This window comes from Coloeus monedula, assembly GCF_965178545.1.
Source record: "Coloeus monedula genome assembly, chromosome: 7".
Taxonomy (NCBI): domain Eukaryota; kingdom Metazoa; phylum Chordata; class Aves; order Passeriformes; family Corvidae; genus Coloeus; species Coloeus monedula.
In genome coordinates, this window is record NC_138787.1 from 8,471,128 (window position 1) to 8,529,867 (window position 58,740).

Consider the following 58,740-nt stretch of genomic DNA (forward strand, 5'->3'; position numbering starts at 1 on the left):
TCATGAGGACAAAATTTGCTCCATGGCCTGTGACACTTTAGTCAAGTAAAAAGTGAAAACATGAGATTAATTTATGTACATGATAATTTGCATGGTGTGGTTGTTATAAAGGGATAAATCCACATCTCAAGTCACTGCTTTTTGCTCTTCTTTGCCAACAAGCTGACATGATCTCCTCCACGTAGTAGATATGGAAAAGGAATTAGTTTTTAACTTAGACCAATTCTTTGTATGGTCAAAATGACAGATATTATCCCTAAAAGTAACCTACCTACTCATTCATATTAGTTTCTAGGTCCATGGAATGAACTCAGACCTCAGAGCAGATCTGTATTGTGTAACACATTCTGAGTTCTTGAATTACAAATTTTTGCCTTTTATGGACTTTGAAAGCTTGCACTTTTGGGTTTGGTCATCTTTGAACATAGGAAGAACACAAAGATTCTAAACCAGCACTGGGGTTTTCCTAAATGCTCAGAAGTCAGGGATGAGCACATGTGAAAACTTCCATGCACTTAAATGGTTTTCAAAATCTAGTTCTTAGAGACTCAAAAAAGTTCATGTAATTTTGATAGTCAGGGAAAAATATTAGGCTCCTGAACACTTGCTTAACCCTTTAGAAATACACCAGAGCTGTTTGTGGGGGAGAAGAGGAGCACACCAATCCGGTGCTGGGACCTGTTTGAACATAAACGCCTGTAGCAAGACAAGTTCTCCCTTATAGCTGCAGGGATATGGAGCAGTCTTGCAAGACGGGCTTACGTAAAAAGACTGAACGATGTGCTTTTTCGAAGGTGTTTCTGTAGTTAAAAGTCCTGGTCTGTGAATCCCCTCAAAAAAGCAGGGGATTTTTTAAGGGGATCCACTCTTCCCCAGAGCACACAGAGCTGATGAGTCCTGGGATAAAGCTGCATGATACAAATCACTGATGATTTGTGCCTCTGACTGACGTTCCTCCAGCGAGCATTCCCAGATATGTGCCAGCATTGTGAGATTCCTGTAACCACTGGCCTTCGGTATTTCCTGTGAAACTTAAACCTAATATTTGAAATCTGCATCAGCACTGAACTGTTCTGCCCTTTGTTTTCTGTTCGTCAAGGTGGCTTTTCTCATTAGCATAAATCACAAAGCTCCTGCAGCAATAGTGTTGTCCATGTGATATACAGCATCTCTGCTGGGCCCAAGCAATATTTACAAGCTAAAGGGCTCTGCTTTGCTTGCTTTGGAGGAGCCTTTCATTGTTTCTTCTTTCAGTTTCTCATTATAAGATGAAACAAATGAGAGGCTTTAAGAGAAAATAATGTAGAATACCGTGATACTTTTATTATTATGCATGTCTGAAGTGGACAAAATAAATTAGTCAAAGGAAATGCAACCCTGTGGACATTCAGAAGTTTAAAAACAATGAAGTAACAATATCTGTACTGCATTACAGTAGGCTATAATAGAGAAGTTGTATGACTCTAAATTGTTTGTAACCTAGTTGAAGAATAAGACCCTTCTGTGGGGTATGGATACATAATGTAAACAATTTCAAAGAGAGTTTGGCAATCTCTTGGAACTTGCTCCAAATGCTTTTGGTTCAATGGGAGTGAAAATCTATGCTCCATTGTAGCCTCACTTGATATTTAATTTTAGAGGAAAGAAGCTGGGGATCAAGTCTACTGTTTTTTCTTTAATTGCTTGAAGGTGACAATGGAAAAAAAGTAAGATGAACCGCGTGCTTATGTTTCTTTTTTTTTCACCTACTCATCTTTCTTATTTTCGTTGTTGCCTTTAGTTTTCTCTCACTTACAAAAAAATTTAAAAGCACATGCATCAGATATATAAGTAAGAATAATTGGTGACAACTGCTCCCTTCATTTAAGAAACCAACTGATCTATACACGTGCTTTAGTTTCACGCTCTTTCTCAGAGGCTGATGTTGGAGAGGGAACGGGTGTTCTGATGTTATATTCCTAACCTGTATATCTTTATAGTGTCTATTATTGTTATACCATCTGAAATGATCTCGAGTGCTTTCTGTATGGGGAGTTAGGACTTTTTCAAGTAGGAAACATTTTTTTCCTCTATGGCTTCTGAAAGATAGATAAGAACGGCTCTAATTCTGTGCAGCTTTCATTCCTGTTGCCTTCTGCTGCATTTTTGTGAGAAGTTGCAGCCTAAGTAGTATTAATCTGCTTAGTAGTTGGGTGGAAGCAGAGAACAGCTAGAAGTTGATTTCCCCCGTTTCCTGCAGCGCACAAACCCAGTTGAGCAGAGCAGTTAGCCTTGCTCCTGAGGGCTAATATAAATTAAAGGTCCTGAGCACTAGGGGTTGTTAAAATTCTCAGAGGGCTCTTTATAAGATGTTAACCCCCGTGGTCTGGCCAGGCTCCAAACGGGGTAATTACATTCTTCCTACCTAAATTCCCCCTGCAATTGCAATTCGATGTGCTGGTATTCCTCACTTCCTCTCCTCTGCCGTGCCCTGTGGAACAGTTGTTGCATTTCATCCCAGAGGTACTTGCTTTTGGTGACTGATGGAGTGATCTGTGTGTAGAGTCTATAAAGCATTTTAAGAGCCTTCTGGATGAAATGTAATTTATGATGCCTATTTTTTTTTTATTTTTTAAATTATCTGCTGTTTAAAATGGACTGGGTTAATCTGAGCCCTGAATGCATGTGAACTGTGTGCAACAGACCCGGAATGAGAAAGCATCAACAACTGTTCTCATTCCTTGTTGAACTTCTTCCCAGAGGTTTTTTTTAGATAAAAAAGGTAAAAGATCAAACTAGAAGTATAGGAAGCTTTTCTAAAGGGTTCTCTACAAAATAGGAATAATATGAAATATATAATAAGGCTAATATGATTTTTGCCTCAATTGAAGTACAAATTGAAGTGTATATATACATATGTATATGTAACATTCCTCCTGCTTAGGGGCTCTGTTGTAACCTTAAAAGAAGCATCTAAAAACTTAGGTTCTAAAAGTTACTCTTCTTCTACCGCTTTTTATTCTAGAAAAGCTTTTTATGATAAAGACACTGTAATTTTCATTAAGGTATTACATCCTGATTGTAAGTAGACTTATTACGTGTAAATTTAAGTGTTGCTTATAAGCAGAAAAATATGTAATTAGTACTCAATGTTTAACAAGGCAGTGGGGAATATCTGTATGTGCCAAATATATAGAGACTTCAAATACAGTCTTCTCTAAATATGGGATTTTTGCCTGTCAGATACGTGCCATGCCAACAGGATAAAGCAAGGCTGGGGGAACGTCTTTCTGTTTAGTTGAGCACTGATTTCTCTTTTCACTCTTGGAGTGTCTCGTACTAAGCCTGTCTGCACTACCTAGGAAACCTTTGTACAGATGCCAGCCTGAATGAGCTAAATTCTTCTTTCAAGAGGTCCCTTAGTCTGGTCTGACAGCCTGAAAGGTTGTTTATATCAGATATTTCTCTCCTAGAACATCAGACAGAAACGAAAGAACATCGTTGATCTGTGCCATGATGTCGTCACTAATTAAGGAAGATGACTCAAGGTGGCCTAAGCAGGTGAGCTACTCACTGTGCTGCAGGACAAGTTGAAGATTTTGAAGATTTTGAAGATTTTTGACTTGTCTGGTAGCACAAGAAATGTTCTTCCAGTCCCAAATGGAAAAAATCAATGTATGACCCTGTGCAAGTGAATGTGATGCACTACTTGAGATCCTGGGAGGATTCTTTATGTTGCCTTCTGTGCCAGGATGCTTGGAGATCTGCACTAACCCTGCATCAGCCATTTTCTGGTGCTGCTGAGAAAGGTTAAAAAAGTAAAAACAGCCAATAAAGAAACTGAAAAAACTCTTACTTACATAAAAAGCATTTAAAAGACTCATCTAATACAATACAGATCATTTAAAAACCTGGAACTTAAAGTGTTCTTGCAAGGTCTTCCGTTGTGTTTTAATGAAAAACGACACTATTACAAACATATCTTTCTCTCTAATCTGTGATAAAAGCTGAAATAAATTTAAATATTTGACACTAAATCTAGCTCAATGTGCTCTACTGCTTGTTGCTTAGAAAGGAGCTGGCACTAACTGCATAGCCAGATGTTCATATGAGTTATACCTATGTAATCCCACTCAGTATGGCTTTAATGGATTTTAACCTGGAATAAGAAATTTAGTTCTCTTGCCTGTAATCTATTCAAACATATTCTTATTTAAAAACAGTTTGCAATTTAGAATGTAAGTAAGCTATTTGTATAGTTTTAGTACTGTAACCGATGTGCTTTTTTAATTGCAATGTGTGATAGTAAATATTTGCATAAAATACAGCTGTGCTCTGAAGCATTTCTCTTATGATGCTTTATAGTTGCTATTACCAACACAGTTTAAAAAAGCTTTTAGTTTGTAAATATATTGCAGAAGGAATATTGTTATTTTTAGTTAGTGTAAATAAGTATAAATAGCTTTCTTCACACTGATGGTCTCCTGACAGGCACAAGAGCTCTGTACTCACTCTTGACACCAACTCTCATATGCACTCACGTCTTCTAAGCGTCCTAAAGTGTTTACATTTTTTTACTCATTTGAGCTTTGGCAAATCAGCATCCTTTCATGTTTTGTACTAGGTTCTTTTGCCAAGATGAGACACAAATTCCTGGAAACTTTCATGCAGAAAAAAAAAATCCATGTATTTTATACCAGAGAAACATTTATTTTTTGAGTCATGATTTTAGGTAATCTGATAAAATAAGGTGGCAAAGGCTTTATTTAGATGGAAGGTGACTCACAGCAAGATATTGCAGAAATGCATAAACCATAATTTTGTGTATCTGTGATCTTTCTAGCTCTTGTATATTTTTCCTTGCCTCGCATGTGCATCTGTTTTCCATTAATTTAAGTATCAAATTTAATTTTCCAGAAATTAATATCAAAAAACAATTTATTAAATTTGTCTACATATTAAATTATTCTTAATCCTGATATTCATTCAGCAAATAGTCTCTGCTGTTTGTGCTTTACCCCTTAAAGCTATCACACTTTATTTTTCTCCAGTAGATTCTCTCCTTTGCTTTCTATTGGCTGTTCCTGCTTCTTGCATCCTCTTCCTCTATAAAGGAGGACCGTGCTCTTTTTTTCTCCTATTCATTCATAACTTTTTCACTTTCTTTTGCTCTTTCCTTTTGTTGCCCACAACTGTCTGCATGGTCTTTTCAAACTCTCCATCTACAGCTTTGTTCCCTGTAGCATTGTCTGGCCTAATTAACTTTAATTAGAAATGCCTTTTTGTTGCACTCTAAATTCAGTTTTACAGAACTCAGTAGAAGCTTTCGTATCTAGGGTCAAAAGACAAAGGTTTGTTCCTATTTCACCTAGTCTCCTACCTATTTCTTCTCTCTCTTTTTTTTCTTCATTGTTACCACTTTCTTCTTTCTCAACCTATATCTTCAGTACTCCAAACCCAAATTTCCTTCTGTGGTTGTATTTAATTAAAGGCACAGTCTGATAATTAAATATTCTAAAAGATTTTTAAAATAAGACAATTTGCATTCACTTTCAAATTTTTGTGGGAGTGTAGGGTTTTTTTTTTTGTTTGAAATAATTTTCAGTATTAGTGTCCCAGTAACTGCAAGAAGCGTACTTGATTTCAAAAAAAGCATTGAAGTGAATTTTCTCAGAGCCCCAACCTCCTCATATTTAGGAGATTATGTAGTCTACCCAGAAGAATAGATTATTATTGCAGTTCATTAGAGTGAAACTGTAGAAGTATCTGTAGCTTCTCCAAAAATTCATCATCATTATGGGATGTTGTCTTTAATGACTGCTCTAAATTCCATTTCTTTACAACTATTTTGTTAACTTGGTTGTGGAGACAGGTGGATTTTTACACAAAAATTTTGTTTTGCTCTTGGGGAAACCAGCCATGCCAGTAATACTCACTTTAACTGAAATTGAGATAAATAATCAGAGGGTGACTTACTTAAGGTTTGAAACAGTTAACACTCTCTTAAAAGGAGATGAGGGGTAGATAAATGGTGAACAACTGGGAAGCTGGCTCTCAAGGACATGCTCGTGAATTTGGACACCGACTAATCTGTTTTGGCTGTTGCTGGCATGGCAAATAACAGCATAATGCAAAACCTTCCTGTTTCTTCCCACTCTGGCGTTTTAACTTTCCACTGAGGGCAAGCAGCGGCCACAGGCCGAAGCCTTCACTGGCAGAAGTGGAGCAGCAGCCTCCCTCTCCCCACTGTTGCTCTTCTGGCTTTTGTGTTGACCAGTGTACAGCAGAACACAGATCTGGGAGGTTCTTCTCCCTCAGGTCTGATCATCTCCTTAATTGTCCTGTTCTTGCCTTACAAGACCAAATCCCTTTTTAGCACTGCAAGCTCTTTTGGCTCTGTCCCATAGAGCATCAAAAGAAAATGTTCCCTGAACAGCCACTCGTGTTCATTCAGCCTGGTTTGGTGGTTTTCTCACCCTCTGCTCAGTGTAGGTATAGGACAGAGTTCCTGCTGTCCATGTCCTTTCCAGATGCTCCTGATAGCAACCCTCTGGAAAGCCACAGCTCCATCAGTCTGGCAGCCTCTGAGGACTCCCATATGTCTACTGTGTCACTGGTCCCACACTGAGAAACCACCTACCCGCTACCGTGAATTTTAGATCGGTAGAGTCTTCTGTATGGCTGTTGCCCCAACTGGAAGAGACGATAGGGAAAGGATCTTGTGGAAAATATCTCATATCCTATGTTGTGATAAGTTGTAGGTATGTTCTCAACTTTCTGTAAAAGGTAGTTTTAGGCTTTTAATGTAACCAAATTATTTATCTTTTTTCCCCCCCTCTCAAAGCCCCTGTTTTATTCTGAACCACGCTAAATTTTCTGCTTGCTATGTGGAATGATTTTTGTTTCAGTGTAGAGAAAAATGAATTTTCATTGTTTCCTAGAACTTTTTCATACCCTCCATGTCTTTTGCCTACTCACAAAAGTAATAAGTTTTACCAATCCTGTCTTGATAAAGTCAGTCTTCATCTGTGTCAGACTTTTCTAACTATATTAAGACTAGCTATCAAATAACAAGGAACGTGTTAAAGTCCTGTTCCTCTGAGGCGCTGACTGCCCATGCTGCTTCCCTTCAGCAGTTCCTTGGAGTTTTTTGTGTGTTGCTGTTTAGAATCAGATTTATGCATGAAATTTTTACCTGTTGATGCAGAATTGTAGAAAGGATTTGTAGTGTGCTCTCTTCAGTCTTCAAATTGCACTTTTTTGCCTGAAGCTCAGTGTAGAATACCTTTGAATCCCATAGATGAGTCTTTGGGGAATAAATTTCATTTATGCTGAAACATGTATATACCTTCAAAGTAAATTTGTATATATCAGCAATGATCCTTTTCTGTCACCCACCCTGCCCCACCATCCCAATTAGCTGAAGAAATATAGGTTAAAATCTCTGAAGTCTAAAAAAATTGTCTTGTTAAAAACAAAACAACCAATCAGCCAACCCTCCTGAAATGCAGTTAAAGCTCTGCTACCCTTATAAAGCAATAGAGAGGGCAGACAAGATACAGTCACACCTAAAGGAATACTCATGCTAAAAAAATCTAATTGCAGGTGATGTCTTAGGTTTTAACTTTCATATTTTTCAAATCCTGTACTGCCTAGTGTGTAACTGAAGTTTCTTGTAGCCAGTTAAGTTCTGCTCTCTCATGCTAGGCAGACATAACAAAGCCTCTCCAGGCCTGCTCTCCAAGGACACTCAGACTGTCCTAGGGCCAAAAAGTATAAACCAAAAGCCTCTAAAGGGGGGGCAGGCTTGTGGAACTGACATCATTAACTGAAGCTTTAATTGGGGAATTAACCCTGATATGCAGATGAACCAAACTTACAAAAGTGTGAAGAACTTGTGATGTGGGGTCCATCTTGGCAGTAGCCTCTGGCTCCCCAGGGGGTACCTTTAAAGGCCTTTCAAATAAATACCTGCCTTTATTTCCTTATTCCTGTCTCGTCTCTGTTTTTTAGGTAGCCACTTTGGGCATCACAGGCATTTAGCAAATGTGTAGTTTATACAGATCGGTGTGGGCAAAACATTTTCAAGACCTATTCCTCTCTAAATTGGTTAGGTTCTTGCCTAGCACTTCCCTTAAGAACAGGAGATATTCTGACAAATTAAGGGAGAATAGGTTGATCATAGCTGGTAAGCAGTGACTGGAATTAATCAGAATCTTGGGGTGGTGAAATTCATACATTTTCCTTACGGTCCGATTTGTTCCTCAAATAACCTCCCATATTTTTTAGGTTTAGCAGTGATGTCAATATCTTGGACAAAGCTTAGCAAAGGAGCTCTATTAGTTTTGAATTTTCCCAGTTGTTCATTACATCATATCATGGCTCTAAAATAACTAAATTTTGTCATCAAGTTTGATTTGTACTTTTGATTTCAATTCCCAAGTTGTGTAACGCTGTCAAAACAGCTCAAGTCTGATTCAAACTCCTAGAGCAATTGTGATACTAAAAATAAGAAGAGGGATTGGTCAGTGTTTGCAGGAGTAAAACTGTCCTTTGCCTTTATGCCTGTGCTTGGAATGATGCTTGTGTAAGTTACTGACACTGAGGAGTAAGATCAGTAGCAGAAGACAATCCTCAGGGATGAGGTTTCTCTTGGAAAGGAGCATCTAAGAGAAATTTGCATATGTAAATTTGGTGTAGGTCAGCAGATGGGTGGCTTCAAAGATCTTAAAGGAAATGTTAAATGAATGCATATTAGGGGTTCTTTAAATCACAGAAGATTGGGTTTGCATGGCAAGGTTTTGGTAGTGGGAGTGCTACAGGGTCCTACTCTGATTTGATTGGTGATAAATTCAACTCATTTCCTCAAGTCCAGTCTGTTTGGCCTGCAGGGGTAATGGGCGAGTGATCTCTCCCTGCCTTTCAGATGATGAACCTTTTATTATATTTTGTATTACGTTTTCTGTCCCCTGTCCAGATGAGGAGGAAAGTGATAGAGCAGATTTGGTGGGCGCCTGGCATCCAGCCAGGAACGACCCACCACAGTGATGCAGGAAAGCAAAATGGCAAGTGCCTTTGGGGGTTCCCCCTCATTTACAGAGTGAAGACCTAAGACTGTAAGAGGGCACTGAAGTAGGCATAAAGGAAAATGAGTCTTCCATGAATGTATTTAGTCAGACGTAGAGTCAAGGTAATGATGAATAATGCCTAAATACACTTGTAAACAGGTGCAAAACACTCTTCCCCTGCCTGGAGAGCTGCCACTGTTATGTGATAGCTTAATATTTCAGCTAGAAGTACAGCTGGAAAGGCAATGATATTGAGTGATTTTCATTATCCATTCAGTGTGGCTGAAATGAGCATAGCCATGTAAAATAATACTAAATAAACTCATCAAATAGACTTAGCAAAAACCTTTGCAAAACTGCAATTATTTTTTTATTAGTAAATAATGTATATTTGTGGAAACCCCTCCAAAGAGGTCTGGGCTGCTGATTGAGTTTTCAGTTTTAATTTGTTCAAACCTGTTTAAGACTTTGAGCTACAGCTTTGAAAGGCCTTACCCCTGACTTTGTAGCTGCTGCTGCTCTCCATGTGCCAAGTGGAGTTTGAGAGTGGATCACTCATCGGGGCAGTCTGAGAGCAGCTCATGATTGTATTCTGGTACTGCTCTTACAGCACTAGCACTCTGGTGAAGATGCTGCATATACCTGCAGCAGAGGTGCTGCCCCTAATAGGACAGATAGGGACAGTTGCTATACTAAAGCTGATTATAAAATTAACAATAATTTGTTTTCAAACTGTATTTCTTGGCTTTGCTAGGTTCATGCTGTAGGTGGTCAATTTTGGTGAGATCATAACCTTGACTGGGGGGGAGGAGGGTTGTACTGCCTTCTATTCAGAGCATCTATTTTTATGATCAGGTATGTATAAGCCTTATAAAAACCTGCACAGCAAAGATTGTAATTTTCCTGAGGCTAGAAGAAAAGCAAGAAAGCAAAAACATCACCAACTAATTGAGAATTACTATTTTAAGTTCAGTATAGCTTGCATAAGCAAACTTGAGCAGGACCAGTTGGATTGAATGTCTAAGAGAGATTCTTAATAATAAATATTTCTTCTAGCCTTGGACTTTCAGACCTGGGAAACAGATTAATGTTCGAGTGCTACATATATATGTAGCTTAGCTTTCCATCAATGTTTTTAGTTTCTTAGCTGTGTCTAAATGTTTAGTTCAGCATGTAACAATGTGAACAAATGAAATACAAACATCATCTTTAGAGTGCAGAATATTATTTTGCCTTGTCTGAGTTGTGTTTGAGCTTGAATAGGAGAATATCAATCTGAGAAAGCAGGATATCAAAATACAACTGACCAATTATCCAGGTATTTAGAAAGCTGTAGTTAATTTTGTAAAGCCAAATTTGTCCAAAAATTTTATGTTAATAACAGATAATTTATTACCTCAGAAAATCCATTCTGTATTTTAAATAGGATTACCACTGGATTCAGAAGGATGAAAACCACTGCTGAAATGTATCATATTATTCATGGTCCATAGGGGAGCTGTGCACTACAGAAAAGCAGGTGTCTCCTTTCACTAGGAAGGCTTCCCTTTATAGGAATAGGATTCAGAAGGACACGTGGATCTTTGGAGAATCCTTAAAGTTGCTGCTTCCTACTCCTCTACATCCTTTTTCAACAGACTTTTAGAAGGATGAAGGAAAACTGTGTTCACTTGAGTTTTGTACTTATGCAGCAGAATTGCATTCTCTTTCAAGTAATTTTATTTTGGGAGACTGCTTCTTTCTACTGGTGATTTAAAAACTGGTGTGGTTTGTTTTTTGGTTTTTTACTGTGACTTTTTCATTTTGCACAGAGTGTAGTGATAAAACCATGCAAACTTCTTCCAGGTTAACCATATTCAAATAAGTTCGGTAGATATACAAAGGAAAACTGAAAGCAGCAGATCACTGTTGAGTGTCCATCAGTGCTCAATGTAAGATAAATTGTGTGTCTTTATGGAAAGGCAGGAATTACCAAACACTGTGTGAAGGTCCTGGAGGAAGGCTAAGAAGCTGGCAACTGTCCAAAAACATACCTTCTGTTGCATGACTGCTCTTGGGGTAGGTCATGGGGTGATGGTGTGTTCTCCATCCTTGTCCCATCAAGGAATGACTGGTATTTGTTAGGTATTCTTCTCTTTCTTCTGTATGTTACATTTGAAAGGAGTAATTCTTCCAGAATTAAAATACACTTTGTCCTAAAAATAAATGTCCACGTGCAGAGGTTATTCTGAAATAGCTCTCTGGTAATGTTTTATACTGAAGAAGTGTTAGCAGTTTGTCTTCTTGATGAGTAGCACTAAGTCTGTGCCATTAGTAGTTGCTTGAGATGGTGTCCTTGAAGCAATGAGTTGGGGTTTTTACCACCTGATGGGTTTTCAGCTTTAGGGATGAAAATTGAATTTCCAGTTGAATATAGGGTGGTAATCACCTGGTGACGAAGAGCTTCAGAGAAATGGACCTATTGGAAAATGTCTGGCGCTCTGTGCTGCAAGATTAGGTGTCGACAGCATTCTTTTGAGGTGATGTGAAGTCTCCGAGGAAACACCCTGGCAGCTTTTTATCCAAATCACAGAGGAGTGTTCGGAAACAGTGGCAGTCCTGGGGGAATCTTTGCAGTGCTATGCTCAGAGTAGATGTATCACTTCAAGGTACAGTACTGGGCTTGCCCCTGCCATGATTTAATTCAGGTTACTTGTTTAGACCTTGGACTTCCACAGCTGGGGTCCCCATTGCACACCGATACATTGGCCCTACAGAATAGTTAAGCTGTGGTAAACTATAATGATGGTGGAGGGAGGAGGAAAAAAATGTTTTAGGGTGTTTCAGTTTCCTACTGCTTTTGGAGTCAGTTCACCTTCTGGAATAGTACTTTCAAAAGCAAACTGTATTTCCATTACTAGTGTATCCTCACTGAAAGACTTAAGATATTCTAAGCTTCTCATTCAGTAGGGAATTTCTTTTTTTCTCAAAGGCATTTGGTGGTGTAGGATCCTTCTGCTATAGGAGTATGCTTGCATTCAGTAAATAGCTTAATTTGATCAAGAAGTATAGAGCTAGTCAAAACTCAAAAATCTAACATATGCTCTAAGTAGTACATAATAGGAGTTGGAGAAATTATTTCATATTTTTCTCTAGAATTTTCAAAATCCAGAGGTGTTGCATACCTGTGATGAGTTTACCCTGACTGGATGCCAGGTGCCTACCAAATTCTCTCTATCACCCCTCATCTGGGCAAGGGAGAGAAAATATAATAAAACGCTCATGGATTGGCATAAGGGCAGGGAGAGATCACTCACTCATTACAGTCACAGGCAAAACAGATGGGACTTCAGGAAATGAGTTGAATTTATTACCAATCAAATCCAAGTAGGGTAATGAGAAATAAAAACAAATCCTAAAAACACCTTTCCCCCGCCCTCCCTTCTTCACAGGCTCAACTTGCATCCCAGTTTTCTCCACCTTTTCCCCCAGCAGTGCAGGGGGGGGAGGCAATGAAGGTTGCAGTCAGTTCATCACATTACTCAGGGAAACATTGAGTGTATTACCAGAAATTGCAGGAAGATGAGGCTTTTTGTGCCCCCCCAGTGTCCCCAAAAGATCAAGTCTGGAGCATGGATTAGCTTCTAACCTACCTTTCACCGTTCTGGTCACAGTAGTTTTGAATGTTTTTATGATTTAGTCTTCAAGGTAGACTTTTGCATGGTTTTGTTTTAGGAGTTAGCTGGGAGTTGAAGTGTGAATTAGGGTAACACAAAGGTTGCTGCTTCAAATTTCATAACTCTTCTGGTGGGGTTAAGAACAGCTACCGTAGCCAGACGTACATTCCCAGATCTCAGCATTTCATATAGGGTTTTCTGAAAAGAGGAATGGAAAAATCTTTCAGTGACTGTACCATTAGTTTAGGATTGTTCTAATTTCATTGTGAAGTCTTCAGCTGGATACAGAAGCTCTTTTACGCTTCAATTTTTCATTAAGGTTATTTTTGTTAGTTCCGTCTTGTGATTGGTGGTGCATGTTTGCACAGTACACATTTAGGGAAGATGGACTTTCTAGTTAAGTCATTTAAAAATACTCTATATATGAATCAAAATCTATGAATCTAATATTTTTTTCGATGGGGAAATTATTAGAGTAACTACTGATAAAGGGATTAATGTTGTTAAATCATCTGTGGGTTTTTTAAATTATGTTTCTGTTTCTTTGTAGGGCACTTCATGTGGCTCTACTATGATTACTACAAGCCATGAAGTCTGCTTTTAGCATCTGGCAACAGTCTGGGTTTTTTGAGCAGTGGCACAGAAGATAACAGGGTATCCCTTTGTCAGAGTGCATGTGTATCCCAGTCTGTGGCAGTCTGAGTTCATGCTCACATTGATATGAAAAATAGGTTTTTGAAATACACAGCTAATTATGGCTTTGATTAAGGAGTAATCATTCTGCTATATGATAGACAGTTTTGGTGCAAGTGTTAGTTGTAAGGGACAAATACATGTTAGAATTTCTTTCCAATATTTATTTCAACTGATGGGTGCCTCTCATTTCTTCATTTGTGTAGCAGTAGTTCGGGTAACAGGAACATGGGGTTGTTGTGCTGCCCTTTTCTTAGAGCAAGCCTGCCCTGTCCTGCTGAGTGAGGCCATGCATTAGCTGAGAAAAATCTGCTGTACTTCCCAAGGGTGCCAGGTCAACAGCCTCGTGATAGGGTCACTTAGTGCATTGAACAACACAGGAGTAAAACTGTCAGAATTTTGTAGCCTTAAGTGTAATTTACTATAAATTATAGCCTGCTCTGTTGAACTCTCAAGAAAGAATGAAACTATGGAATAATGCTGAAGTCAAAGCTGTGTGTTAAAGCCACTTTCTCACCTAAGGGTTTATTCACGGTCAGATTGTCCTTTAGACACAAATATGTGAAATATAAAAGAGCATTCAAAATGTCCAACTAAAAATTTGCCTTTGAGCAGCCAAATTCCACTGTCTTCCTAACAGTGAGAGTGGAACTTCTTTGTTATTAACAGATATAGCCAAAGGAAAAGGGGCTAAGAACACATATACAAAAAATCAAGCCAGAAATCTAGGCCGCTGGTTTCTGAATAGCAGTCAAATTAATGTTTGTATGTTTCCATCCATTTGCTCATTTGGGTTTCCTGGTATTCCCAAAAAAATTCCTGGGATTAAATGCATCTATTTGTAGTAATCTCAGTAGTGTGTTAAAGGAAACCATCACAATGGCAATATTCTCTTACATTCTTTCCACGTGGATAGAATAAAGATTGCTTGAGTATTTTAGCACAGCTGAAATCTGGAATTGAAGAACTTTTGTCTCACTTGTAAAATAATGGTCATGAAATTCAGATTCCAGTCCAGGATTTTGTTATTGAGTCCAAGGGGTTTTTATTCATTATTTTACTGTTTGCTTAAATATGACATCTGGGAAGAGGGGGAAAAAAAGAATTTCTCTGTGACTTTTTTTAGTAATAATGCCAATAATTCTTCCAATTATTCATGCTGGTCAAGTGTTGTTGGAAAAGGTTAAATATTTTTTTAAAAATCATTAAAGAACATAATTATTTTTACAAAAAATTTACGTAACTTTCTTTCTGAAAGAAGGACTTTCTGTCTGAAGTCCACACAGCTCACAGAGTTGGGGTGCTTGATGGAAGTCTCATTACCTACACCGCTGATGAATGGTGAGAGAAGATTTAAAAATTAATTGGAGCAAAGGATTAAAATATTCCTCCTCCTACCTGGTGAATGAGGCTGTACCATTCTCCCATTACCCCAAGTTTTATCTATTTATTCACATTAGGTAGTAATATTTGATCAGGAGAGTTCTCCCTTAGCTTGAGAGTGCATTCATCCAGAAGAAAAGAAATACAGAATTTAGAAGGCTTCCTCATACTTTAAAAAAACAAAACAACAACAGCAACAAAACCCAAAACAACAACAACAAAAACACACACAAAAAAAACAAACAAAAAAAACCAAACAAAAAACCCAAACAAACAAACAAAAAAAAAAAACCACAAAAAAAAACCCAGAAAAGCAAACAGAAATTTATTTCTCTACGGAATACATGTTTAAAGTCAGATGCTTCAGTGCAGTAGGAGAACCAGTGGAACAGGGGCTTTGCAGATCCTGTAAACACATATTTTTCTATCATCATTGTAGCAATAGTCAAAAATACTGGCAATTTGAGGCACCTGATTCTGATGTCCATGTTGATGCCACACAGCCTTATTTTTGCCAAAGCTGTTCCTCCATTATTCTGCCTCCCTCATTTCCTTTGCCCTACTGTCTCAGTCACAGAATCATGGAATGGCTTGGGCTGGGACAGAACAGTTCTCCTGGGTCATCACATTCTTCCCGAGGTGTGAGTAGCAGTACCAGTGAAAAGTCTCTTGTGCAGCACATCCCAGCCATCCTCCAGAAACCTCTAGGATTGCTGATGTCCTGCTGCATTGCGTTTCCAGCAGGTGCTGGGGGTTGTTGAAGTCCCTGTGTTAACCCAGAATTGTGAAGTTTCAACTAGCTCTTTAAAGGAGGCTTCCCAATTTCTTGGTTAGATGTTCCATAAGAGATACCCACCATGATGTCTCCCTTGGTGGGGACATCAGTTTGATCCCAGTGGCTCTGCAAATGTCTGGAAAATCCTAATTCCTCCTGCATGTTTATCTCTATGTATGACTTTAAGTTTAGGCACTTCTTATTGTGAAAATGCAGTATCAGGTACACTTACAACAACTCAGTCTCATGTGGCACAGCATTCCACCCTCCCGTCATTATAATAGGCAGGATCTTATATGGATAACTTCCAACTTCTGGTACAAGCAAGCTGTGGGTTAGCTGTAGACATTGGTGTTTGCTGTAAGCTGGTGGAGAATGTGTTGCTAAATCTCTGAGTGAGATCCATGGCAACGCTGCCAAGGAACAATTGGCTTCCAAACCAGAATTAGGGTCCGTGGGAGCGGATCTGGAAAAGCCTCATGAAGGCTGCGTGGCCAAAACTGAGTAATTGCATTTTGTTGTAACTAAGCTCCTTCTTAATCATAGCAAGAGAAATTTGTGGAACCAATTTTCAGTTGTTTTTCAATGAAAGACCTGAAGTTTAGCTGTATGTAACCCAAACAATGGGTGCTGAACATTGCACTGTGCCTCCCATAGACATGAGTTGTTTTATCCATGAGGACTGTTGTATGTGTTCACGTGGTAGTAGCAATTACCACAACTCTGTTCAGATGAGGTCTTGTACAAGTGCAGTGGGTGATGTAAAGAAGTGGGCAATCAAGGACAGCTACAGATTTCTGAAGCATTTTGTAAAGGCCAGTAGTCTTCACACAAGTACACTGGTAAAAGTAAAGCATTAGGGGTGTCACTGTGGTGAAAAGAAGGTTGTGGCAAAAAGCAGCACTTGATGTAGGATCCGTCTCCAGAGCAATACCTTGCTAAAAATTATGGTTAAGATGAAAAAGTGCTTTTATTGAAAAATACCCTTTCTAATTTTTTAAAATGTTCCTAAGACTGCAATTTTAAAATATAAATCAGTAAATTAATCCCTAGGCTGATAGTCAGCTTCAGACTCTAAAGCTTGTGTTTAGGTCTGTGTTTGTTGAAAAGAAAAGTTGAGACAGTTGTTTGGGAACAAGAAGAGTAAGATGCTCTTAGAAACCAAAGGAGAGTTCTGTGAAGATGCTTTAATAGTATTCCCAGCTTTACTAAGGTATTGGAGAACTGAAAATACATCAATACAAAAAATTTATTGATAAATAAGTTACAAGCTATGCATAAAAGCAAAAAAAAAAAAAAAAAGGTAAGTCAAGTACGCTGAGACTATTTCAGAGACAACACAATGACCTCAGAAGAGAATATTTAGGGTAGCTGCCTTTTCTATTTCCTTAGGTAAATGGTTTAACTGTGAATGGGATGTGCCATGGTAGCAAAAAACAGGTTAAATAAATATTATTCATTTGATTTATCAAGTTGGTTGGTGACTGTTGATACACGGTGGTGTGAGGACTCAGATCTCTGAGATCTGACTGCAGGTCAGAGTATAAAATTCTGATGCTGTGGCTGCATGCTGTGATATGATGAGAGGAACACTTCTGCATTGGGGAAAAGCCCAGTTTTAGGGTGTTCTTAGAACACTCTTCTCTAGAAGGAAAAGACTCAATTATGAGGAAGTTATGCTGCTGTTAGTTGGAATAACCCATGTTCTTTGGTACCTCGGAGCACACAGGGATCATGACTGGAATCCTGTGAGATTTGTTGTCCCACCCTGCAGTGGGTGAGCAACACAAATGAGCAGAAAGCTCTGGCCAGCCAGCAGCAGATTGTGGTTAGGTGTCACCTAGAGCAGCGAAGCAATGGGCATTTTCCCCTGGACTAGCACCTAGGCTGAGCTTTCCCACATGACAGCAGCATACAGTAGGCAGCTGAGCTCAGCCCGAAGGCATGTGTTTGACGTGCCTCCCACTCCTCCGACCACCTGGCGCTGCGCGAGAGGCGAAGCTGCAACCTGATGCCATAATGCGTGACAGCCAGGTGTTCAGCTTGCTGCTTCGTATGTCAGCATTGCCGGACTTGAGGAATAACAACGGGAAAACATGATGATGTAAACGTCAGTAGGAAAGAAGATTGCTGTTGACTGAAATCAGAATAAACCTCCTCTTCAAATGCACAGATGGTAAAGCGTAAAGAAAATCTTTGCTCTCTGTGCTTTTGTGTATGATGCTTAAGAGTGCCTAATTGGGTGCCACAAAGTGCCCTGAAATAGTGCTCTAACTCGCTAATACCACTGCTTGTTGGGAAGATAATTGCTTCTCTCCTAGGTAAAAAACTAGTAAGGATTTCTGCAGAAAGAGTGCATGAATCATGAACCTTAACTGCAAGCTACTAGCCAAGTTATGAGTAATTATATTTTGGATTGCTACATACTCAAATTATGATGCAACAGATTACACTTAAGTTAGATTTGCTGTAAAGCATCTTTTAATTTTGGCAAAGAGCAGACATTTCCAGTTCAAGCATTCTTAAGGTAGAAGAAGTAAAAGTTTAGCAAATGCCTTCAGTATCATCCTGGATTTGGGAAGAGAAAATCTTTCTTGCTGCCTTGGTTACATCCCTCAAATTATTTAACTGCTTTAAATTTCACTTTTTATATTGTACTCAGCTCCTTGAAATGCATAGAAGCAGACCATTGTTAGCACACGACTGCTTTACAATGAATGTTACACCTTACATGATTTCAGGATATTGTCCTGTTTGTGTTGCAGCTGTCTCCCAAACTGCCTTTTTTAAAATTTAGTGGAAGGTGTCTACCAAGTAATGCCTTCATAATGCTTTCCTTGGTATTCTTCCCATACCATCATAACCTTTAAGCACTCCTGGTAATTTTACTGCTGAAACATGGAGCATAATGCCAAAACCAAGCATGTTTTATTCTTTCCTAACTGGAGATCCTAACCAGATCTCACCCAAGACCTTGTAGGCCTCATCAGGAGTAACAGGAAAGACACTACTGAGCCAGGGCTTGTTCCCCTGCCTTTCCACAGGTAGGATTCATTCAAGCTGAATATTTTCAGCTCTTGAAGAGGGAATTGCTTTACTTGTACAGAGGGAGTATGATAAATATAATGGAAAATCTACGGGTTTGAAATTTTACTCGGTTATTGACTTGTAGGTAAAAGGCATTTCTATAGGGAGAAATTGCGATAGCTTTTAGGACCACTGATTGCTTTTGATTCATAATTAGATTTAGAGCACAGACAGTGTCTACATTAAGAACGCAAGTTCAAGATCACAAGTTGACTTGTGGACACTATGGTATTTTATATTTTCTGAAAGTACTGTTTTGAAAGCATGTGTAGTGTGAGAGTTATGTCCACTTCTAAAGAAAAGGAATAGTCTTTCCTGTAGCCTCAGAAGGCCTTAGTGGCTAAGGCTGGTGAAAATCAGCCACACTTACACCCAAAATTCTGTAAAGCTTGTTGCTGATCTTGACACCTCATCTACAGAGGGCTTCACAACTTGTTCTCCTCTATATTCTGGAGCAATAAAAACAGGTTTTGTTTTTTCATTTCATACTCACTGTAATAGTTCTTCATCCCTCCAATTCACCCTGTTTAGCCACCAAAGAGAATAATTCTGCTTAATTTATCAGTACACCTAGTAATTAATTGGAGTAGTTCACTGTTGAATGAACTGTACGTTTGCACTTCTCTATTTCTTTTTGTTTTGCAAGATTGCTACAACAGATGTTAGCACTATCACTTATTTTGAGATTATTTAGAAGCAGCCAAGAGTGAACAGAGCTGTACTTTTTGCCTATTCAAATTCAGAAGTTGGCCTGTAGCCCTAACTTTTTCCTTTGGATTTTGTCAGGGCTTTTATAAACTAAATAGGAGAATTGGAGCTTTAGTGTTTCCAGAGTTTGTTTACATCTTATTTTTATGGCTTCAAACATGTTACACTTGCATTGCAAGCCAGAGTTACAGTCTTACTTCTTGCAGGGGAAGACTTGACAGAAAAGCAGATGCAGTTGCATTAGTAGTTTCTTTGCTGGTGTTAAATCGATATATAGGTATCTACTTGCTGCAGTTAACATTGTTGGGAGGAAGCTAAAGTGGAAGCACATAGCTAACTTGAGTCAGTTAAAACACACCACTAAGGTTCTTACTGACAATTTTGCTGAGTTACATAGGCACTGTGTTGCTTGCAAAGCTTCTGGCTAGTGCATTCCATTATGTACTGTTTCCTAACTTTATTTTTTTGTTGAAATGTACTAAATTTATAAGTTGAGGTGGGATAATATGGTTGTTAAGTTTGTCCATCCAGTGCTTCAGATTATAATAACCTGCTTTGTTTTACTGTAGCTTTAACAAAATCTGTCTGCCTGGACTGAGCTGTCCAAACCTAATCTCAAGCAGATTTATTTTTTGAGTCGTTTAGCCAAAATAGGTCATTCGCATCCAAGAATGAGTCAATTCAATAATCCTTCTGATTAAAAAAGAAACCACCCAAAAAAAACCTTCAAAAAACCCCAAACCCCCAATGAACAACCACAAACCCCAAACCTAGACTCCACAGAATTGAGGAAAAGCTACCTAAAGCTGTGAATGGATTTGGCCTTTAGTTCTTCCTTTGAAATCTGCTCATATTTAACAAAACAGTACATCTGTGGAAAATTGCAGTGCATCTGTGCTTAGTGGTGATGACTTCTGTGTTCAGCTGTTAAATTCCCCACGGGCTCTGTTGAGCATATTGGAAGGTTTCTCCCCTAACTGCAGCTTCCAGCAGATGCAGGATGCACTGGATCTGGTGAAGGGAAAGGAGGGCAGTACTGCAGGGGGGCTGTTCCCCTGCAAAGGGGGCTGTGGGGCAAGAGTGTGGGGTGTGCTGGGGATGGACATTGGCTGGAGTGGGATGGGATGGGATGGGATGGGATGGGATGGGATGGGATGGGATGGGATGGGATGGGATGGGATGGGAGATGCTGTGAAAAATGGGAGGGGAAATGCTACTTGAGTTACAGTGTAACTGGAGCTGGGTAAGAAATAGGGGTAGAACTGCACTGGAAAAGGACGGGCTCATTTTGGGAGGGGAAGAGCTGGGCAGTAGAGCCAAGGGGAAGAGCTGAAGCAATATAGAGTTGAGGGACTGCCCTGTTGTGGATGTGCATGTGCATCTTGGGGCACTTGAACACTGCCTTGGAAAGCTGGGTTCTACCTGGTTCATTCCTGTTGGGATTTGTAGGATGCCAGACAAGGAAATGTTGCTGTTTGTTTCTCACACATCATCCCTCACTGGCTATTTTCATTATTCTGGATACACAGCTTAACAGTGAGGTTTGAGAGCCATACAAAGGATTCACAGATGCTGCTGAAGTCTCTCAGACCTGAGCCTTGGAAATATGAGGATGTAACGGTAAGAACAGAAGGAATCATCGACATCTTAAAGTGATTGTCAATAAACACATTAATTATGAACTATTCAGCAGCTGAAATCAGCAAGATCAAAGCCCAGAGCATTCTCTGTGAGTAGCCCCTTATCTGTAAGGCCAATATTAAATCATGGGAACCAGAACTGCTCTATGATAGTTTCAAGTTTGGCAGAATATAAAAGACGCATACTGCATAAAATTTACGTGGAATAAAATTTGTCTGAGTGTCAAGATGGAATGCTGGTTGGAGTAGATGCTCTTTGGAATTCATATTACTTATGTTCTTCGTTTAATTTTGTTTCCATTGATTCCAGGAACAAAAAATCCCATCACTTGTACGCTGCCTTTGTGCAGGGTGCAGTTATTACCAGGCAGCCAATGATGTCACTTGTATGGGGGTAAATGAATTTGCATTAGCTTTACTTTACGCATCATGAGTAAAAATAATCCTGCAGGTGTTGTAACTGCACTTTGGTGCAGACTGGGAATATATTTTTTTCCCTGTCAACTGCAGAATCCACGCTGCTGCATCTCTGCAGCTGTTGCTATATGAACTGGCCCAATTAAAGCAGTGAATGTTTAGCTACAGGGTATATGGAAGTTAATTTGAAGTCTCTGAATGGTTTAAAAGCCTCACGCAAGGAGATGCTATTGATAGTTCACATGAGCAGGATGGCACTACTTGGTGCCTGAATGTCATGAATTAAAAGTCAAAGGGCAAAACGTTGGTCTCCCTTAAAGCCAGTGAAAGTTTTGCCTCTGACTTCAACAAACAGAGGATTTCTCCCTTAATTCTGTAACTTTGGTTAGGAGGGGAATTTTGTTGTACTTTTAATTCTTGTGGCTTCACCAAGAGTCTGTATTCCAAAAGTTTTTAGATTTTTATTTAGTCTGATGGTGTTTTGTGGGAAACTAAATTGAAAGTGTATTTAAGGGCCCCAGGGATCTGCTCTGGTGAACTGCATCAGGAGAAGCTGAACATCTGCTTGATGCTTGGACACAGCTTTAGCAGAACTTCTTATCATTCAAAAGAAATTGCAGAAAATCTGTTTGCTTTTAAGTTTCAAACCTCATTGCTCAAACTTTTAAGTTTTAATGTCCTTACATACAAATTTTAAAAAAGTAAAAAAACTCAATACAAAATATTTACCACCAAGGCAGAAAATATATAAAAGGGGAAGGGAAAGAAAATCAAGCAGTTTTGCAATTTTAGGGTGGTTTTACACAAAGGAAAGTTCAAAGCTGAATTCCAGAATATAACAAAAACGTGCATCATACTAACATGAAGGTGTTTTAACAGTGATTGTGTTGTCTTAACAAACACCTGGTTTATCAGTTCTATTTCACATGTGAAATAAAATGGACTTTATAGTAAATAGATCTTTTTAATTTCAATTAACAATTTTTTACTATAAGGAAAATGTACAGAATTTGTGTGGAAATCCATGTATTATGTTTACTCAAATACAGAAAATACTTTGCTGCAAACTTTTAAATATAATAAAATGCATTTAATAGCAATCTTTTGTGGTATCATCATTATTTATGAACATAACATTCAAAATATGGAAATTCAGTTGTGGATCAAAATGACCATAAAAAGAGTAAACCAAAGAACCTTATAAACATGTCAACAGCCATCATTTGTCCTAGATGGCTCATACCAATGTAAAAAACATATAAAATGTAGAATAATTCTCAACATATGGTTTACTTTGTTGCATTGTTCCTACATATTATTTGTGTTAAAATCCATAAAATTATATTATGAAGAGAATATTGGGGTTTGTTTATTAAACTAAAGTACAGGTTAGAGTTATTCTTTTCTTGTGATGAACATATACCAACAGTGATTAAAAAATAAACATTTATTTACAAAATATTGATGAATACATATTACACAAGTCAGTTATATCAAAGTGGTTTTTAAACAATATCTGTAGCAACCAACTATTTGCATTGGTTTACCATAGTGCAAATGGTAATGTTGCAAAGGCAGGTTAAAATGTAGGATTGCAATTTGAATGTTGGACTTCTCTGCTGCCTTCTGTTTTTCTATGTCTAGAAAACTATTCCTTTTCATTTAAAAAATATCAATTTCTTGCGAATGTTGAATAGTGTACCTGAGGATAGGGCAAATTCATTATTAAGCCTAAATTCTTTCACTTACATAACTATCTTTCTATTTACTCAGCCTGCTTACGTAGCACCATTGCCATTGATTACTAAGATACTAATGAGAAAAAGGAATGGAAACACGCTAAATACACTATGCCATCCCTAATTTCAGGATTTGTCCGTTTATGTGGAATTTCTTCTGATACATTTCACAAGTCTGCACTATATATTCAAGTGTTTAAGGATGATTCTGGTGGTATTGTGTAGTGGCGTATATGTTACCAGTATATATGTTCCTGTAACTATGATATTAAGTGAAGCTGTGAAGAAAGGAACCTAAAAGCCTACTCCTTCTGTCCTCAGGTGAGAAGGAGTTTGCTTTTGATTACCAACATGTACTGAAACCTGCATATAAATTCGCATCTGAATGACTGAATATTGATTCCCTCATAATGCAAGAACTTCATGGATTAAATCCGGTGATTTGATTGTAGCTTTTCTCTTTTGCTGGCTCACAAGCAGCCGTCAGGTAATTACATTGTCCTTTAGTTCACGTTCTGTAGCTGGTGCTGCACTAAATCTGTACGGTAGCACACAGGAGGTCGGCAATGCCTTGTGTACGTAACTTCACAGTTTGAAAGACTGGTGAGGGGGTATAACTTTTTCCTTTTTTTTCTTTTTTTTTCTCTTTTTTTTCTTTTTGCGGTAGCTTCCATGATTTGTGAAGCAGTGGATCTGACGGGGATCTCATGAGCACCCGCAGCGATCTACAACCATGGCTGGTATCTTGCCGTAGATGATTTGTTCCTTCCCATTGAAATACAGCATATTTATGGGGGACATCTTGGTGGGTGTGCAGCAAGGGCCTGCCGAGCCTCTGGGGTTTGCTTGGTGCACGAGGTGGGTGTGCGGGTATTTTTGTAAAAACACAAATTCACATTCTCCGGAGCAATAATTCGCTTTGTATCTTTTAGGAGCGATAATCCAATCCCATCCGAAAGCTTCGAAATCCACCGTCAGCGGGTAGCGACAACATCGGGATTCTGTCGAGTGCTCGTCGCAGTCGAGACCAAAATCTCTGCGGGACCGTTTTGGGGTGTCTGTAACTCTGACCTCTAAAAATGGGTTCTGTGAGAAGAGGAGAAGGAACTGGAATCATTTCTGGGGTAAGCCCAAGTTCACTAAAAACATGCAAATAATATTTCAGATGTAGATGTATCAAATTAATATTCTGAAATGAAGTTTAAAAACAGAATTTTACCTCCTACAATTCTGTTGTAGTTATCTCTGTATTTCCCTGCTATTTGTCTATACAGAGCTTTAAGACCCTGAGTATTTGTCCCTGAAATCCCCACTATCTCAGTGCTAGAATCATTTAACTGCTCTAAGAACATTTCAGAAATTTGGAGGATGCTGGATTTTTACTTTTGGTGTGAGTTTTGTTTGTTTGTTTTAGACTCCATAATAATAGCTTTTGTGAGTCCTTCTGAAATTTCCTCCATTAAAAGCATATTGAGTTCAGGCTTTCTGGATATCAAGGAAGGTTTTTTGTCCAGACCAAGGAGGACAAAAGTTGCTCCTCTATTGCTGCCATGCTTGAATGACTCTATGACTGAATGAAATTGGAGGGGCAGCTAAATATTTTGACTCCTGGAAGAGTCCTGTGGCCAGGAATGTACTTCTGGCAGATTTCCAGCCACATGCCTCCTACCAAGGTTGTGTTTCCACAGTCACCAACTGAGACTAGAAGGGAATTGCAACCATCATGATCATGAGTTTGAAAAAGTTCCCGAAGCTGCTCCCTTTCACACACTGATTTCTGCCCCTTGTGCTGGTTTGGCATTGATGGGGCCATTCCACAAAGACCATTCCTCTGGAATGAGTAACAGCCCAGCTAACTTTGTTACACAGGTTTCCCTCTCCCCCGATACCCGCCTCCTTGGCTGCGAGCTGTGGAGCTGCTGGAAGTGCTCTTCCCAAAGGTAAGTTATATGGGGAGGAGTTTGGTGAGAGGAGCACCCCTGTACTGGGAGCTGCTGGAGAGGAGCTGGAGGCAAGAGAGGAGAGATTTCCTCTTCCGTTATCAGCTGTGCCTCTAACCCTGCTCTGCCACTGAAATGTTAATTTATAGATGGTGATAGCCATGGGTTATCCATATGTATAATCATCTGAGTGGATAGAGGTGGTGAAGACATTCCTGATCATGATATCCAGCTGGCCTGTTTCAAATACAGGAGATCCGTATTGATATTGGATGTACAATTAAGGTATCACAGAGTTTTCTTTTAAGCTCTTTTTAATTATATTATGCTGCTGTGAAGTTAAATGTTGCATAAATATGGTTGAACACAATGATCTTAAAGGTCTTTTCCAACCTAAATATTTCTATATTCCTGTGATCAACAGATTCATCTACTACATAAAAGTAGAATAATATTCTTCATACTGTATTCAAAAGGAGGGATCACTTCATTGTGATAAGTTCAGAAATTTTTATAGGTTGTAGATGATTAGTGATTTGCAGAAACAAATAGCAAGGGAAATACTGTAGTTTCACCTCAGGTTTACTTCAAGTGTACTTGTGGGTACACTTCAGGTTTAATTTGTTCATCTATTCTTATAAAAACAAACCAGATAGTTACTTTATGCTCTTTCTTATCATTATGACTCAATTATTGTATCAAGCAGAATTTCTTTATTCAGATGTTTCTAGAATGACGCACTCTATTAAGTATTGGAATATAAAGAACTTAACATTATGGAGAAGATCTGTTCTCACCTTCATAAAGAGACAATTCTTGTTGTTTAATAGAAAATATGTGCATAGAGAGTATGTAGGAACTCCCTTGCCTTCTCAGCAATATTGGAGGCATCTTTCCTACCAATCAAACAATCTAAAGACTGTTCTTTTAGCTTTATGTGAAATAGCTCCTTATTGAGCAGTGTTTGCTCTCAAAATTGAAAACAATGTTACTTTGATAGTATCATCCATCAGTAATTGCCAAAATCTTTTCTAGTTAATGCCTCGAAATGTCTCTCTGAAATACTACAATTTCTCTCAATTTTTTAAATAGGGAAACAGGCAGAGGAATGCTATTGATTTTTGGCATGATCAGAGAGTAAAGAATGAAAGAATTGGACATACAGAACTTTTATCTTCCATTCCCTAAACAATGCATCCATTTTAACCTTAAAACAGAGCTTAAATGCTTTTCAGTGAAATGGGATTTTTCTAAATAGACTTACCAATCCATCTTCCCCCGGTCCTGGAAAAGTTACAGCAAGATTCCGTCCGTTCTCATCAAAAGCTTTTATTTCGATGCCTAAATTGGATTCAGGCTGTTTGAGCCAATTTTGCAACACTGTCTTCACATCAATACTCTGCCAAATACCGGTGCCTGGGTTCATGTCAAGTTTCAAAGATCGAATTCCAGTATATCTTGTACCATCTTTCATGGGTTTAATAAGTCTCAGGATCTGCACAAACACCGTTGTAGGTTTTTGGACTTGCCTCAAGTATATCCACAATTGGGCCTTTACTACTTTGTTATATTGTATTTTAGAGCTAAACTTAAAGAAGCAACATTTTGGTTTTCCCTCCATTTGTACAAGTAAATCAGCTATAAATGAATGGAAAGAACAGATTACTGAACAGAGAACAAGAAAAAAAGCATATATAAACCTGACTATTTTTTTTCAGACTGCATAGGAAATACTACAGTATGTTATAAAGAGTACCAGTAATAAAGGGGATTTAACTTAATTGATTTTCTATGGTTTACACTCTACAGCAACATTAATGGATGTCAACAAAATTATTATTCTATCACCTACTACCAATTCATTTCTGCTGGTCACCTCCTGAGGACCTTCATAAAGCATGCAGAATAGCAACTCTGCATAAGCTGACTCGACACGTGTGTGGTGATCCAGCTATTTCTAATTTACTCCAAAGCCTCAGCATGCTGCAGACCATACAGCCCTGGGCAAACTGCATGAACATTTACATTTCTTTTCTCAGTGGAAGAAAATAATTGAGAGGATTAATATAAGGATCATTTTGTTTTCATTTGAATTATATTAGAGGAAAGTCACGTGCAGTGCTGCGTTCCTTCTTCCTGTAGCCTATGATGCAGCTGTCATACCTAGTCATGGCAATATCTTTCCATGCCAGGATAAAATGGGTAGTACTAATCCTAAATGGTGCAGGGCTTTAACATTCATAAATCTCGTCACTTAAGATACCTGTCTCTTTAGTGTATTTAAAATAGCTCAAGGGCTTTTTATAAGATGTAGGAAATGAACTCAGCAATGAAACACAACAACTTTTCTTCAGTCACTGTAACTATGAAGCAGTTCGATTAAAAATAGTTATAAAGCCTTATACATAATAGGCTGGAATAAAAGTGCAGGCAGACCTCAGCTTTGTGATAAGGCTGCAGTAAAATAATGCTATTAAGTGCCCATCTTAATAATTACTAAGTTGAAAAATTTCACTGAAGAATTTACTTTTTCATTTGTGGGTTCATTTTTAGCTGGTGAGAGCAGCTGATATTATTCTAGTCTGCATATCATAATGATATCTCTAACTGCTAACATGTCTTATATGTCCTGTCATCTTTTTCCTTTTTGACATCATATTCATAAGTGTTATTTAAAAAAACAGCTGCCATAGTCAAATACCTTAGCTGATGAAGAACATAAGATACTACAGTATTAGCTGTGCAAAAGATACTTGATAGGATCCATAGCAGATGTTTAGCTCTCGGAAGATAACTCAGAATCTGCTCATTCAGTAAATGCCTTCATTCTTCCTTGGCATGACTACGTGAGCTGATTGCTATAGCACGGACATTTTTACATTTAAGTCTGTTACACACATATTTGCTTTAAATATATAGTTTTAACTCCGAGGTGGGTGGTGCTAGTTTATGGGATCAGCAAAGAAGCAAGAATTTAACTCTCTACTTGCACTTGCTATAGCATGTTGCAGTTAGGTAGGTATAGTGCTCTAAGCTGCATTTCTGTTGATTTCTATTGCTTCTAAAAATACTGGCCAGTGAAACCTCCCTCACAAAAATATAGTTCTCTCGTTATCTGCACTTGTACTTTATATTTGTGAGAGGAAATGCCCTGAGTGCTGCAGATAATGAAGTTGACTAAACTGCAGATCTCCCTTTGCTTTCTAAGGCAGTGGGCAAATCCTAAGTGCTACAGGGCACACACATTATAAGGAGCCGAAAACCAAACAGTAAAACAAAGGATTGCCACACGGTCATCTGAACCTGGCTCAAATTCTTTAGTAATAATGCTCTCCTCCCTCCCTCCAGCAGACTTCAGTCAGCAGCCTGTTGGGAGAGCCTGAGGAGGAGTTGTGTGGCTCTACAGCAGAGAGACAACTCTCTCGGAGGGGCAGTGGGAGGCGAAAGAAGCAGGGTTACTTACACTCTGTAGGCATTGTGATAATCGTTTCGGTGGTGGCATGATAGTCATCATCTTCCAAAGAGCCATCGCTACTGTCATCTCTCTGGACATCATACTGATCAATCAGTTCCTGCAGTGGAGGAGCCTTGGGTAAAAGTTGTTTAATAACATCCCTGCTAATGTTAGGAGCTTGTTCCAGACGCAGTTTGCTGAGGATTTGAATTTTTATGGCTTCTATTCTGGAAGATTTTGTATTCTGTCTCCACGTACAAGCATTGCACAGTCCGTCCTTTTCAGCGTTCTCTGTGGGCTGACTACTGTCATCTAGAGCCACCAGATCAACTGAAATCAGCATGAACAGGTAAATATAAGCATAGAGCACTAGCTTTTGCATGATCTCACATTCAGTGCAGCACTTTTGCCTTCTTTTTTTCCCCCTCCCCCTTTCCCTTTCAGTCCTAAACAGATCCGTGAAAGCAAATGCAATCTGAGAGACAGCTTGCCACACTGGTGTACCTTATATATTCCAAGGGGGCTTTTTATACTCCAACTTTGATTAGGCTCATGTCGTCAAACCCGACGATTGGTTGCTGTCCCAACAATGAATCTGGCTGTCAGAGGGTAAAGCCCTGTCGATCACAAGTCACTAGACAGCATTTAGTTACAGCCAAGGGTGAACTGATTTATCTGGATACTTCGCAGAGGATATGCCTTCACATTCTGAAAGGATATATTTCCAAGTATTGTGGGCAGCAGTACTGAAAGACAGCACTGTCATTCTTAAATATTATACCAACTGTGTACTTGTACTATGAATCAAGAGAGACCTTGCTCTAAACTTGCTTTAGGCTTCTACCAATCTTTCTGACTTGAAAGTTTGTTCTGTTTAAAAGAAAATCCCAAGGGGTTACTGTTAGCAGGCAGGAAAATAATACTTTAGAAATGGATTGCAAAGAGTACTAATTTATGTTGTTTAACAACTAATAAATATTCAGCAGTTCCTATTTCAGAAAACCTTACTGGGTTTTCCTAGACATTAGCTAAAGCAGTATTGGAGATTTTGTGCATATCTGACACTATGCAAATGCCTCTCTTATTTGTTTGCCCCTTTAACATACATTAAAATCCACAGAAATAATCCTTTACTGAATTAACAGCCAGTTATGAAACGTGAGTCTGTCCCCTCTTCATGCTGTCACCAGAATCCTGGGCAGTAAATTAAGTATCTTTAGTAACAAAGGTATTTTAAGGAGTATCTTTAGCTACTCACTTTAATATTACACAGGAATAGTTCAACTTGCTATTTTCATTATTAGTGAAAACGTTAAAAGCCTTAAAATATTTGAATCGCTACTGTGTATTTGTCTTCTGTTTCCATGTAACCTTTTATTTCTCTTCAAAATGTCTCTGTATTATGTCAACTTAAGTGGTATCTCTGTGCTTTTTTTACTTTCTATGCAAATACTTAGAAATTCTCTTATGTCTTATATATTAAAAATACAGTTTTAATATTCTTTCGGCATAAGAGAAGATACATCTATGTGTAATTGTATAGGTTATGGCTTATAAAATCTTATATTGGATCTTAAAATCAAATGTAGTCAGCCTTTGGTGTGCTGTTAGCAATAATTATGGAACTCACAGTGTGGAGGGGGTTACTGCTCAGCACAGACTGCATGTCACAGCAAACAGAAACCCTGGAATTGGTATCTGTTGTATATATTTGTATATTTGGAATCTGTGTATTACAGCAAAGGGAAATCCTGGAATTTCATGCAATATGCCAAAGTTTGCCTAAGTCAGGACTGAATTTTCAGTTTCTCATGGTTTCTTTTCTTTTCCCATTCTGAGTACACCTAAAAATATGTCAGAAAAGGTTTTTTGCATGCGTTCATGTAAGAAAAACATTGGTATAGGTAAAGATGTGGACAGAACTCTCAAAAAAAATTTTTTTCTGTCATTCATATTTTTTTGGTATCACCTCCCCAGGGCATGCAAATTCACTGTATACCACAGAACTGAGCCTAATATTCAGCTCATTACCAGTGATATAAATCACAAGTATTCAATTGAAATTGGTCATCCTGCCCTGATGTAAAGTTGATGCAAGTGATAGATGTATCATGCTCACACATTCCAGGCATACAGCCTTAGGGTCAGACCCTGATATTCTGATTTTAGCCAAAAACCCATGTTCAAAGCGAGCAGTTTGCTGCCTTAGCTCTTGAGCATCTGAGTTTTACACAGAGACCGATGCAGCTACTCTCAACATGTGGTAACATAAATGGGCTGTGGTTCACTGGAACTAGAAGTCAGGAGTTTGCAGTGCAGACTGCCTGCCATGCCTATAACACCTTTAAAACAGACTCTTAGTACATTTTAAGTGCTAGAAATGTGTTCTTATGGAAGATGCATAGGATGATTCACAGTAAGAATCTTTCTGAAAAGCACTGACCTGTTGGTGAATTTTTGGGGGGATTTAAGTTGGAGTTTGTTTACTATTATGACAGCAAATGCCATCATAAAATCATTTTTAATTATTTCTTTATTTTAAACTAGAATGACTTAACCAGATGGCTGTAAAAAGAAATCTGGTCCAAGTGGAAACTTTGACAGGTACCAGGTTTCACAGCAGAAACAGTTTAAGATAATGGTTCATCAATAAATAGATGGAAATAATGATGCAGTCATTGATATGAAAGTAATTCAGTGTTGTGGCAGACCATGTCTAAAAACCACTCATGAGGGAGAGGGGCAAGAGAGGTGCTCAGCAATGCCTCAGCACTGTGCCTCCTCTTGGGCTGTGCTCTGCAGCCACACTGGTACCTGGCCTGCTCCTTCTCCTGCAAGCCTTCCTGCTCTGGCTGGCCAGCATGAATGTGCAGAGCTTCAAGATTCTTTTCCCAGGCTTCTGCAGAGATTCCATTAATCTGCAAACTAGAGTCCCTTTGCTCCCTTCTGTGCAGCACTTATTTATGGCTGCAGGACCAAGGCCCTCTCCTGTAAGCCTGACACCCCAGTGAGCTCTGAGGAAGAGCTCAGCTTGCTCTCAGGTGACGCATGGTGGCAAACAGACCCTGCTGAGCACAGCTGTTCAGGAGGCAGCAATAGCAGCTGGAGTGGTGGCACAGGCACTGCTGTCTGAGGGTGACAAAAGCACCCCAGAATTCACCAGCAGCTGCATAACAGCAATATTTTTCCATTTCCCTCATAAAATGCATTTCATATGTACTCTGAATAACTCTGGACTGTTAGTAGAATACTTTTCATCTTTTTCTGGTTTCTGGCTTATTCTTTTTTCTCTGAAATTGCAAGAATTTAGGAAAGAGCACAATGAGTTGCACTTGATCAGGAGCTCTTGAAGAATCTAATTTCTTTGGTAATAATAATAGAATATGTGTTTTTTCTGTCTGACTGGCATTGTTGTGTTTTTGGAAAGTGATGACTATAGAAGAAGGTGATAGAGGGGAGAAAAATAAGTGATAAAGAGACCAGGTAAAAGTTGTTCTAAAATTTATTAGGCAAAAAATACTTTAAAAAACCACCACAACAACAAAACCCTAACACATTATCACTATCAAAACTAAAGAAGAGTTAAAAATGAAATGCACATCTTACTGAATGTTATGGCATTTTAATAGTATCTTTGGGATTTGTGTCATTCTACCCGTTGTGCCTGCCAATAGTGAATAGTATTCCCAATCCTGACTATGTGGAGATCATGGCTCAGGCCCCCAAAATCAAGCACTGCAAGAATGTTCCTTTTTAAAGGAAAAAGGCATACATCTGTCTACCTGGCAACTTCTCCTCTACTTTCCCCCTTCCACCATGAGCTCTTGGAAAAACCTTAAAAATTTTTTTTGAAAAATTAAAAAAAAAAAAAAGGAAAAAGAAACGAAACCCACCCCCTACAAACTTGATTGATATAGAGTTTTCAAAGACATGCTGTAACTGCAAGTTCTATGGAAAAACAGTGACTGTGCAGAGGAAAAGGAGATTACTAATGCCCTCCCTGAGGAGAAGGTGAGCAGAGCCCAAGCATTACCCATCCTTTTTGGCAGGCTCTTTAGCCAGTGAGCTCGTGCTCCCTCGGCAGTGCTCAGCACGCCACTCGCCCTGGACCATCCCCAGCCTGTCACCCCTGCCCGGCCAGCAATGCACACAGTGTGCACAGGGACAGCAGGATGGGATCTCAGCTTGTTTTGGGGGAGGACCAAGTGGACATGGAAGGGAACCAGGACGTTTCTGAGAAAAAGGAGACTTACAGGAGTATGAAGGAGCTGCTTTCCTGGCAGGGGAGGAAAGGGACATGGGTTATAACCCTGCAGCAACTGGACGACTTCATCCTGCTGTAGGCTGCATTTTCAAACACTTCTTTACAGCCTGCAGGACCAGAAATTCACTTTTCTTTAATCTCTTGTTTAAGTTAAATGAAATAGTTCTCATAATTGATTCACCTCAGAAGGTAGAACTTGAAGAAACAAAGCAGGTGTTGCAAAATGCACTGTAAATCTGTGATTGCTCTTTACATTGATGTCAAGTCCTACCTCTGAACCAGTTGGCTTCGCTCCCTGGTTTGCTTATAAGGAAGAGATAACATTCCTCCTGAGCTGCTGTGGAAGATACTAATTGAATAAGCTTTTCTCTCACTTTTGTCAGCACAAAGCCTAAATTCCAGAATAGCAAAATGAAATGGATAGAAAACTCAATTTTAAGTCTTTTTGGACTAGACTAATCTCTTTCTTTGCTGCTATAAGCTGGAAATAATGATTGTGAAGTTATTTTGTTTAGAACAGTGAAATTTGAATAGAAAAATTCAGACATGTACTTAAATGTAGTGGAGTTAGGGTGTTTCAAGTGCTTAACTATGAGTCCAGCTGTCTTAGCTCACCAGATGCTTTCTCGTAGCCACTGGAATCACAAGATAAATGCATTACTTTGAACCACAAAGCAGATATAAGGCCATGTCTATAAAACACCTAGAAAGAACTCTTGCAGTAACAAAATGCCTGTGGAAACATGATTGCAATTACATTATGTAAATGCATCCACTGTAGGGCAAGCATAGCCACTTTTAAACTTACTACCATGAACTAAAATATGAAGGCTGTAACTCGTGTGAGTTCCTGCTCTGTAACAAATGGCTTGAAGGAGTTTGTCCTTTGCTATACTTTTTTTTTCCCTAAGAAAGTAGTCATATATAACCTTTTAAACATTCTGGAAGTCAACTTCATATATGTTGATGGTATGAATATTTAATTCCCTCAGCTTGCCAAGAAAGAAATATGTCCATCTTGGTTTTACCAGTTCTGAGTTCTAGATATCCTGTTTCACATGGGAGAAGAGCAGGCATGGCTCAGGGAATGGATTACTTGGTACACTGGCATCTGGATGGGCTATACTGCAACTCCTTCTCAACCCCTGCTGGCAGATGGCTTTCCCATGAAGACCAAGAATGTTCAGCGATTTGGGGTTTTCAGTGGTCTCCCATGAGGTGTATTTCGGTCTGTGGTTTGAGTAGCAGGACAAAATGTCACTCTCTCTGGAAGATGATTTCCTCCACTCAGCAGCTGTAGGAAGGAGTGTCTCACAAGCCATGGTATGCAATTGTGCAATGGATAAAATGGGGCAAACAGGTAAAACTGGTGGCAAAGGGCTGCTGTGGCCATTTCAGCCCATGATGCACCTCTCAGCTTGCCCAAGAGATGCTGCTGAACATAGCCTTTGGGGAAGTTGTGTAGGGTTATCTTCAGCTCCTGGCCATCTCCCTCCTGCCTGCAGCTTTTTTGTTGCTGTGCGTAACTGTGCCTCTGGAATTGGGCCAAAAATACCCTGTTGCTTTTTCCTCTCCAGCGTGTTCCAGTACACATTGCTCCAGAACTAGCCTGATACAATAGTTGAAATGAACTCTAGAAACAGATAGGGAAGTATGTTAAGTTCCTTAAAACTTTTAAGGAAGGGTGCAGTTATAGTGAAAGCTTCCAGTTTTTCTGAGTTCTTTTGTATTTAGGATTTTATTCTGCAGCCTTTGCTAAGGTGTCTATGTATCTTATCATATATCTTGTAAAAGAGCCCTATTAAACATTAACTTAATTCTAAGGGTTCTGCCCTTCTTAAAGGATGCTGTCTTTTCTTTCTTTTCTTTATAGTTGTAGCTTTTCTACTTTTACCTATAATTCCTGACATTCATCCTGACTTTCATCTTCAATGTCTTTTAAAATAGCTGCATCAGCTGCTGCATCACTGATGACAAACCTTGGATTCCTCTAAAGAGTTGTTACCGTGCTTGGAGAGGTTTCACTTGTGCATTTGCACAATCAAAGTGTTTGAAATACCAAAATACTTTCTCTCGGCATCACCAGCTACAAAAATGGTTGTATTTTCTCCAAGGCACAGCTCTTCGAAGGGGATTTTCACCCCAGGAGGTCAGTGATTTTGTGTGAGTGGCGTGTCCTCTGCTGGGTTGTTCTGGAACAGCATCTGTTGGGAAGCGAGGGCTGCTGCTCTGAAGTGTTTTTTTTTTTCTTTTCCCTTTTCCTGTTTCTTTCTCCTTTTATTTTTTTTCCTCTTTTTTTTTGTTTTGTTTGTTTGTTTGTTTGTTTTTTAAATGCATAAGGCGTTAAAAGCTAACATGCTCCTGAAAGAACAAGAAAACGTGGTTTTGCAAAATGCAGTGAATTTGGCTCTGTTCAATCTTCCCCAGTGCCATTATGGACTGAATTAATTAGCTTTTTTATTCAGAAGATAGCTATTTGTGGAATAGATTTGGCTTGTCATCCTAAACTATCCCTTTGCTGCCCTCTCTATGACCTGCATGCCTCCTTTGCTTTGGTCCCACTCTGTGGTTTTTGCCTCTGCTGAATCCACAGGCTGGATGGGAACAGCCTGTAACACCCACTTGTCTATAAGCAATAAGAAAAATCACAGCAATATAGCAACATACAGGCCTAAGAAAGCTTTTTCCCTCTTCTGCTCACTTGCACTGGTGACCATCAGGTGCAGTATCACCTCCCTCCTGGTAGGGCTGTCTATTACCCGGCCAGAGAAGTTATCCTCCTTGCACTCCAGGAGTTTTCTGGGTCACCTGCAGCTCACTGTGTTGCTTTCCCAGCATGTCAGGGTGGTTGAAGCCCCTCAGCAGGACAAGAGCCTGTGAATGGGATGCCTCCTGTAGGTGGGCCAAGAAGGCTTTGTCAATAGGCTCCCCTTGATTGGGGGACCTGCAGTAGACACTATCTACAACATTCCTTGACTTCATCTCTGATTCTTCCCCATAAGCTCTGAACCTGCTCATGGCTATTCTTTAGAGACAGCTCTTCACTCTCTGTCCATCTCCTGATGTAGAGGTCAAACCCTCGCCCTCTCTTTCCTCACCTGTCCCTTCTGAACAGCCTGTAGCCATCAATAGCCGGACCCCCGTCCTGGCATTTGTCCCACCTGAGGAAAGACAAGTAAGTCACAGTTTTTAGTAGCACGGTGGCTTCCAGCTCCTCCTGTTTGCTGCCCACGCTGTGTGCAGTGGTGTAGAGGCACCTCAGCTGGGCGCTCTGAAGTATTTCACTGGTGTTTCCATCTTGGTTCTGACTGCCTCACAGTGCCCTGGTTCATCTCTGCAAGACCTGAAGTGTGCTCCAGCACAGCCACTGTGTCCTGGAGCCACCAGCTCAGGGCTCTTGCTGGCATCCCATCCCTCTAACCCTGGCATGTCATCCCACAACTTGTCATGGCCAATCTTGATGTTATCCCCTCTCCCATCAAGTCTAGTTTAAAGCTCTGTTAGTCAGCCCTGCTGATTCATGAGCAAAGACCTTTGAGGAAGCTGAATTCCATCTGATGCCAGCAATAAGATGAAATTATGGTGAAATTAAACTTCTTTCCTTTCTGTCATGTGCTCATCTATGGTCAGGTTTAGACAGGCACAATCCTAGTGCCTCTAGGATTGAATGAAAAGCAGCGGTAACATTCTTGAAGAAATAAAGCAACATTCAGATCTGCACTCATTCAAGAACGCCTTTGAATCTGGTGTATTCATCACCAAAGGTTGAATTTACTACTGAGAGCTAGGCTACCCGATTTAACCCTGGCATTAAAAATTAATGTTAATGTAAATTTTTAATAACCCTATGGAAAAAGTTAAGAAAATAGCTGATTATGAAGAAATATGACATATTACAAACATATAACCTTACAAAGTTATTTAACGTCGTAAGTGTATTATGGGAAAACGCAGGCATGAAAGGCTGTGGTTTCTGAGGAAGTTGCTTCTTTTAAAGTAGGACCCTGGAGAATCAGGTATTTATGAAAACTGCTGTACAAAATAATGCAGAGACAGGAAATCACATAAGCTGCTTTGGGGTTTTAGAAGACAGAGAGCAGATCGGAGGCTGCGTAAAACTGCTTGATGTATTTGATTCTCACTTGGAGGAAAAGAACATAAATGCTACGTTTTGTAGTAAATTAGGTACCTTTGGAGGATTTTCATGTAACTACTCCAACTGTTTACAAGTGTTGGGGCATCCAAGAAGAAACTCAGCTTTAACTCCCTCTCCTTTATATCTTCCCTTGTTTGTTGTTCACTCCCTGCTGATGTAGTAAAGACGTTCCCTATTTAAGAACTCCATTATGAAGCATCGCATAAGAGCACCAACAGAAGGAAAGCTGCCTGTACTGGCTAAAGCATTAGATTTACTGCCCTTTTCTCTTGGGAATTGCCTCTGGTTCCTCTAGGAGACACTTCCAATTCCTAACAATTTTAAAGGCTGATGCTTTAAAAATTTAAAAGTTTGGTTTTGTTTTTTGTTTATTATCCTTGGGATTTCAAGTTTTTCTCTCCCAGCAGCCTGCTAGTTGGCAACATTAGCCAACTGGTTGATAAACAAGAATAAGCCACAAGGGAGTTGACTGTTTGGGGGGTTTTTACCATCAGTAACAGACTTTCAACCCCTCTACCATTCTGCAGAAATTTAAAACTACTTAAGGATTAACTCTTCATAGCAAAGAGCCTGACTATCACTGTATCCATGGATATATGCCCCACACTCATGGAAATCATGTGAAGATTTCATGTTCTCTATTTACTATGCAAATAATTGAAAGGATGCTTAAAAAACAGAGATCACATATTAAGTCTGAAGTATTACAGTGGTTGTTTCTTCAGAGATTATTTTTAAGATATCCTAGTATAATGAAGGCTGTAGAGTGGCTTTTAGTGAGTAGATCTGGAAGAGCTAATAGAGAAAAATATTCCATGGATACCCAGATTAATAGATACAGAGTTATTTATTTGCTACTGATTTTGTGATAATTGCACAAAGCTTTTTTTATGTCAAGTGAACTTTGCACCAGGGTTTTTCCAGTACACAAATCTGAGGAACTTCACAATTGCTTCTGAAGTTTTGAAAAGAAAAAAGGCTTGCTGCGTACAAAAGCCAAGGTTATGATCAATTAAAAATGTGAGCACTTGACCAAACTTTTGAGGCTTTCCAGAGCATATTAATGAAAAGAGATGGATGGTACAATTAGGAATGCAGTGCAAAATGGAAATAAAATTGACGACATCAAATTACTTTATTATACTTTCTACAATTTACTGAAGTAGCTCAACATTAAGAAATGGAAGCATTTTGTCATTCTGTCCAAAGCCTCTAGAACAAATGAGAATTAGTGAATAACTATTGAATTGTGCAGTTGTCTGCTTTGCTAATTCTAAACTTTAATTGATGTATCTAATGATTTATATGAGTAACTCTGAGAAAGCAGTGTGGTAAATTTTAATATCCTAGTAATAACTTGGTAGAGAGAAATTGCTTCACTAGATCCTAAACTGTGTTAAAAATTACTGTGTTGGTAAATCTCTAGTTATATGGTTTGTGTACGTATAATTCCATATAGATAGATATAGATATGTTTAATTAGACATTCAAGCAAAAGAGCAGTTTCTGCTCAACAGCTTTCTCATTGCACTGGCTGGTTTAAGAAATGAGATTTCCTTTCTGTATAGCCCTTCCCTCACATCAGTCAATCAGGCATTATCTGGGGGACCATAATGGCACAAAATACTTGCCACAATTGTGCTACCTGACGAATGGTCAATGTTTCTTACAAGAAATAAGGTTTATCAAAATAATGTGAAGGAATTACTTATTTCACTATGTATCTGGAATGATATGAAATGGGTATTTGCTGTTCGTATAGGAAGAATGCTGAACTTAAAAATGCTAACATCTTGCACTTTGGGCTAACATTTAGTGTCACCTGATATAGATATAAATTAGTAATTTATTAATCATAACTCAGATTAACAGCTTCTTTTTTTTTCAGTTTGAGCATTGCTGCTGCTGCATAGGGCTGAATTTCCTGTTCTTGCAGCCATTTAGGCCTAATAAAGTGTAACAAAATGAGCAAAGCTGGTAGGCAATTTTGTAGCTTTTCCTGTGAGTAATTTTGAAACAAGCATATTACAAGCAAAAGGATGTTACTTTTGCATTTTAATATGCTGTGTTTCAAGAAGTTTTTGAATGGCCCTAAACTGTGTTAGCCCAGAGTAAAACAGAACAGTGCAGCAAGTACAAACTCAGAGGATAATACCAGCAAATACCATTGCATAGCACAGAATTTAATTTTTATTTTCCAGAGAGAATCTAATTGAAAAGTGTTTCTCAGCATAATGGTGTCTTTCATGGTTTGCAGACCATGAGAAAGTCACCTCTGTCAGTAATTGCTCCAAATAGCAAGGTATGAGATGTGCTCTTTTTAGTTAGCTTATAAAGGATTAGAGCCCCAGAATGCTCCGAGTGTTTGCAGCATTTGGAAAGGGTTTTGCTTCCTGAAAACAGCCATCTTCCTGAGCTGGGGCATTAGAGCCAGTCACTGGGGTTGAGTTGCTCTTTGGGAACTGGCATTAATATGCAGTTCCTACAACACACCCATCATGCTTTGTGCACCTCTTTCCTCTCAAATGAGTGTGTTTGGCATCTGCAGTATATAAATCACATATCCTCCTTCTTTGGGAAAGTAACAGGCACTGGGACCAGAGCATGGCTGGCTGGATGCTTGTGCTGGAAGGAAGGGCAGTCAGGGAGCCCACACCCTTGCCAGAAATGCACCAAAGGATTGCCTCACGTGAGAAGGGTTGTGGTGCCCTGGCCAAACTTTTCCTGTTTCTGTACAGAATAAGAAAAATCAGCCAACGGTACAAGGGGGGTGTTTCCACTTTGGCTTTCTCACAGCATGGTCCCCATGGAGTTTCTCATTCAGCATAAAAGCAGACAGCACAAGAACACACAGCACAAGCATTCCCAATCACTGGAATTTGTGGAGGATTAGAGGAGACCAACACACGGTCTGCAGCTGCCTGGTTTGTAAAATAACAGCTATGGAGCATGGGAATGGTGGTTCCTCTTCTCCCAGCTGCAGGTTGTGGTGATGATAAACAAATATTTTTGCATCTTCCAGCAGTGAATTGAACTTGGAGTGTATTATTTAGGCTTTAATCTGGGGGGGAAGTCAGATTTCCTCTGAGGACAAGTACATTTTCCAGCTTTGCCTTGGGAGACACTTTCCTCACATTTTTTATTCCTGAGAAGTGCCAAGAAGGGAAGCAAAGGCAAGGGAAAAAATGAGAAGCTGGAACCAGCTTGCCCAAATACACTGGCACTACCTCAGCTCAGCTGGTGATGAAGGTTGGTCTGAGACATGGCTGAAGAACTGAAATTATTTTGTCTTATCTACACTGGTTCAGAGCACAGGGGAAAATATCCATCACAGTTTGCATCCAGGTACTCCATTTGCAAATTTGCAACAATTGCAGTAGCTGCTATAAAACAGAGTGGATTTGGTTTGGGGTTTTCCTGCAAAAATCTCTTGTGGCACTCTACAAAGGATAGAGTAAGAGCAGGTGTTTAAAGAGAAGACCACGATAAAACACAAATCTTCTTAATGAGTTGTAATCAACCAAGAAGCTAATGGGGTTGGGGCAGTTCTTGTGAGTGTCTGAGGAGTCATATGTCTCCAGAGCAGGCTTTGCATCCATATGGTAAAATCCTTGGGAGCCAGGAATTGAGGTTGCTTTCATTCCAATTCAAACAAGCCTGGTAAGGTTCCTCTGCTTTTGTAAAGATGTAACGCAAATATCTTTTCAATATCTCATTGCTGACTCTCAGGGTTGTATTCTTGGATCTAATTCAGCCATTTAGTGTCCTAAGCATTAACATTCAGTTGATTTATATTTCTGTGCTTACTAATTGCTAATTCCTTAGAATTTATGGGCCTCTTTTTCATCAGATTCAAAGGGCTTTATCCAGAGGTATGAAGGGAAACATGGCTACAGGGAATGCAAACTTTGTAACTTGACCTAATCTCACCTCTCTTATCTCTCCATTCTCTCTTCAGGTTTTCACCAGTGTCTTGTTTTCCAGGAAAACTGTCTTTAAGCTGCATGTTCTATGACATATGTGCTTTTCTGTTTTCTGCTGTTTAATTAATAACCCACCAATTTTGGCTGAGGGTGTGAAATCACAGATAACATGTACCTGTTTGAATATAACCAGGTCCTTTGTTATATTACCAAAATCATGGACTCTAGGAAACTGTATAATCCTCAAGAAATCTCAGCAAGCCTGCAAAATAATCTACTGCATCACACCTTGAGCTCTGCTAAGGACTGGCTTTAGTGTCAAAGCCTGCGATCAAAAATCCTTTCCAAGCTTTGAGGTGCACACTGCAGTAGATCTGGGTGCTCTAAATCAGTTATAATGGTGGCATTTCCTGTGGGCTCTCTATGTATTAGGTATTGTCTTTTTAACCCATATGAAATGTCTTTTCTTTCCATTCCATTATATGGTCTATTGTACTCTCTTTTTTTTTTAATTTATTTTTATGAGAAATCAGTGATTTCTTATCTGCCTTCTCTGTACCATGCATAACTTTAGATAATTTATCTTGTTCTTTTTTTTCTATAGTAAATAGCTCTGCTTTTTTGGTATTGGTGCTCCAGCTCTGTATCATTTTTGTCTCTCTAGGGTTACTCTGCATGGAGTTTCTTTCTTCGAAGATGGAGTAATCAACAATATTCTGCAACTGTCTACAATATTTCTAGCAAGGTAACATATAGATTATACAGATGTAGATAAACTGGAGTTGTCTTATATTTACTCATTCTACACACCTGTATTTGGAAGTTACAAAAAAACCCAGCTGCATGTTGAAGAGAAGTTTTTAATTAAGATATCCGCAGTGGCATTCTCTTTAAATAATAACAATTCTTTAAAATAATAATAAACATGAAACCCTGTAAGCCTTGCAGGTAATTCAATTGTTCCTCTGGCTGCCTGAGTGCTCCCAGCTGAACAGTTTGCTTCACAGGTTTGTCTGACTGGAAGGCAGAACAGAAGCATTTTTCCCAAAGTGCTTCCCATTTAGCTATGGCCAAACCTCATGAGAACTGTAGCTCTTAAAAAGCAGCTCTAAATTATTCCACTTTGGGTGGTTCTGGCTACTTCATTGACATGGAAATGTCTTGAATCTAAAAAGAAATTTGCATAGGTTTAATTTGTGCAAACAATGTATTATTAAGGTTTTTTTTTAATCATGCAATAGTTTTAAATACTGCACTTGAGTTTACTGGGGTGATAATTAGAATACTAAATACTTCTGTCAGTGACATCCCTTAAATGTAATTTAACAGTGGATAAGAACACAAAATTTTTCAAAGATGAGATTTGATTTCCTCTAGAAGATCTGAAATCTACTTCTCACAGGGTAAAAGTAAAATGTAATATCGTTTTTACTACTACCCAGTGGTGTATCATGCAGCCAGTGTATACACCACCACCTATGATTTTGCCTGCTGCATGCTCAGTGTTCAGGAAATAAGCTAGAATAAATTTACTTTCCATCTGCTGTATGCTTGAGTGTAGGAACAGCATGACTATATTTAAAGAAAATTTATGAGGGAAAAATGTATTTCAGAGCTTAAATAAACAGGCTTTGTTCACTTGACTGATGCTCAGTGGTGACTTTTGGAAGTGGCTGAGAACCTTCCAAAATGTCTTTTCATGGCTGTAGGACTGAGCCTGGGGGATTTTGATTTTGGGGAGGAGGGTGGGGTATGGATACTATTGCAGTGCAATGGTATCATCATCAACATGCCTACGTAAACATTTCTAACACCATCAAATTCACTGCAGGGCGGAGCACAAAACCTTGCTTGTAGTTTTCTGCTAGGGAGAGTTGAGAAGCTGTATCAATCCCCAAAAGGATGGAGACAGCTTTTCACTAAATTCTTTATTCATGCCCATAATACTGACAGAGTCCAACAGAGATGTTCTAGCATGAAGTGGCTTTCTTCCATCTAAGGATGAAATAATAAATTTGAAGCATGGGAAAGGTGCAAAAAAGTCACAGTGCTGGTTGAAGAGACCAAATCTTGTGTGCGATTCTGTTCTTTAAGAAGCACATACACAAAGCCATGAGTAAATACTAATAAAACCTGGAAAAATATCACTAAAGACAAAATATTCCAAAGGCAACGTTATCAAAATCCTTTGAAATGGAATTAAAAGATCATATGGACCTGCAAAAGCTGTGGGGATCAGGGTCCAAGAGAACTAAATTCTTGACTTTAGTTTCCAGTGTCCTTTGCCCTTTTGCATCAAGCAGGAGCTTCTTCCAAAAATAATTTCCTGAATGCAAATGACCTGTTATAGCACTTATTACTTGGGGTATAATGTTCGAAGCAGGAGTGACCCTTAAATTAGTTGACGAACACATATGAAACTTGCAACTTCTAATAATAGTGAGGCAAGTCTTCCATATGTTGTTATAAATTTCAGTCCGAGATGATTAACGTGGCTCACAGGCTACTCTTGTAAGATGATAGAAGAGATATTTTTGCTGCATCTCCTGAGAGGGCTAGTGTTTCAAATTATTTCCAAACAAGCTTCTTCCAAGTGAGAGATGGTTCTCATTTTTTTGTCACCTTAATAAAAAGGTGATGAACACTCTCTTCTTAACTGTGCCCTTATATGAACATCAAACAAATACTATGACAGTATGATGTGATAAGTATGTATGTGCTATCCATGAAATAATGTTGTATTCATAAATACAGGTCATTAATTTATCGTGCCTGTCATTATGTTTGGAATAGAGTGCTTGTATTGTAAGCCTGAAGGGAATCTCAGAAGTGAATTCAATAGATATATCTTTATTCAAAATTATTTTTACTTATAGCAGGTCTCTATCTAGTATATTTTACATCAATTCTGTCCAAAGACTTTAGAAGAAAAAATCTTATGAACTCCTTTATTAATTAAAATCAAGGCAGTAGTAAATTGGGTAGCAAATTGTTAACAGCCATAAACAAGATGGAGGGGCCTAGGATCTTTTTTTTGGTATAGAGAAAGGTGACTGATGAAGCTCAAAGGATCATATTTGGTTTCAGAATATTAAAACTTGGGTCTTGGCTCTACTGAAATAATCGATAATTCTGTCACGCAAATATGGATTCATCTCTTCATTATATGAAATCTTGCTCTATGGAGTCACTATGGGAAACTGAAGAGCCAATTTTCTGGTTCTGTTCTCTGAGTTGTTGGGGTCACCATGGACAGATCGGTGTTTCCCGCCCAGCAGCAGTGGCACCAAGGCACTAATAGCTGATCAGGGGCCGTGTTCCTCCTACCGCCTCCGGCAGCTGTCGGCCCACCCGCTTCCTGGCCACGCACCCACGAAGCAAAGCTCTGCTAAGGCACTGGAGCCAGCTCCGAGGGAGGTGACACATCCCTGCTGTCACTGCAGCACAGCCATACGGCACAACACGATTCCTTGTGCCCAGTACCATGGCCCGGCTTGTGCAGCGCTGGCTCAGATTGCTCTGCACAGCTCCTCACTGCACACATACGGTGAGCCTACACATTTTCCAAACTTCCACACCCATTCCCCCTCACTGTCTCTCATTTCCCCACTGTTCAAAAGTAAATCTAATTTTCTACTTGGAGGACAGTTGTGAGAACAGAATGTATGGTGTTCCAAGACAGTGCCCCAGTGAGACCTCTGTTAGCAGGCAGCTGGGTATGGAGGTGGCAAATGGTACAGGTTGCAGGCAGTTAGCAGTTATTTATTTATCTACTAGTAGTATGTGATGCTGTTCCTAGATGAGATGGATAAAAACACGAAATATTCTTCTTTGGCTGAAACTATTCATCCTGATTCATCCTGTCTGATTCAGAAGAACTGAGGCTTGAAATGCCTGTCTGTATGTGGATACTGTTGACGCTGGCTGAAAAGAATTTGTCAGACTGTGTGTGTTTGTGAGCTCTTAGCTGTGCCACTGAACAACTCCTTTAGTTCACTAAATGCAGGCTTGTTTTGAAGCTAAGTGACACAAATTTTGCTGTGGAAACTGCATCCAGTAGTTGGCCTCTCATCACAGAGCCTGTATTTGAGTAAAGTTTTCCAGCTAGTAAGAGGTCATGCCGCATACAAGCAGGATCTTGAACTTTGAACTGTGTGATATGAACAATCTTTAATTCAGCATCAAAAAGACTTCTGACTTGAAGACAAGGGGAAGAAGGGACAGCCAGAAAGAGAGTGAGAAGTTATTCAAGTTAGTATTAAGCTATAGAATTGTTGGCAGACCACCTGCATTAGAATGGCCTTCCTGGATTTTTTGTAGCCCGTTTTTCTCTCAGAGATTGTATTACTTTCCTATATTAACTACTTTATTAAAATATAGCCATATCATACTGAAACTCCCTCCAAGGCATTTTCTAGTTTTATGAGCTACTGGGTCATAGATTATTAGGGTACAAAACTCTCTCTGTGTGTATGTCTGTGCATATCTGTCCTTGTTAAAGCTTAGGGCCACATCCCAAACCAATGCAATACAGGATGTCTGATGCCTCTTGGTGTCTGCACTTTACAACAGCCCAGTGCTGATCCAGAGAGGTTTAATTCTCATATAATACTCATCACATTTTTCTCACATGCACTTCTGCTTGTATAACAAAACCAGCATCAGTTCATACTGCCCGAGGTGTGCTCTTTTGTAAGCCAGAGCTTGCTGGAAAATGGATGGAGGTTGGAGCTACCGCCATTAAACATCCATGGATAAATTTTGTAGCCTTGGTTGTTTTTTGGCAGGCTTCTATAAACAAGATTTTGCCTTAGATCCAAGTTTTCCTCCAGTCTAAACCCTATTTGTCTTTGCCTAACCCAATGCTTAGGCATCACCTCTCAGGGCATACTGGCAGTGTATTGTAGGTCTGACTTGACCCTAGCTCCAGCCCTGGCTTAGCTCAGCATCCTCTGCCAATCCCAAACCTATGAGAGTACCCATCACCTGTCAAAGGTGAACACTATATCTCAATTAACACTAAAACCTAGGTATTAATCCTGATGTTATTCTGTCTCAAAGCTTATTCCACAAACCCTTTACTGTTCAAATCATGCCATCTCAATTTCTAGATTTTTTTAGCAGTAGCTAATCTTTAGCTGCAATGGCTAGTTTAGAATTATGCATATTAACAGATCAAATACTTTGAGTCTTTTTAGTCATAAAAACTTTTTTATATGTGCTCAAGATTAGCTTTTCTTCAAAGCCTTGCCTTAATGAAGTAAATGTGTAGCAAGCTTATGCCATCTAACTCCATATTCCAACTGAAATATTCTTGCCACTGCTATATTAAAGGTAGGAATGGATATCATAAAATTAATGAGAAATTGGGAAAAATGAGACTTGAAGAACTCTAGTCCAAAAGGGCCCCTGAAATGTGAGTTCATGCTCTGTTGAGTCTCGCAGCGTCACCATTACACAGACCATCCATGACTGACATTTATTTCAGCAGAGGTGTTCCACTTGCTCATGATGTCCTCAAGACAGTTGTGTTCCCCCAAATAAATGACTTTTTCAATGTTAAAAGTTATTTTTTTCTTCTTAAAATCAAATTGCAAAGTTATGTGTATAGGGATCTACCTATAGCCTGAATGAAATTCATTATTTCATTCTTTGCTGTTATGTGGTTATAGATAATATTTCTAGTTACAACCTCCAAAAAATGTTTTTGCATCTTTCTATTTGATCTATATAATGTCATAAACTTCCCTGTCTGATTTGAAGATGATGCAGCTGAAAACCTCGTGATAGAGTGGAAAGGACATCTAATATTGGATGGTATCTCAGATAAGATAATTAGAACATTTGGGTATTGAATAATGTCTGGAGACATCAAAATATTTCGTATGTGAGGTAATCATGATGACATTGTTGGTAAATTAGACTCTTCTGAAAATTAATTTCAAATTTATCTTCTCATTTCAGTGACAGTTGAAGTCATTTTGTGACTTTATGTGCCGGTTTGGACAAATTTGGAGGAAAAATATCCTCTGATAGAAAACAGGTTACAACCAGCCCTCCCCCGCCAGGTTCCGTATAAAGGCACAAAGTTAATTTCTGGGCATAAAGCAGCAATAGGGGATACACATCATAAAGTCACCCCAAGACACTTTATAAAAGAATTTATTTTCCATTTGTGCTGCAAAAGGTGATGTTGGTGTATGAGAAAAAGTGTACAGAGGGCTTGATCTCAGTCAGCAAGGCAATTTAGGGAAATGGAAGTTTTCAGCAGCAGCAATAGCTCAAATTCAGTCACCCATAAATCTCCCCGAGGGATGCGATTCCTCAGCATCTGTATCCTTCAGTCGCCTGTCGTTGCTTTAATGTATCCTCTGAAGGAGTCACTACCCCGGCTTCTTCCTAAGGCATCTTCTGTCTCATTTCCTATTTGAAAATGCATTTGCCCTGTGCTCAAAGGAAGCCAGTTTTATTGCCCACCTCATTAGGGCACTGAGCAGTTCAGACTGCATGACAGGGGCAGTCTTTGGTGGTCTCTCCACAGGCTGCCTGTGATATCCCTGAGAGTTGGGGGGGATGCATGCCTGCCCTCAAGGAAGATTGAGAGAAGTGGGCCAGGCTCTTAAAGCAGCAAAAGCCATCACCACTGCTCTTATGGCAGCAAGAGTTCACCCTTTCACATGTTTGTAGTGCTTAATCTTTCAAGGTGGAGAAACTGGTCTCACAGAGAAACATGGTTTGGGGACTTACTACAGGTACTAGGAAAAACTCTCAATTTCACACCCATTCATCACCTTTAGCTTAGTCCCTAAAAACACACGAAGAATATGTTTTAGGGGATGAATTAGTTCTTAGGGGCAGGATGACTTACTCTGAGCAAAGCTGGGATGAAATAATGTGGTGAGTTAAGCTCAGTTAACAGCCACACACCCACCTGGCTGCTCATACCCTCCTCTCTCCTGATGGATCTGAAGAAAGTAGGAGGAAGGAAAGACTTGTGGATGGACATAAAGGCAGGTGCAGCCAAAGCAAGGTGTGAAAGCAAGGCAGAGGGGGAGGAAAAGGGAGGAGTTGTTGCTCATCATAATGCTGATCTCAGTGTGGAAATTTGAAGATGCAGATGTTGGTACAACATTCCTCTGAAACATATGACTTCTCTACATTAAGTACATTAACGTCCACAGATGTTACAAAATTTGGGGGAGCAGGGTTTTAGAGTGTCACTGTTCTGCTGATCCACAACCTCGCCTGCAGTGATGTCTGTCTTTATCTCTGCTGGGAGGCAGTTTCCTGTTTAATAATTAATTTTAGTATCTTTTTGGAGCAGGAGCCCTGACAGTGATTTTTATTTTGGAGAAGGAAATGTTATGGCAAGATTGGGCCTTACATTCCTCTTATTTCTCTGTATTGTTTCCTTTTGTGTGGCAATTTTTGTACAGCTACTGCTTTGTTGGTGCCCTCAGGGCTCTTTGTTTTAGGCGTGCCAGCAACCGTCTTTCAACATGATTCTTTCTTTTTTCCAGCTAATATTTGACTGTCACGAAGCTATAATTTTCAGTGTAGAAAGAAGATGGCTTTGTTTGCAGCTCTATGTCACAGGGAAGCCTGATCTGGTGGTGTATTGCAGTGCACATCCCAAAGTTTGAGTTTATTCTAGGAGAGATCTAAATGCAAAACATTTACCCACTTTTTCTCTGTCCGGCTTCTCAGCTGACTGTAATTCTGGTGGGTGGCTTTTCAGTCACAAATCTCCTTTGATCCTCTTTGCAATATTCTAATGCCTCATGTTTGGTTAATCCTCTTGCTGTGCTGCTGCCTGGGTTTTCCAGGGCTGCAGTTTGCATGTCTGCCTAGGCTTCATGCCTTAGTGCTGTTAGGTACTGATAAAAAATTAAGTAAAAGAGGACTTGCATATAAATTAGGAATATTTCTGTGGCTGGTATACTGCCTTATTTGAAAAAAAAAGTGAATAAGATTTGGTATTTATTGTATCTATTTATGTTTTCCGTCCTGTGCACAGGGTAAGGGTGGTCTCTGCTCACCAGGAGGTAAGTGCCTGGCTGCACAAGCTGGTGCAAACCACACCAGGGCTGCTCAAGCTGTGGGGTGGCAGAAGCCACGTGTGTCCATAGTATGCTCAGACTCACTGCTGACCTCCTGCCAAACACAGTCTTCAGTTTCATAAATAGACTGAAAAAAAGCAATAGCTGCCTCTTCCCCAGGCAGAGCTCCTGGGGGGATTTGTTGCTGCTGTTTCAGTTTTCCTCCATGATGAATGTGCAGTGCTGCTGTGGTGATTTAGCACTCGGCTTCTGTGTGCACCACAGAAGAAGCCACCATGATGAAAGGTTTCTTAGAAAAAAACACCCCTAATTATTGCTGTGGCCCCAAGATCAGCCCTTGACCTGAGGCCAGTGTGTGTGGGGAACAGGGTGCACTCCTCTGTTACTGCAGGGCCCAGGTCAGGGCTCACTGCCAGTGAGTATTCCTTAGCTGAAATGCTCAATCTCCTCCTGCTGGAAGAAATTCCACTCTTCCAGAAAACTGTCATCTCCAGTGAGAATTAGTGCTCAATTTTTTGGCTGCTTCTGAATTCCTTGGGTGTCTTTGCTCTGTGGTTACTCAGAGACACTGATCTCACTGCCCTTGGGGAAAGTTTGGAGAGTCCCGAGGAGTCAGCACCACTCTCTGTTCCAGGACACAAAACCTGGAAAGCCCCAAGAGCACAGATTTTGTTTTAAAGATTCCTAAAATTGCCCAAATGGATTTCCACTACAAACTTTCTAATGATTTCTGGATTAATTATGCAAATTGAAACAAAAACATCTAACAACTAGTACAGTCAGTTGAATAAACATTTGTGCTGTGTAGAAATGCGTCCTTTATTTTCTTGATTATCTTAGCAGTTTCCCAGCCTAAATGATTCTGTGATTCTGGTTTCTTCTTTTTTACTTTGATGGTAAGTATAGGTTGTTCTATGGGAGAAAAGAATACCCACCTATTCCATCTCATTGTTTTGAGCAGAGTGCCTTTATAGTGTAACTTTGTCATAATTATTTTTTAGCACATTTTTAAGCATCTAGGCAAATTCTAAGTAAATAATGTTGGGTTTTTTCATGGAAAATTTTGCAAATATGATGGTTTAAGCAGTTCTAAATATCTTTGCACAGGTGTTGCTGACTGGATGAAATGAATTTCTGCAACTCAGCCCCTATCCAATGAAGTCCTGCAGGATACACTGAAGTGTAAGTACATGAGTAAAACTGAGCATGTTCTTCAAGTTCTGCTGCTAAATGGGATATTTTATCAATAAAAAAAAAAAAACCAAGTCCTTCCCCAAATGTCTCATAGTGATAATCGCAAAGTGCTGGGGGTTCTTTAATGGGTACAGAATTCAGTGCATACACTGATTTTGTGTTTCTTCTTTGAGTTATAGCAGTACATGCACATCCAACTAACACCAAAAGAATTAAAACTAATAGCAATGGGCTAAACCTATTTTAAATATTCAGGATCTCTTCATACAAGAAAGTGGAATTAAGCTTTACATCTATATTCTGTTATATTTTAACTTAAAAACTATCAAACCTTTTTTTGAAAGCAGGAGGATGGCACATTCCAAAAATAATCATGATCTAGAAATCAATGTTGTGCCCTAAGGTTTGGAGCAATTGTGCAATCCCCACTGTCATGTACTTTTGGTAGTAACAGAGTTGAAAATTAGGGCAGCACTGAGTGGCTTCCATGTCATGTGCTTGGGTATCCTGCAATCATATTTGTCCTTACTTTAATCAACCTGGCTGCAAACAAGAAGGAACTATTTTAAGAAAATAAAAGCTCTGAGAAAAGGCTTTGGTAAATCTCAGTTCTACGCAGAACAGCGAGAGCAGCTGAAAGCAGTGTATAATGAAAGAAGAATTAGGTAAAAAAAAAAGAAAAATTCATAGCTGAGGAAAGGAACACCTTTCCCAGGCACAAAGTTTTTGAAAATAGAGCCTTTGTTTAGATGGAGGTTCCTTAGTCTATAAAGCTGTGTTGCAGTGACCTGCTTTGCATCATGGGTTTGATTTTGAAACTCTACCTAAGTACTTATTACAAGGTATTCACAGCATAACAGGTATAACTTCAAGGCTTTTGGATTATTAGGAGATTTTAGTTACTAACAAAAATCTTCAGGGCTTTCTAGCTCTTTAGACTCCATATTGATTCTTCTCAGACTGCGCAACATTTTCCAACCCATACCAATAGTGGATTACTGCACGTATAAATAGATTTTGTAAAGTCACCGTGTGGCTGTGGGCATGCTGGGGGGAACACCTGGGGCAGAGAGTGCTTGTCATGGCTTCCCTTTAACTCTTCAGCTGAATTAGAAATCTGTGCCTCAGTAAAGCCCTCCCTAGTACCAGCGTATAGTTAAAAAAATGAACTGAGAAACAGAGCAAGTGTTTCAGCCAGTGACCTCTGATGAGGGATTGAGCTGGCATTTGGATTTGGATAAATCCATGGAGTTTTGTAGCCCTTTTTTGAATGCCACATTCCTTGTCAGTGGGTTCTTAAATGAACTTAAGCACTGCTTGGGAAAAATGATTGTATTTTCTCTGTTTTCTGTCAGAAAGGCAGGGAGAGTCTGACCCAGCATCTGTGGTGTGCAGGACTGAAGGACTGACAATCCAGGCAGCACAATGGCAAAACCAGAGCATGTGCTCCTGCTGCCACCTGGCCAACCACACAACTCAGGTCAGAAGATGTGGAAGAAAGCTGGGGTTGCTGTAAACTGGGCACAGGAGAAATGGCAGGGAGCTGAGGTATTGCCAGGCAGAAGGGGACATGAGTAGTCCAGAAATGAGAGTGGGTTATTGTGGGTCTATGGGACAGAGAGGAGGAGTTGAAGTCTTGGAGAGAGGTTTGCAGATGTGGAGGAGTTGTGAAGAGTAGCAGATGGAAGGGCAAGGGCAGGAACTGTGAAATTGTATCAGAGGGAGGCAGAAACCAGGTTTCATTTTTTCTGTTACCCTTGGAAAAACTCATTACAACTTTGCCATCTGGTGCAGAGGTTATTAAGTGACAAATTTTAACCCAAAAGAAGTAGTTTAGTAGTTTCTAATCCAAGTTCCTCTGAAGCTTCAGCATAGCTATCATCCAGTCTGGGTACCACTCCAGCAGTACCAATGCTAACACCATTCCCTGGCTTCTGTGGTTCAGTTTGCAGCAGTTTGCTCCATTGCAGATGTATTGATGCTGCATCCACATCACTCTGGGGTGAAGATGTGCACACAGAGCAGGGCATGCGAAGAATTTAGAGGATTTGGACCATGTTATAGGAAGATCTAGCAAACTCCAATAAGCAAGTAACTAATAAAAAAAATCTAATAAAATATATATCAGATCTTGTGACAACAAAAAGTCAAACTTGCTTCAAAACAACTTCTTCTGAAGGGAGAGTGCCTTCCTTACCCCTACAGGAAAATGCTTTCAGCCACTGAAATTCAGGAGAGGGGTGCAAGAGGCAGCATTTTCTGGCAAGTTGAGTCTCAGGAAAGGCTTTGATGCCTGTGTTCTCCCAAACCAGTTCATGCCCAGCAAGGGTTCCTGCACCCCGGCAGGGGGTAGGAGAACTTGAAGTCCCGTAGCCCTACTCCATGGGCAACTGCTGCACCTCTGAGGCCTCCATTTTGGGGCTGGGGCACCTCAGATTTGGGTATTGTGGTTTTCAACATCACAGCACCCAGGTCTGGCCCCAGCCTTGCACACTGAAATGCTTTACGATCTAAATATTTCATCGACTGCCTGGCCTGTGCCTGTGGTAGTCATTTCAAATGGATGCTCTGCATTTAAAAGCACTGACTGCTTTGCCTCAGCCCAACATAATCAGCTGTCTTACAAACTCCACAGCTAATAAAATATTAAATCTGTTTTGGCACCCAGAAATAAATACAGGCTCAAGATTCTCATCCCATGTCTCTCCCTCTCCTTAGCTTCCTGTCCCTGCCACATCACACTGAGGTGCTGCTGCTCAAGACAAGGCTTGCTTTGGGTCGTGACACAGGAGATGAGCAGTGCACCAGGACCAGGGTATTATCTATTGGGATGCAATGAAGTGATCCAGTCAGGCACCAGCTGTGCTTGCAGCCTGTGCCATGCAGAGGAAGGCAGCCTGTGGAATGTCTGCCCTACAGCTCCAAGTTGCTCAGTGGGAGCTGCATTCATTAAAAGCTGAAGTTAAAAGTAGAGCCTTGCATTAGAAACCAGGCTAGAATAATAAAGAGCACAGTAGCCATAAACCTATACAAATATATTAATGAATTATTTACTAAATTCTTGTTAAAAAACAGGAGATAGTTTAAAAATCACTGTTGTAATAATACCAGTGTGTTAATGCAAGGTAACCATGCCTTTCCAATACTTCATCTTGTTTTAATTCTCAGGGCTAGGAGTTTATTTGATTTTCTCCTCCAGCCACCTACAGGTGACCTAAAACAGTAATGAAACATCTGCACACAATCTACCCAGGTCAGCAGGTCCCAAGTCAAAGCTCCTTGAAATCAGAGGGCACAGTGTCACCAGCTTTAACAGGCTTTGGGTCGAGTTCCTCAGACCTGCCCCTGCAAACACTTGCAGCACGTGTTTAGTGCCCAAGGGGCTTAATCCTGGCTGGGGATCTTGTCAGATTAAAAATCACACGTGAGGACCTGGAGCTGATGTGCACCTGAGGTTGCCTGCCCTGGGAACTGCTGCTGAGGGTCGAGCTTAGGTCTCCTGTTGCAACCCAGCCCCAGAAACTCTCCCTTTGGTCTCTAAGGGAGCATAGTTCCCATTAGAGCTGGATGAAATGACACAGCAAACGCAGTGTGTACAAACCCTGTGCACAGCACTTGTCAGCACAATGCTTTCTCTGGGCTCCGAAGGCAGTAATTAGTAAAATATATGGGATTTTTAATTCACAGGTGGACTGTTTGCAAGTAATGAGTGTAATATTGTGTGCTGTTGTTGGGTGGTCACAACAGCTGTAGCAGCAACCCTTTCGTACAAGGAGCCGCTGGATTTTGTTGGTGGAGGTATATAGGGGTGGCTGCCTGCTCCCAGTCTCCCAGCTTTCCAGGCTAGGGAGGGTTCCCAGCTGTTGGAGACCAGAGGGATGTTGTTCCTGTTTTTCTGCACCTGTGCATCCCCTGGCTCTCCCATCCCTGCACAGTCCCTCCAGGACTTGATCACAGTAGTGCAATGGATGATCTGTGACCAGCAGCTACAGTTACAGTGGTGTTTCTTTTGACTGATGTTACCAGTGTAGTGTTGCCTTCGGCTTTGAAAATGCTGCAAGAGATTCCTTGGCAGGCCCATGACTGACTGGAAATGTGTTAGAAACCTACCTGACAATTAGAATTAGGCTTGACAATTGGAAACCTGCTTGGCAATAATCATTGAGCTGCTGCAGCGTGTCCAGGAACAGGCAACGGAGCTGGTGAAGGGGCTGGAGAGTCAGTCATATGAGGAGGGGCTGAGGGAGCTGGGGGTGTTTAGTCTGTCGAAAAGAAGGCTCAGGGGAGACCTTATTGCACCCTAGAACTACCTGAAAGGAGGGTGTAGTGAGATGGGTTGGCCTCTTTTCCCACATAACAGCAATAGATCCAGAGGAAATGGCCTCAGGTTGTGCCAGGAGAGGTTTAGGTTGGATATTAGAAAAAGTTCCTTCATCGAAGGGGTGGCCAAGCATTGTAACAGTCTGCCCAGGGCAGTGGTGGAGTCATCATCCCTGGAGGTATTTAAAGGCTTTGTAGCTCTGGCACTAAGGGACATATTTTAGCTGTGGACATGGCAGTGCTGGGTTATCAGTTGGACTTGATGATCTTGGAGGTCCTTTCCAATCTAAATGATTCTCTGATTCTATAAAACGGTTGCCTAAATAGATGGGAAGACAGCCCCAGCTCAGCACAGGCACTGAAAGCGAGTGCTAACTCCAGTGAGGGGCATGAGCGCAGTGCCCAGCCCTGCGGCACCCCGGCTTTTAGCCTGTTGCCACAGGACAAGCCAGGGCCCAGCATGAGCCTCGTGTCCCTACGCCTGTCACTCTCAGGGCCAGGAGACTTCTGCAAGTCCTGGGGTGCTGTTTGCCAGCCCCAGCCAGGTGTGAGCTCCGTGACAGCCTCCCAGAGGTGATGCCCAGGCATGCTTGTGTGTATTGTGCAGTAGTTTGGGTGTCAAGAACTCCCCCAAAACAGGAATGCTTTACCCAGGATGTCTGTTTGCAGCCTCTCTTATGAAATAGTTTTCAGTTTTAGCATCGCTTTTATTTTTGAAAGTTGAAACTGTTATTTTAGGTCGCTCATCTTCATTCTGGAAGCTTTCTTTTGGAATGGGGGCGTTTCCTAAAAAGCTTTGGTATAATTAATACTTCTCTGTGGTTGTACATGATTTGATGCTGCCTGACAGGATAAAATCAGAGATGCATCACCCAGGCCTCTTCCCCAGTCTTTCCCACTGTTTTCTTTGCTTTAACACTCACCAGTCCTTGCATGCTCAACATGTTTTGGCACCTCAGTGCTGTCACAGGGCTGAGCGGAACACGAAATGGCAATGGCCCTAAGCTTTTATATGCCAATGCTATTCTTTGAGCATGCTTTTCTACATTTCACAGAATCACAGAATTGTTAGGGTTGTTGGAAGGAGCTTCTGGAGATCATCCAGTCTACCCCTCCTGCCAAGGCAGGGTCACCTGGAGCAGGGTACACAGGCATGCACCCGGGTGGGTTTGGAATGTCACTGGAGACTCCATGACCTCACTGGGCAACTGTTTCAGTGCTCTGCCACCCTCAGTGTAAAGTTCTTCCTCGTGTTGAGGTGGAACTTGTTGTGTTTTAGTTTGTGGCCATTGCTCCCCATCCTGTTGCTGGGCACCACTGAGAAGAGTCTGGCACCATCCTCTTGGCACCCACCTTTGAGATATTTATATGTAATGATGAGATCCCCTCTCAGCCTTCTCTTCTCCAGACTAAACAGGCCCAGCTCCCGCAGTCTCTCCTTGTAAGAGAGATCCCTCATCATCTTTGTGGCCTCCGCTGCACCCTCTCCAGTAGCTCTTCTTGTTTTTGTACTCAGGAGCCCAGACCTGGACACAGCACTCCAGATGTGCCTCACTAGGGCCGAGTAGAGGGGGAGGAGGATTTAAAGGAGGAGAAGCCAATGGGAGGCGGCTTTCCGCCTGGGTGTTTTTTCCCCCTTTTTCCCTTACTTTAAATGGCAGGGCCGGTGCGGGCGCTGAGGCGCGGCGGCCGCGCTGCCCGCGGGCGGGGCAGGAGCGCCGTGGCCGGGGGCGCACAGGGGCTGCGGGGCGGGCACAGGTGCCGGCGGGGGGACAGGTCGGGGCCGCGGCGCTGCTCCCGGGCTCGGCGGCGCTCCCGCCCCCCGGCCCCGCCCGGCCCCGCCGCCGCCGCCCCGGGGAGGGCGGGGAGCGCCCGGCGGAGCGGCGGGAGCGGCGTGAGCGGCGGCGGGCGCGGGGCCCTCCCGGCGCTACCTGTGCGAGCGCCGCGGGGCCGGGCGGGGGGCCGGGAGGTGCTCCCAGCATGGACTTTGACGGTGGGTTTGCGTCTTTGCCGTTCAGGAGCCCGGAGGAGGCGGCGGCGTCGGTGGGACGAGGGCCGGATCCCGCGGGCACCGCCGGAGGAAGGGGCAGCCCGGCGGCCGGGGACCGTGCGCGGCGGGGCCACGCTTCCAGCATGCTGCTCGCACGGACACCGCCCCGCCGCGCCGGTATGTGCCCGCTCCACCGCCCCGAGCCGGGAGGGGGGATGCGCGGCCGCACCCGCGGGGCGAGCTGGCCGTGGGCAGCACTGGCCTTCAGCCGCCTTAGGCTCGTGTTGTGCAGGAGAGGAGGGAGAGCCGTGCTTTGAGGTGGGGTTTTTCAGGACAGGCGGCGGTGCTGCTTTACTCCTCCCATCATCTCGCAGTGAGGTTGCCGGCCACGGACTCCTCCAAACTGAGCAAAGCGGAGGTGCCGCTCCCGCTGGGCACCCTGAGGAAAGGTGATGCTGTGGACAGCAATGAGAGTGATGCGGAGTGGGAAGGTAAACGGCGTGGCTGGTTCTCTCCAAGCGGTGTTCCTGCTGTGGGGAAGACGTGAGACTACTGTATTTGCTGGCCGAGATGGTGCGAGGGTCTGTCAGCCCCTGCTTTGCCATGAGTACCTTTTCCAGGCTTCCACACAAACCCTTATACAGAGCAGGTTACCTTCATCTGGCATGTTATAAAATACAGATTTAATAATGCAAGACCTGTCATGGCAAAAATTGTTAAACATTTAGAAATATTTTATGCTTTCTCATAGTTCAGTAAGTAGCAGTCCAAATTAGATTTCTAAATATAGTAATTGGAAAAAAAAGGAAAAATGCAGGGATTTATCCTGTAGCCTTAACAAAGTAGCATTTTTAACCTTCAAGCACATACAAATTAGTTTGCTTCTGAACATCACATTCTGCTGAGAACATTTTTGCTTTAAAATCACCTTGGTTTGTACAAGTTGCCCAAGGGGTTGGGCAGAGCCTCATGACGCTCGTGTCTCTGGGTACAAGGTGTTTCTGTGGGCAGGGTCCTGGGGGAGAGAATGCTGGCAGCAGTGCCAGGCTGTGCGGGCACGGCTGCCTCCCCTGGCTGCCGGCCTTCCCGCTTCTCAGGCGCGAAGGCGGCAACTGCTGGAAGTAGGAGCTGGCACGTTAGGAGTGATGGAATTCAAGGAAACAAATACCGGGGGAGAGCCGTGAGACAGAGTGATTTTTAAGGCTAACATAGTTCTTTGCTGAGACTCTGGGCAGTTTTTGTACAGTTGGAGCATCTGGTTGTTAACTCCTCACTTTGTCCTCTTACTCCTCAATTTGTGCTAATCAGTAGTAACATAGTTGTGATTTTAAAATGTGGGGCTGTGTTTTCCTGTACCTTCTTATGTGAGATGTGGAAAAATGGCTTTTCTGGTGTATTCCTAATTCCCATTCTTATAATATATACTATTCCCTTCTTATAATTGGGCTTCTGGAGATTAAAGAACAGAATGGAGTTGTGTGCTGCTTTTATTTTGCTTTTCTGTGGTTGATCTTAGGCAGATCTTGATGGTCTCCTTCCTTCTGACTTTCATTTGTGTTACTCCAGTGGAACCTTTGGCTTCCTGAGGGCATCACAAACCCAGGCAGTGTCCCTCATTCATACCTTATGCTCTGCAGCTCCATATGTTCGTAGTTGAGTCTTGTGACAGCCACTACAATAAAACCCAACCCTGTCAGCCTGAGAGACCGATCACTGTTTTAGCTGCTGCTGCTCCTCAGTTCCTGCTGGCAGGATCCCCAGGCTGGGCAGCAGCCAGCAATAGCTGCAGGAGGGGCTTTTCTTGCTCGTAAAGATTTGTGCATCCCTTTTCATTGTCTACAGCTCTGTCTCTGCCTGGCACCTGTGGAGGACAGTAAAGCACCTTTACAAACAAGGCTAGTTCCTGAGCCTTAGAGTAAGCAGCTTAATGTTTTAATGTGTTCCTGAAGAGGACTGTTAATAGGAAGGCTGTGGCTCCACAGTTGAGTTGTTGGGATGGATATTTTGTGGTATATGTAGCAAAATTCATGTTTCCACTCTAGTTTGTTCCAGTGTTAAAGCATTGTAATAAACCAAGAGGCTGCTTCGTCTGGACCTGGTGCTGTGCCTTAGAGCAGTCTAACCTCGGTGTGGGACTTGGCCAGTGTCTCTGACACCTTGTGTTTTCCCTTGCTGTGGGAATGGTCTTCAGACCATGGATTTGCAGCTAGTACAGATGGGAGGGGCTAATAATTACAAGAACTGTGGGCTGTGCTGACTAATGTGTTGAACCTGCATCCTTCTGTGTTATGCCG

The 58,740-nt window shown here is 40.7% G+C and overlaps 1 protein-coding gene across 1 annotated transcript; it reads right to left on the minus strand.

The window, feature by feature from the left end:
* Positions 1 to 22,519: 22,519 nt before the first annotated feature.
* On the minus strand, positions 22,520 to 28,940 carry MSTN (myostatin). Its single transcript, XM_082285567.1, has 3 exons — positions 28,549 to 28,940; positions 26,350 to 26,723; positions 22,520 to 24,231 (listed from the first exon to the last, which is right to left on the minus strand). The coding sequence occupies exons 1-3, from the start codon at positions 28,919 to 28,921 to the stop codon at positions 23,851 to 23,853; spliced, it is 1,128 nt and encodes a 375-aa protein (XP_082141693.1). The 5' UTR covers positions 28,922 to 28,940; the 3' UTR covers positions 22,520 to 23,850.
* Positions 28,941 to 58,740: the final 29,800 nt, after the last annotated feature.

Excerpts from the sequence above, each read along its gene's own strand:
- MSTN (XM_082285567.1), bottom strand. The coding sequence starts at position 28,921 with ATGCAAAAGCTAGTGCTCTATGCTTATATTTACCTGTTCATGCTGATT. Across the intron at positions 26,724-28,548 it reads TATCACAATGCCTACAGAGT|CTGATTTACTTGTACAAATG; the intron begins GTAAGTAACCCT and ends ATTCATTTATAG. Across the intron at positions 24,232-26,349 it reads GACCGGGGGAAGATGGATTG|AACCCATTTTTAGAGGTCAG; the intron begins GTAAGTCTATTT and ends CTCTTCTCACAG.